The sequence below is a fragment of the Diadema antillarum genome, unplaced genomic scaffold (genome assembly GCF_040938485.1).
Source record: "Diadema antillarum isolate AM-2024a unplaced genomic scaffold, OU_Dant_1.0 scf00000045, whole genome shotgun sequence".
In the NCBI taxonomy this organism is placed as follows: domain Eukaryota; kingdom Metazoa; phylum Echinodermata; class Echinoidea; order Diadematoida; family Diadematidae; genus Diadema; species Diadema antillarum.
Window position 1 is genome coordinate 1,193,727 of NW_027270934.1, and position 72,089 is coordinate 1,265,815.

The window sequence follows — 72,089 nt, forward strand, 5'->3', positions numbered from 1 at the left end:
CATTAAACAGGGTGAGACATCTATACTAGATCATTTTTGTCTATAAAGAAGGTAAATGTCAGACAGAATTTGACCCTTGCGGAGTTCCATACTTAATGGTCCAAGGGCTCCGTCAATCATAATAAATGTCTCCAATCAAAGTTAATGTAAATGTAATAGTTTAGTCGTTAATTCCCGACAAGTTTCATTTTTCTATATAACGAAGTTCTACGTCAGTTGCTGAACTAATCTTGCTTTTAGGAAGCATCTCGTGCGTGAACACTTTCGTCTATAAAGATTCCGAAGATAATCAACTGAACTTTGGTCCAAAGTTCCAGATTATTGCATTGAGTCATAAACACTTTGCTTAATACTCACCAACTGCTCACAGGAAATTTTATTACTATATCAAAAAGACTCAAGAAAGAACAAAAGATGCTGAGTATCACATTTAGAGCGTATAATGCTACGTCAGTTCGCTTGTTGTGCAGCAGAAGTAGCGATTAGAAAATTGTGGCACTTTGGAAATCATAAGTGATAATAATTACTAAGGCATTTGATTGACGCAGTATATATGCTTTCATCTTTCTACGGGGATACGGGTGCTGTTCGTTATTACGAAGGTTCGCTATTCCGAAGGTTCGTTATTCCGAAGGGTCGTTAATCCGAAACACACAAATTCCCTATACCAAGAGGTTCGTTAATCCGAAAATGAAAAAGGGTTCGTTAATCCGAACATTTGTGGCATTATTCCGAAGGTTCGTTATTCCGAAGATTCGTTAATCCGAAAATGAAATTCGGAACAATGAACCTTCGGAATAACGAATCTTCGGACTAAAGAGCCTTCGGAATAACGAACCTTCGGAATAACGAGCTGTAAGCGAGGATACATTGTTTTCTGTTCACCCGATTAACAATCTACTGGATGTTACTATATGACCCATACCTTTCAAAGAGATACAAATCGGGGCGAGCTACGAGAGGCATAGAGTGACTGAAGAAATCAAGAAAACATACGGACTAATATATTTATATATATTATTTATATTTATCTATGTTTATAGAGTTAGAGCAATGAAAGCAAGTTATATGATGTCAATGAAATTTCTCAAATGCGATATTTCTACGATGAAAGCAAGCTATGTGATTTCATGAAAAAAGGGTAATGAAGAAAGAGGAATCATATTTATTGGAAGAAAAAGAAGAAAAAGAAAAGAAAAAAAAATAGCTATTGCTGAGAAAATGATTAAGAAAAGTACGCACACATCCTCTCACACACGCCATCATGGCCAAGGGCAAAGGTAATTTGTCATTTGTTCCTTTGCACTGGTTCGATATTGAAAATGCTTTTTTTCTGCTATGTCTATTTTTATTGTACGTAAATTCGGCAATATCGTGTGAATGTGATGTTAAATCCAAGAAATTTAAAAATTACGTTTTTTCTTTGTTATGTGTGTGTGTGTGTGTGTGTGTGTTTGTGTGTTAAATCGCTTGATAACATAAACAAAACGCGTGGAAGTGTGCAATGTGGAAGTAAAGACATAATTTGAAATTAGGTTCCTTTTTCATTACTTGGCCTAAGCATATTCGTAAAAAGAAAATCGCATCACAACGTCAGGGAATACACACACACACACACACACACACACACACACACACACACACACACACACACATAGCACAATGCCATGTTTACAAAGAATTGATTTTTACCATGTCAGATCAGTAGGCCTACATAATGATACATCACTTTTCCCAAATGAAGTAACATGTGTGTTATATACTCAACTAAATTTCAAACTCAGTTTTACCTATTTTGTCATCATTGACTTGCTTTGATCTTTAGTGAACGGTGCTTTTGTAGAGTGGGTTTTTTCTATTTTATTAGCAGAAAAAACCCTATTATTATGATTATTTAAACACAACACTGATTGGTAAATAAAAACATAGCCTATGAGTTTAAATAACGAATACCCCAGGTTAAAAAAACCAAAAAAAAAGTGAATGTTTATACGCGAATTCATCAGACGCAGTAGAATGATATTCGCGATTGCTGAAGCATCACAAAATCTAGACAGAGATTGAACCAAAGACTCAGCACAGGCAGTTCACACATGGATGGGGTTATAATATTTTATAGTTATGATAGAATCTTGATAAAACAAACAAACAAACAAACAAACAAACAAACAAACAAACAAACAAATAAAAACAACAACAAACACAAAGATGACTAAAACATAACTAAAAGAAGAAGAACAAGATCACTGATTCACTGCTTCAACTCAAGATATTTCTCACGAGGGAGGTCAAGCTCACCTCCTTGCTCTCACTAAAACGGCCATAACAGGATTCTCTCAGAGGAAATATTCACATCTTGTGAACGCAGTGAAAATGTGACATAATGTATAAAATATACATGCATAACATGGGCCTACTTGAAAAAAAGTTGTTCGTCAGACACTATGATCAATGCAAAGACTACATATTGCGGTATAGTTTGTTTTCTCTCTAAGAATAATGATATAGCAGGCTCTACTTTTAAAGTGGAACGAAACCACGAAATACATGTCAATTGAGCAGCAATATTAGTAGAATACATCACAGAAAGTTTGAGAAAATCTGACAATCCATTCAAAAGTTATGAAATTTTTAAGTTTTGGTGACGAGACCGCTCTGGATAAGAACTACTGTAGATCATGTCATCACAATATGCAACACGATATAAAGAAAATTCAACGTACTTTTACTTTTTTAACAAAATGAAGAGCACTATAAACTTACCCCTTTCAGAAAGTAGAGGAAATAATATTACCCCTACACAACAGGTCCACGGAATGTGTACTTTTCATGTGAAATGATATTTTGTGGAATTTTCTTTATTTTCTTTATATCTTAATGCAAATGTGATGTCATGATCTGTATATGGTGGTCTTCTGTGTCAACGGTATCGTCACCAAAACTTTAAAAGTTTATGACCTTTGAACGGATAGTCCGATTTTCTTTAAACTTTCACTGATGTGTTCTATTGCTGCAAGTATTCAATTCAAATGTATGTTTAGGTTTCATTTCCCTTGAGGTTCTTTTTTTTCATGTAGAAAATATATTGAGTATGAGCTGAACAAGTATAATAGATTGCTATTGGGGATATGATATCGATGGATTTATAACGAGACAACATGGGAAACAACATATATTAGATGAGGGGAATTATTCAAATGGTAAAAATGGGATGAAAAGTAACTTTGATAGTCTGAAATACTTTGATTCGCTTTTGAAGATTTTCGTTAAGTGAAAGGCCCCGCCTACTGTAGCATACTTACACGAAATAGTCACGTTAAAACTACACGACCCTTCATTTCCGGCAAGGTCGCGAAGGGACAGTGTTACAGTGGAGAGTCCCGGCGGGAATCGGGCACCAGACACCAAGGAGGCGGGACTATAGGATATTAGGTTTGCTATGGCGGGATCGGGAATGTTGTCCGTGAAGGAAAACATATACTGGATGACGTTTGTAAAGTTGCTCTCAACGTCTTCAGGGCATGTTATGATCGGTGCTTCAGTATCTACAAAAGGGAATGAAATGTTGAATGCAAATGCTTGCCCTTCAGTTGATTCCACTTCTTTCTATAATAAGAATTTAACCGCCATGACTTGGAAAGGAGTTGTCCTTTAACGTGGTGAAACTTCTTTTCTTCTTCAAAGGCAGTGCTCAGTGTGCTCCATGCACCACACTGCATCTTAATGGAAACAGATTATCATAATTATGTACAATGATATACAGATTTACAAATATTTCGGTGCTCTTTCCTGGGACCAAACTATTGTACACGCAGAGTAATTTTGGATCAATAACATTATGTAGGTGGAAGAGTGTTGTCAGCAGAGGCTGGTTAGTACATGTATCATTATTATCATCATCAGCATCAATTATCATCACCATTATCATCATATTACTTTGCTGTTGATTACATGACGTTTAATGATTTGTAAAGTGGTGTGTCAGACATCCAATCTAGAGCCCTGTCTAATGACATGCATCAACTCCTCTATGACACAGACGTAGACTAATATCTTTCTGTGTGAAAATGCTCTTACCAACCACGATAAGAGTAAAGTTGCACGTTTTCTCGAGCTGGTTGTCGCTGTAGCGAACGCTGAGGGCGTAGCTACCGACCGGAAAGAAGTTGCCCGTCTCTTCCGAGGTGTTGCGAATGATAACGTATGTGAGAAACCCGTTCTGGTAGTCGTAGCCGGGTAGAAGGGTGATGGCCGAAGGTTGGTATTGAAATGTGGACTCTCCGGGTGTCGTGGACTCGACGTCGTTGTTTTCCGGACACTCGATCGGTAGTTCGGTGACTACAATGACGACAAATTCATTGATCTTCCCCCTACCAAATGAACACTCTACTTCTCAAGCAACACTGTTGATAGAACACTTGGTATGACAACAATACAACATCTAAAAGTGACGGATCCAGGAGGAGCGCACCGGGCGCCCCCTTTATTCTTTGTTAAAACAAAAGAAATAAAAAGAAAAAAGGGTGTGTGTGTGCCCCCTTATGTTGTAAAGGCACCCCCTCTTTGCGGAATTCCTGGATCCACCCTTGCCTACGTAACACACTGAAGGACATACCATTGCACCATTGCAAACAAATAGTAGCATTAGCCTGAGCGAATAGAGACGAGTGAAGCCTTGAGGCCCATGACAGGACGTTGTCCTTATGTAGTGCATTTACTTAGTGAATTGAAATTCGATTACTGAGGTCACCATTCTTGTGTGTATAAGTAGACATTTTAAGGATTTAATGGCACCTGACGTTCTAACTTCAAGTCTTGATTATGATGAAACGTCAATATTCAAGTTTGTTGATCATGTTAATTCTAGTAATTTAAGAAGAACTAGCTGTAATTAATAGTGCGGATTGTGTGATACTTTCATCTGTTGTTTCTTTGAGAGTAAAAATTAGTCTATAGGCTGCATTGTTCGTAATATAGAGACAACAATGGTTGCTGAAGCTTTCTATGCCAACGAGTCAAATATGCACATAATGTCACACACAAACCTATGGACAGGAAATAAATGTAGCACGCAGAAGATTAAATCGTAGATACACTTCAAGCTAAGATGATGGAAACTTGCTTATAAAAAGTCATATTATTCTTTCAAATGTTCACCTCCTGGCTATTTCGACATGTTTGTGAAACTTCTGGGCAACTCAGGAATAGTGCAGATTGTGTATGCATGCTACTACATTTTTTCACTATGTGTGTGTGTGTGCGTGTGTGTGTGTGTGTGTGTGTGTGTGTGTGTGTGTGTGTGTGTGTGTGTGTGTGTTTTAATGAGAAAACGATGAAATACTATTGATCGAAACTGTGAAAATTATGCCATGATGCCTTTTCATAAATGCTGAATAAAACACTCATACCATGACATTGTATCCACCGACCCTACCCGACAAATACTGATCAAGGAAGTAACACACACCCAATCATGCACAATCAAAACGATACCAAAACTGCTCGATCCATGGTTTAAGAATGGTTAAAAAGCGCCTTGCCAAAACACAAAAAGGTGCGCTCATTAATACATTTAAAGCATTGTATAACGTGCATATACATTTGAAAGAGTGCATGAATTACATTCATTAATTGCAAAGCGTTAATTTTCTTTTTACTACAACTACTTCCTTTTAGAAATTTAACTGGCTATATACGGCATCGCAGTTAGCTTAAAAGCCTATTACCAATGCTCACTATAGAATTAATGATAAAAAGCATAGAGCTGAGCGCATTTTCGATGAATGATTTGCATTACTTACTATTTACTGTCACATTAAAAACGCAGCTTTGCGTCATTGGTGACGACCCGGAAGCAAAAGTGGCGGTGACGTTGATTTCGCTGGTTCCAACTGGCAATCTCTGTCCGGGAGCGAAGCTTTCAGGATAATAACTCAAGGTGTAATTGTCCGACCCCGTAACGTTCACCGAGTAGGATGAGAAAGTGTTGGTTGTTTCAGACTGCGTCAACTCGCAAGATAACACTGTTAAGAAAAGACCAACAAAACAGAAAGGGGAAAAATCACGCAATGCATTTTGATGCCTCGAGATTAATATTAATAAGCATGACACGTCAATCATAGATTTTAGATGAAGCAATTAAACATACCCACCAACCTGTCTATTTCAACTCTTTGTCTGTTACAGGCCAGCAAATTTGTGGATGTGCGTGCGCGCGCACGTGTGTGTGTGTGTGTGTTTGTGTGTAGCTGACATTTATTGTAATTAATTGATTGTGCATTCAGCCTATAATCACACAACATTTTTAACTCCCTCCGTTAAAACACATGGAGACACTATCAGCAGTAAGCACTGTATTATATAGATATATTATATATATATAAATATATATATTATATATATATATATATATATATATATATATGTGACAGTGCACCTCAAAACAAACAAAAAGTCGCCAGATATGAATTTTTAGTTAAGACCATATTCTGAAAGACCAGACTTTAAGCTTTAAAATGATGTATAACTCAGATCAAATGGACTCTCCTAACCCATCTAAATATTGGAAAGAAAGCACAAACTCAGGAAAAGTGTGAACTGAGAAAAGAGGCTCTGAAGTACAGTGTCTATTCAAGCGCTTAATCTTTACCAAACCGTGCTGGCTGTGCGATGAATGGGACAAAAAACAGGAAGTAAACCACCAGAGTAACAACAATGAAGGGATTATCAGATTAAACTGAAATTTAGCATACCTCATTAACACATTCTGTCCATAATTGATGCCAGCTTTGAAAGCAGTAGCACTATCCTTTCAAAAGTTATTAGAGTTGAAAGTGAAGAGTGTGGACAAGGTTTTTCAGAAATGAAAAGGGGATTCGAAAGACGCACCTAATCACACTATTGTGCCAAAAATGTTCGAGATAAACTGCTAAAAAAACACACTTTCCTGCCCGTTTTATGATACCAAATTTTAGCATAATGTAAAAGAAGACCCGCTCTTTCAGAAAATATGAAAAAGTCAAGTTCGGCTAGGTCGACCCATTTCACTTATTTTCAGTCCTCACGCAAAATCAGTGTGTGCGACTTTATGTTCGTTTTGAGGTGCACGGTCACATATATATATATATATATATATATATATATATATATATATAAAGGGTGAGAGATAGAGATACAAGCGAAAGAGAATTACTCCGTATGTATTGTGTGTGCATGTGTTTATGCACGGTATTGTGTGAGTTTGTCATAAGCCCTTGACCTCAATCCCTCCCTTTGTCGTTTTGCTCTCTCTCTCTCTCCCCCCCCCCTCTTTCTTTCTTTCAGTTTCATTCTTCCGTTTTCCCGCATCAAAGTTACCAGGAAAAGAATCCTGTACTGTGAAGCTAGACCCTTTATATTATTATGGTCGATTTTTTTCTGGCGGTATGGCTGACAATAGAGATGATTCTTTGGTCAACAACTCGCGAGAGAATTTGAGAAATTAAATATTTGCCGTTTCGTTCAAACCATGGATAATAATGTTTGGCTGGCAATGAAGATGAAGTATTTACTGTAGCGTCTCACTGGTGTCACCAGATCTTGGTCTCAAAGAAGGGATATCGAAGCTATGAAGTGAAGGCTCTCCTTCGTGGTTCTGCCGTAACATCATACGTATCTATCTACCAGTGTTTGTAGCTATTTATCAGTGGAAACGGGTTTTGAGCAAAGAAAATGGGATTCCATCGGTGTATCAGTGTTTGAAGCTGATACATTTGTTGTTGTTGTTGTTGTTGTTTTGTATATGCGTGTGTGTGTGTGTGTGTGTGTGTTTCGAATATGCGTGTGTGTGTGTATGTTTCGAAACATGTAATTGAAAAGATGTGTACATAATATTATGTTACTGCTTAGAAACTGACGAGCATTTTGTTCTTTTTCAGAATAAAGATATCATGATCCGATAAGGAATAGTCCTTTTCTTCTGATGTTTTTTTTTGTTTTTTTTTGTTCTGATTGCCATAATAGAGATATGATATTATAAGTATACATATGGCACGCTGTTTCACTGTTTTTACTTCCGTTATCAGAAATGATAACATCTAATCAGTATAATACTGATACATGTAGATAGATACAGAAATAGACACCATCGGAACATGGCTATAAAACCCTTTCTTGGCATGCAGTCGGGCCGAACTGACCGAAAACCCAAGAATGAAAACGATTTATTTCAGTAACAACACAATGACACATGTAAGGGTCATTATAGAGTAGGGCCTACATTGTATGTACACGTATGATATATATATATATATATATATATATATATATATATATATATATATATATATAATAGCGAAACTTGCTTGTTTATATATATATATATATATATATATATATATATATATATATATATATATATTTCCATTAAATCAACAGATGTATTTTATGCTGGAAATAATCTTTGATCTGAATTCGAATATAATATCAGGGTAGAAAATAGGAAGATCTTTTAAGTGACTTTCGTCTTCAACAATTCAATTCAATTCAATTCAAAATCAATGTCTCCCTATGATTGTTATCTCCACACATATTATGTTAACTTGCACTTAGCGAATTAAGGCTTACACGACCGTAAGAAAGAATGAAACAACATGTTTTAACAGAATGTTCGAAGACTTATCAATACAATGCGTATAAGCACATTCAATTTTAATCTTACATCCCTCTGAAGAATGAATTTCCTCATAAGACTTACTGGATTGCATTTCGTAAAGTTTTACTGTTCACAACCTAAGTCTTATTTTGTTTGTCAGTTTGTTTCCGTTTTATTCTAAAAATCATACCTTGCAAGGAAAAAAATGAAGTAACAGAGAATGTGTTAGAACACGTGCCTATTGTAAAGAATTTACAAACCAATGAAACATTACAATGTTTGCAATGTTACCTTGAACACACTAACAATGGTTGGTCTTATAAATCTCTATTTGAAGAAGATGGATGCACAATGATTATATACAAACACACCAAACACCCCCATACACCCAACAAGTTCGACGTCAAGCCAAAATCACTGTATGAAGTAATTATCACATAACATCTATCAGGAATTTGTAATGAGGTGTTTGCTCTCTCTCTTACACCGCCAATATTTGTAGCCGCGCTTTCTGCTCTCCTGTTCGAAACTATACACAATCTCCTCATGATGGTTTGCACACTAAGGGAACCACATACTTCCTTCATGCGATATTGCAATGCTATCATCAATTCATATTACCATGCAGTGGATTTGTTCATTAGAGAGAAATGTACTTGTCTCTTGTGCACACCCACTGTAGAAAAACAAACAAAAAACCCCCCAAAAACCCCCCCACACACAGACACCCACACACACGCACACAGAAGCACACACACACACACACACACACACACACACACACACACACACTTAGTACTGTCAGAATCCATATGGGATAAGTTTTCTCCTCCTATATTTTCCTAATACATTGTTATGTGAATACGCTCTGTGGAAGACCAAATTTAAATAAATAGAATTGAAATTGAGCAAACCACAATCTTATTTTTCAAACACGTATACAATATCTGATAGCCGTAACAACCTCTTCTGTTACGCAGTCGCATTGAAATGAAAATCTACGTCAGTTTATATAGAAATTGAGCAAACGAGTTTCTTAATTGCACTACCCGAATGATCGAGAGCATAAGCTTGTAATAATAAACATTAGTAATTTACGCTCTATGAATGATCAAAACTGGTGTAATACACCGATACCTAAACTTATACACTAACGACTTATCTCAAATCAAAATAGACGTTATTATATACAATACATGAATTAATTAACATTGTGATTTCACATTTGGAAATAAATAGCTAATTCACGAAGCTACAAATGATAGAAGAATCAATTGGTCTTTTTAACACCCACACAGTCTTTGAGTTTAAATAGGCCTATATGATGACACCGAGAGGATGTTCCGAATTGTTTGATAAGAAAACCTTTGACTTGTATAAGAATTTCACACTGATCGTGTTTGCGACTTCGTTGAATAGGAGGAAAATATGTACGCTGTCTTTAATCTCTTACATGTGTTTATTCTTCTTGTGAACCCTCCTCGATCTTCTAGTAAATGATTTCCAATCCTGCATGTTACATCCATTCACTCTCATTGACTCTAGTGCTTAAGAAGACAATGCTGCGGTTAGATCCAAACAAGGCGATCTCAAACACCCTTCGGATTACACGTCTGAAATGGACAAGCATTCTCAGGATGACTCTAGTATCAAGAGGTGTGGCGTCAGGTTTTTAGTGGAACACTCTTTTCCATCATTATGATTACTAGTCTTCCTTTTTTTTTTTACAATGCCAAAGTGTGCGTTGTTCCTTTTTTCGTTATTATACAATTTGTGTATATATTATTTCATATTGAGTTCAATTATTCATTTCATTTCATTTTATTGTTTCTGTATGGCACAATATAATCAACTCTGATCACTTTCAGAAATAAACACATGATTCATAATAATTCATGGCTGCGGTTTTGCACATGACAGGTAATCAAATAATTGTGACAAAGAACGAATACATAATGATAATAAACAAAAAGTCAAGGCACCTTATACAGGAGGATCCCCAGTAAGGCGAGCTTGATATTGGGGTCTCATACACAGATAAATAAATAAACAGTTTCAACCAACTGTCGGTTTACTTAACTACAACAAGACAAACTAGTTTTACACAACAAAAACAGTTACACAACAAAACATACACGGACATGTACGCAGGTGATGCTAAGAAAGAAAAACAAAGAAGAAGGGGACAGCGATAATGAAAGATGGTGAGAAAGAACAGGAGAGAGAGAGAGAGAGAGAGAGAGAGAGAGAAATAGAAAAACTCCTCGTTATCTATCCTTCTCAACTGGATGAAAGTCAAATTGACACAATGTATCGCTTTGTGTCATGTATTCTTTTCTTGATGGAAATAGATAAACAGTTGAATCAAATTGGCCCCCAACCCCTAAGCAAAAATTCGCCTCAGAAACATGTTATCAATGGTCAGGACAGAAGTCATGAGAGAACAGTTTAAAGGTAAATAAACTCAGACGGCGGTAGGTTTCTTTTGAGCACATTAGATCCATGACTAGTCTCCAGTGGTTTCAATTCAATGTTTGTTTCATTTTTCGACAAGAACATAATAAACATTACTTCTTCTTTTTTGGTAACAGTAAATAAGGTGCGTAAAACTATGTAGGATGAAAAGAATATACAATAAATGTAGCACCTTGCAATAATTACACATTATCATAAAACTCAAGTGATTTGAAATAAGTAAACATTGTGGATAATTCGACAAATGGAGGGACCCACTAAAAAGGCAAAGCTTGTAGAATGTGGGCCCCTCAGAAGAAAAACATCAGTTGAAAGCAAAGAGAAGGTCTGGAAGCCCACTAGAGAGATAGATCAACAAAACGGACACATGTACACACGTAAAAACATGAAACGGGACTGAAATAGGAGTAACAGTACAACAGGGAGTTGACTATGAGATGAGACAAAATGAGACAAAACTAACATAACAGTACGAGAACAGAACGGAACAAACAAAACAGACAAAAACGTTTAGCAGAGACAGCGATCTCGTCGGAAGTATGTCGAGGGAGAGAGAGAGAAAGAGGGGGGTGGTGGAAGAGTGACGCGAGAAAGAACAATGTACTAGCGATATAATCGCGGAAATATCCTAACCTTATTACATGAGTATAATAATAAGAGAATATACGTAGCAATCAATACGTGCTTTTTTTCTTAGATAAAGGGTTATAACAGCTGGTTAATTCAAATCAGTAGAATTATAAGATTGCAGTAGAACAAATTTCAGTTTCCTTTTAAATGAGTGTATAGAGGGGGCATTTTTAATATCGGAATGCAATGAATTCCAATAACTTGGGCCGGTATAAACAAATGTGTTCTTGGCTAAAATCGTACGAAGAAGAGGTAAATGATATTCATTAGAACGTCGAGTTGGATATTCATGAAATGACTGATTTTTAGAACAACAGTGAATTATTAACGACCGTGACGCCATCATCATGCGCTGTTCTGCGGTATATTAGTATTTCACGCGTTGTTGATACTCATCCATGCGATTGTATCAAACCAGTACCTGCATTCTAATTGTATTTTAGCGTGTCATGCACGTGTCATTCTTTTTCCCCTAAGATAAAAACATTGAAAAAAAAAAGAAATCAAGGGACCACTTTGATTTCAGCGAAAAATATTTCTGTAGTTTTTATTTAAATCTGAGACATAAATAGATATTATAATAGATAGATAGATAGATATAAACAGACATATAGATTTTGGTTTATTTCATCAAAAGAAAGGTGAATTACCATAGCAGCCCAGAGGCTGAATTGCGTGTCCTTGATGAAGGATGTACGAACAAAACAATACAATCAATTCAAATTGAATAATTCTTCATATTAAACAGAAAAAAAAATGCGAGCCTTATTACATTTACTACAAATAGAATTCTTTTTCAAAATACAATTTTACATAAAAACCAGTTACATATAAGAAATTACAACTGAAAATGACATGCGCGTTTGTTTGTTTGTTTGTTTGTTTGTTTGTTCTAATCAATTTGTATCTTCATGTCAACTTAGACGGGATCGAGAATCTCGGAGTAGATGCCAAATCAGTTTGACTCCCATCCCCACAAGATTTCAAACAACAGACATATTTAATCACATGTCATTTATACAGCCAACAAGTTTGGGTGAAACTATCTTCTCCCAAACTTGCATACTTTCAAGGAATATGACGTTGTTGGGTGTCTCTCCTCCCCTTGACCGGGCATGAAGGAGAAAGTCGAAAACATGAAACTTTGGAAATAAAAATACGTGGCACATAATGTTACACTTTAAATATTTTATTTTCAAGTTATCTTCTCATAAATACTCAACTTGAAAGAAGACACATAAAGTTCAGGATCTCTGTAGCGGTTGCCAGATTCTTCAAGGAATTATGATCTTGAAATTCGATTTTCGCTAATCACCTATACAATCATAATCTACATCGTCATTCATTCATCTTTCATTGGTCTATGACGGGACATAGAAATTTTGTTTCCATTGACATTACATTGTACATTAATCATGACATTACAAACACATCTCACATCACAATTACATATATCAGTGAAAGGTACAAAGAACACAAACAGAACCCTACAAATCAATTACACAATCTTACACATACAATATATCATTTCTTTAACCCTATATAGCCCAAGCTACTTTGACCCTTCCCAGGCCCAAGGATTTTGAGTTTACAAACTGATGATAATACTATGATACTACAGACAAAACTTGCGTGAGAAAATTCAAAATAACACAAAATAAGATGATTATCTATAAAAACTGTTTTTTTTTAAATCATTTCTATTATTTAAATGCCTATGACACATTAAAAAGATATTACTGTAGCCAATACAATAAAGTCGCACAAAGAAATAAATGAAATGATAAGAAAGAGACAACTTTTACTCACTTTGACTGTCGACTCCACACAAGAATGCCATCATAATGACGTATGCCCCATACGATACACATCCAGCACGGCTGCGGCATCCGGTGACCGCCATAACTTTGTATACTCCTCAGTTACGAATCCAAAACTCGAAGATTTTTCCTCGCGCAAATGGCACACCAAAATATCTCCTAGAGGATGATAAACACAGATCTTGGTTAAAGTAAAACACTCTGGAAAAACACACCAGACCCACGAATATTCAATGACTTGCGAGTGAACCATAGGTCAGTGCTGAAGCTTATGAGGAGAGTTGTTGCGCTATATATTACAGCGTAGACCAGTGGGGAAAGGCATTGGGCCGCTCAGCACAGCGCTCGATATGCCTGCTATTGTATCTTCACAGGAAAAAACTTTTCACCCACCTGTAGGGTGAAATATAGCGAAATGTTTGATCATTCTTTCCCGTCTTTTGTTTGGTCTTAACTCGTCGTGGCCAATTGTCGTCTGAGCAATGACATTGAGTTACTCAGTGGGACAAGGGTGGGGCGTCACGGATCATTGCGTCGGACATATGTCGGAGAGATTGATGTTCATTCCCTTCAGTGGATGAGCATTGTCAAATGGGTGATTCGGCCAGCTTGTATTCTGAAAATATTATGATATACTATTAAATATTATACTTGTACTCTCCTTCTCTCCCTCTCCCATCTCTCTCTCTCTCTCTCTCTCTCTCTCTCTCTCTCTCTCTCTCACGTAAACATTATCTACGTTTGTACTCCAATCAATACACAGTGTATCAAGGAAAGTAATATGATAAAGAGTTATGCACACTCATTACCAACTCTCAAAGGAAAAAAACTCAGTATCAAAGAACATAAACATATGAGATATGATATATAAGGCAGCAATGACAGGAAAGCCAATCGAGGCAACGGAGTTAAGGACTGCAACGTCTCAGCCTATCACTACTTGAAGTGCTATCCCACACCACGTTCAAATGGGGTCATCCCACGAGACCGATACCCACGAGTCATACAGCCCATGAGTTTGTTGATGCAACACGGGGCTTAATGTGTCGGTCTCGTGGGCCTTGTTTGCCTAGTGTAAAACCCATGGGCTGTATGACTCATGGGCTGTATGACTCACAGGCTTTATGACTTGTGGGCTGTATGACTCGTATGCTGTATAACTCGTGGCCTGTATGACTCTTGGGCTGTATGACTCTTGGGCTGTATAACTCGTGGACCGTATAACTCGTGGGCTGTATGACTTGTGGGTGTCGGTCTCGTGACGTGCACCTGTTCAAGCTGACTTTAATAAAGAGTCACAAGAGAATGGTAGAGGTCTCACTGCATTGAGCAGCAAATCAAGCTAAATTTGTTTTGAAGTTTCACATGTTTTCATGGAACAATGATATCAGTTGCGATACCATATACAATGTAATGCAAATTGGAGGTGATGACGTCATTAACACCTCTCGTCGTCTCCCACTGAACTCTACGTATAGGCCTATATTCATTTTTTTTTTTAACGCTCAGTGAAGAAGTTGTTTACTTTGCGTCAAACAATAGTCTCAGGAGTAGCTATTCACAGAACAATAACTGTACTCACAAAGGGGTTGCATAGTTGTGACATTGTCGACCAAAACAGCTCATTTACGATATGTTTTTGTACACAAAGCAAAGTTGTGAGGTCACATCTTCATGGTCTCTTTTGATTTTCATATAAGTTGTTTGTGAATGATATTACTGTAAGATGAAGACATGCTAAACTTATATAAGGTCAACATGCTACTTATATCATAGACTTTGATTAAAATTCTGCCATTCTGTTCATCTGGTCTTAATGTATGAATTAGAGTCAACTTGGACATGTTGTGACATTGTGTTCCATAGAGTTATTCAAATTCTTACTGGATCATCAGCAACACAAGCTAGTGAGCTACCTTCAAACTGCATGTCTGGATGACTGACCATGACTCACCCCCACGTCTCCATGTAACATATAACACATTGTGTGAAGATGACTATATACTTTTAACATTTATTGCCATTTAATCGGGATTCTGATAAGTGGTTCCACTGCTTAAACTGGATAAGATCACGACAAAATTTTCAAGGCGCATTAATTTTACTGCTTAAACTGGACAAGGCATCAGTGTGATGAGAAGAAAATAGTTTGTGACGCCACACATTGATGATATAGAGAAAACATAAGAAGAATTCTACAATATATATATATATATATTTTCATGAAATGTACACATTCCCTCCTCTTGATACTTTGTACTGACATGTAGTAAATGTAATATAATCTCCTGTTTTGCTCTGAAAGAGGTAAGTCAAGTATTTTTTCATTATGCTATGAAAATGAAAATGAAATATTCGTTGCTTTCCCTTCATATTTTCTTTGTATCATTGTCCATTGACGTCAAGAAGTGTTGTAGTCTTCTCATCCAGCAATGGCTCCACCGAAAATTCAAAACTTCATAACTTTTGAAAGGATTGTCTAATTTTCTTCAAATTTCACTGATGCATTGTACTAATATTGCGCACTTCCTCAATCCATATGCATGTATATCTATGGATATATACATATTTACATATATATATATATATATATATATATATATATATATATATATATATAAATATAGTACATGTGTATATATATATATATATATATATATATATATATATACAATGTATATATATTTGGGTTTCATTCAATTTCATGGGTCATTTCATGACTTGATGAATACATTACACTTGCAATATCGAAATTCTTTAAATCTACTACCCCCTCCAAAAAAAAAAAAAACCAAACCAACCATAACAGAAATATGAAATTAAAATGCACAGTAACTTTAAGTTTTCTTGTTAGCATTTATTGACAAAATGTATATATATAATACAATGCATACAATGTACAGCTATCATACCTGATGTGACATTATCATAATTTGACAAAGTTTCAAATATTTTCTCAGTTTCTTCCAAGGCTGGTGACCAGATAGTTTTAAAAGGGTGAAAGTATAAATTCTCTAACCCCCCACCAAAATCCAAACATATCATAAAGTCAACCACTTACTGTAAGCAGACCCCCCCCCCCCACTTTCAACTAGTATTGGTGTTACTGCAGAAACTGAACAGTTAAAAATGTGACCTTTATAAATGACCTGACATCTCAAGAATGCTATGTCATAAGACACATGTTTATGTGTGTATATATAAACATATTATATATACACTGTATCTTTTAATTCTAAACTTCATTAAGATTTTTTTGTCATTATTTCTAGCATAAGCAAAGACGTGTTCTGAGTTTACATTGGCTGGCTATTACTTTGTGTCACTTTCAAACTGACTTGGCATAAATTGAAAATGAAGACACATTCTACCCCAGATAGATATAAATACAGTGTAGGTATAAATCATAAATTATTGTGTTAGTTAAAATTGGCATAAATTAAATGATTTTCTCCAGTTCCTTTTGACCTGGCTTGGATGAGGTTAACTGTAATCCACATTAACTTAGTTTGTCATTCTCTTGATATGCATAAGGAGTCATGATACAGATAGCTGAATGAACAACCTGAAGACCTCACGTCTCCGACTTCTTTTGAAGGGGATACGTTGTACTAAAAAGAAACCCACAAAACCAGTGAACACGTTCAGATCTTATTACAGATGGGTTGCAATCACAGCTGAAAAGATTGCAATCTCAATTCTTCAGAAGTTCAAAACCTTAGAAAGAGCAGTACAGTCAACCTCATGCAAATTGAATCCAAAGGGACTGGAAAAAAAATCCTTCGACTTAAATGAATGTTATCTAGGGCGGATCCAGGAATTCCGTAAAGGGGAGGTGCCTTTGCCAAATTAAAAGGGGGTGCCACATCCCCACCCTCCATTTTTTTCTTTTTATTTCTTTTGTTTTAACCAAAAATAAAGAGGGGGCGTGCACCTGGTGCACCCTCCTCTGGATCCGCCACTGGAAGTAACATGTTTACATCCATGCAAGGTAGAACATGCTTTTGACTTATGTGAGGTTGACTTGCGTGGAGTTTACTGTATGGAATACTTAAAAATTGTGTCAACATACATATACATCAAGAGCAAAATGTGTATTGCAGAAGCTTACAATCACATGACAAATTGGCATGACAGAGGTCCAGGTGGCTAACTTTCTTCTTGGCTTCTTGAATTTGCAAAAATGATTAAAATGACATTCTAGGAACACAGTGGAATTCGGTTACAGTAAAACTTACAAAGTATGAGAACCTATTTCAGGTCTGCCAACATTCCAAAATCCAAATCAGGGAGATATCTGTGTGTTACATGCATTGCAATGGGCGAGAACAATTCCCAAATCAGGGAGATTTTAATATTCTCTTATTCAGACATGAACAGATTTTGACATTTTCAGGGAGAATCCTGCAGAATCGGGGAGACTTGACAGCTCTGCTATTTAACAATCAAAGTTCCTGTCCATGACGATGTTGTCTTGTGCCACGTAACAAGAACACGAGTGACAATTGGGACTGATCAAGTTGAATTTTGCAGACCACCAGCAAGGACACAGGAAACCTGTTATTAGCATCAACAGCTAGGGCCCAAATGTATAGGGCCCCAATTTTTCTCTTCTTTCTTTCTTTAAAACAACAACATCAACAGCCCTTGGAACCAGTCAAATCACTTTGCTAAATTTTGTTATATCAAAAATTTGTAACATAGAGGTTTGAGAGGCAAGAAAATGAAAAGTAATTTGGACATTTGGGGCAAGTATGATTACTGTGCTGTATTAAGAGTTAGTTCAGTGCTGTTCAATGGTTCACTTTATGGCATGCAGAGTCACTCATTGCTAAAGTTGTGAGGTGAAAGGTCAGTCACTGTCACTGCTTCCTGGGTCACATTTCATGTATATGCCCACTTTCTACTTATAAATTACAATCTAAATTTGGCTGCAATTCTCAGTCTGGCCCTGAGTAGCAAGAGTTATTCTAGTAATCATAGATAACATCCTGCCTTCTGATGGAAAATGGCTCATACCAAACCACAAGGGGGTGGGGTGGGATGGGGACTCAGTGTTGAAAGTAATCAAGGCATGATCTTAAAGACAAAAGATCCTTCAAAATTTTCCCAGGCAGCTGATCAGGACATCCCTGAGCTGTTTTCGAAGTTTCTCATTCCCCTCACAGAAGATGTGTGTCGACCCCTCCTCCAGCTGTATAATGGTATCTTCCGACTCCTGGTAAGTACAGAAAGAAAACCAGTGAGTATTGGTAATCTCCACTGAAATATTTTTAGGGCAGAAGATGAACTGGGTAAACTGCACAAGTATAGGATGTGAAATAGTCTGACATCGAATAAGAAGTTATAGTTCATGGTGAAACTTGTGCTTTCATTGCAAGTATTTCCCTGCAGTTGTAAAAAGCCAAACCTTTGTAGAAATATTATGTGAATAGAAGCACAATGCAGAAGGAATTGTATTGACATGCCTCACTGGCCCAGAGAAAGGTGCGGGTACACAAAAGTGTGTGACACACCTTTGTACCTCTCGAAGACACAATGGAATCAAGTCACTTAGTCTCACAATACAGACCCTAACAAATATGACAGAAAGTGTTTATTTTCTCAACCATAAGGTTTATACTGCACTACGCTTCACATTTGTAATGCCCTGGTATACTAGTAGATAGATATACAGTCATACTTGTCTGAATAAAGCAAGCAAGTGATATCTAATCAAAATATCAGGGAAACTTATACACAAAAAAGTGTAAAGGGTTAATGAAAGGGTTAATGAACCCCCCCCCAAAAAAAAAAAAAAAAAGAAGCTTAAACTAAACAGAATGTTTTGAAAACATTATGGATACACTAGATCATCTTAAATGGTGTTTGAAAACTTGGAAATGACAATCAAAGTTGTGTGACTGCAGAAACTTGCACAAGGTTCCCCTTTGCACAGAATTCCTGCATTGTGCACAATACAGTGCATTACATTTTGTAAACACTTACACACTGGCACACACACACACAGCCTCCCCCACACCCACACATACACATACACAAGATTAAGAATTTGGATGAGAACTTAAAGGACAAGTCCACCTTCATATACATAAGAATTGAGAGAATGCAGCAATATTAGTATAACACATCAGTGAAAGTTTGAGGAAAATTGGACAATCCGTTCAAAAGTTACGAATATTTTAAGTATCTGCGCAGTCACTGCTGGAAGAGAAGACTACTACAGTGTATGATGTCACATGCGTACAACTATATAAGGAAAATAAAAAGAGAATTTCACAAAACTTCACTTTTTGAATAAAGTGCACAGTTCTTCGACTTGCTACTGACGTATGTTAAGGGTAATATTATTCCCCCTGCCTTCTGAAAGAGAGAAGTCAAGTGTTCTTTTGTTATGGGAGAAAAATGGAAATATGTTGAATTTTCTTTACTCTTTCTTTATATCGTTGTACTCATGTGACATCACAAGCTATAGTAGTCTTTTCATCCAGCCGTGAATGAGTAGAAACTTCAAAAATTCATAACTTTTTAACGGATTGTCCGATTTTGCTCAAACTCTCACTGATGTGTTCTACTAATATTGCTGCATTCACTCAACCCACATGTCTATGAGGGTGAACTTGTCCTTTAACAGCCTTTGCCCTGTCTCATAGAATGTATAAATCATGATATTGTCACAGTGTACAATGTACGCATGTCTATAAAGAAAACATACACTAGGTACGGGACAATCACTCACAAAACAAATTAAGCACATTAATGCAAACAAGTCTACGCCTGTAAAAGCACAAACCGTTGAGCACTTCCTGCAACATGAAACTAGCACACAAAAAAAGCATGCAATCTTTTTTTTGTTTGTTCTATATGATACGATTTCATGTTTTGATTCGCCAGGATTAAAAACAAGCAAAATTCATCTCACTAGGCCAAGCTCAAATAATAACTTAAAAAAAAAAGAATTGTTTTTACAGTCTTTGGTTTCCGAATTAAATACAAGATGAATATTCCTCATATTTATAACACTGCTTTAATACTGATACAATTGTTCTTCATTTCACATAAACATTGTCACTTATCTTATACTTTGCTTTGCTTTCACTGTGTGTATAAAACATTGATCTCTGTTTTTCTTTGTTAAATTCCTCGATACAATTACCTGTTATGGTTCAGTGGTCTTAATGCATTTTGCATAAGATGCAAAGTTTTTTTCATTCCCTTTCTGAGTTTTTATCAACAGTTAGGAATTATAATACCATTCTCAGTAAATCAATCAATGCATTTCAGTATGTGTGATCTTAACAGCTGGTATAATAAACTAAACTTTCAATTTCACTTTAACCACTGTATCAAAGGCATGGCCTTCACTTTTATTTTGTTTTGTTTATATTAACTCATTGCCTACATTTACCTCATTTATCCTATAGACAGTCTATAACATGCTGAAAACTGGCAGGGAACAGGTTAAAGTGAAAGCACTGTTTGGTGAAAACATGTGGCATTTATGAATTTGCAATTTGGTATTGTAAGTAAAATTTTGATGTAACTCTCACCATTTTCACACAGGTCGAGAAGCATAATTGTAATGCTGAATTACAATTAGGATTGCAGTTACAATTTGAATCATTGTCTGTTCACGTGATTGAGGAAGGCTTGGCAGATTCTAAATTTGTTTTGAAATTTTGAATATCAGAGCGAAGAGGGGAGGCGTGGCTTCTTTCCGAGTTCCTATCAATCACTCTTGACCAGTAAGCAGTACGCGCTTTGACTGCTTTGCTATCCGGCCAATCACGGAGCACGCTTGACGATCTTGCAGTGTACTGTAGTGGGACATGGATCACACAGCTGCTTTTGCTTCGCAAGCAATTGAAAAGTGTGGTTTTTCTGTAGAAGCGGTTAAACTGTCACCCTAAGCTCCACCCCATAAAACACCATCGTAAAGAAATTCCATTCACACGACTATTTTGTTCTGTAATGCTGGTGAATCGTGATTGGAAAACACCGCTGGACCGTTATTTGAAACTTAACTGGAATGGCAATTCAAATCACCCTCCCTGATTCCAGTTTGCATTCACATGGCAATAATGTGTGATTTGATTCATGATTCTAGTGATGCATCATCATAATCATGTTTCAAATCATGGTTCTCAGTATGTGTGAAAGCACTCTGATTACTTTAATCTTGGGCATGGTGCAGAATTCTACTCTAAGTATGAGGATGTTATTTTACTCTTACCAAATGGATGATGTGCCCAGACCCTGTGCTCTCCACCTTCACATCAGACACACCATTCTGCAGGGGGAAAAAGGAATCAAGTCGTTACCATGGAAACAGCGAGGATAAGAACAAGGCTGTAGTATGGGTGATGTCGTCCTGCGATATATGGTTTCCATCCCTGTTGGATATTTAGTGGGCATTTCTACTGTTAAACTATTGTCACATTGAATATTAAAGTTCACATGAAAAGTTGAGCCCATTTTCAATGAATGAGGTAGAAAGGTGCTGATTTGTTAATCTTGATGACTGTCGTGAATGAAATCATCAGCACTACAAATTTTACACTATCAATCTGAATCATCTGCACAAAATTATTAGTATTATTTAAATCAATGAAATTCTTGCATCACGTTGTTTCTATTGCAACTGATTGACAAATTGCCCTACATCGACATAAATGAATTTGTCAATTATTTGCAATCAAACCAACTTGAAGCAAGAATTTCATTTATTTGAATAAATATGCAGTACCTGCTGCATGCTGTAAGGATTAGAACAAGCACTACTCTGGCAGTCAGACAGAAGCTCGGTGGTGTACTGGCTAAGACATCTGTCCTGTGACCAGGAGGTCATAGGTTGGAATCCTTCCTGAGTATGTATGCCCATGAGTTTTATCGTGGCTCCTACTAAACACTGATTATATCAGTGCTTATTCAAGATGATATAGGGCAATCTCTTATAATTATTATTCTCATTTTCATTCATCATAGTTATGAATGATAATGATAATGATGATACTACTACTACTACTACTACTACTAGTACTAATAAATACTACATAATAATAATAGTAATAATAATAATGATGATGATGATGATGATGACGACGACGATGATAATAACAAGGAAAAGTAGAAATTACGTGGTGCGTAATATATGTCCCCGCCGGAAGTAGCATTTAGTAGCAAAATGTACAATATAGGTAAAAAGATCAAGGTCAAAGGTCAAAGAAGTCAAAGGTCAAAATTCTGTGTAGAAGTTTTGAAGCCCTCACCTAGTGCCATCACATAAAGCAAACGGAAATCGAAATCGGGTTAGAAATGGCGAAGGAGTAGCATTTGGTAGCAAAATGTACAATACAGGTCAAAAATCAAGGTCAGAGGTCAAAGAAGTCAAAGGTCAAAATTCTGTGAAGAAGTTTTGAAGCCCTCACCTAGTGCCATCACTTAAAGCAAACGGAATTGAAATCGGGTTACAAATGGCGAAGGAGTAATATTTTGTAGCAAAATGTACAATATAGGTCAAAAATCAAGGTCAAAGGTCAAAGAAGTCAAAGGTCAAAATTCTGTGTAGAAGTTTTAAAGCCCTCACGTAGTGCCATCACATAAAGCAAATGGAATCGAAATCGGGTTAGAAATAGCGAAGGAGTAGCATTTTGTAGCAAAATGTACAATATAGGTCAAAAATCAAGGTCAAAGGTCAAAGAAGTCAAAGGTCAAAATTCTGTGTAGAAGTTTTGAAGCCCTCACCTAGTGCCATCACATAAAGCAAACGGAATCAAAATCGGGTTAGAAATGGCGAAGGAGTAGCATTTTGAAGCAAAATGTACAATATAGGTCAAAGGTCAAGGTCAAAGGTCACAACTAAAATTCTGTATTGACCGATTCTGTGACGCGCTATGTGTATTTTTGGCATGGGCAGCGCCATACTGGGTGTATCATCCGACCCCCCCTCCGCACTCCCCCACCCCTCTCCCTACATTAGCACGCGCGCAGAATGAAAAACTGCTTTAGCCAATGGGCGTCTCGTACTGAGTGCGCGAATGCTTGCTAGTGCGCGAACCTTTGTTACAAGTGCGTGATAAACATGTGGCCCGGGGGTGGGGGAGAGCAGGGGGGGTCGGCTGATACACGCCGATACACCCACTATGGCTGCGCCCTGTGCCGTAAAATGTCTGCTGCCCTCAACGAACCCGAATCGGTCAATAGAAGTTTCAAAGCTCTCATGTAGTGCTATCATATAAAGCAAACAGAATCAAAATCGGGTTAGAAATGGCGAAGGAGTAGCATTTTGAAGCAAAATGTACAATATAGGTCAAAGGTCAAGGTCAAAGGTCACAACTGAAATTCTGCGTAGAAGTTTCAAAGCTCCCATGTAGTGCTATCATATAAAGCAAACAGAATCAAAATTGGCTCATAAATGACAGAGAAGTAGCAAATTAAACATTTTGATCACACACGGAAGCACAGACGGACGGACACACAGACACACACACATACGGAGCCCGTTTCATAGTCCCCTGCTCGAACTCGTTCGGCGGGGACAATAATGGTAATAATTATAATAACAACAACAATAACATCAATAATAATAACCATCATCATCATCATCATCATCATCAATCATCATCATAATCATTGTCACCTCAACAAACGAAGATTGCAGTTTGCCACTCACAGCTAAACTGAAATATCCCAATGTGACACTTACCGACGCTAGACTTGACACAAACTCTTCCACATCCACATTGCCATAGACGTACTGCTTTGGGTGCGTTGTGTTGGACTTCAGGCTGGTTCCTCCCTCATCCTCCCTCTTCCTCTTCCTGGGGGGTTGCCCTGACTGGGCCTGGGTGCCGGCTTGGGGAGAAGGCAGCTCCTTAACAACCAAGATGAGACAATGAAACACAGAATCAGCCAATTTGGAGATACATTGTAGCTAATGTACACACTGGTACAAATGAACTTTCTTTTCTTTTTTTCAGATGGTAAGGTACTTCATTCATTTTCTAAGCAACATACTGCAGAAGTGTGCCAGATGTAACAAGGAAAAGTAGAAATTACGCGGTGCGTAACATATGTCCCCGCCGGAAGTAGCATTTTGTAACAAAATGTGCAATATAGGTAAAAAATCAAGGTCAAAGGTCAAAGAAGTCAAAGGTCAAAATTCTGTGTAGAAGTTTTGAAGCCCTCACCTAGTGCCATCACATAAAGCAAATGGAATCGAAATTGGGTTAGAAATGGCGAAGGAGTAGCATTTTGTAGCCAATGTACAATATAGGTCAAAAATCAAGGTCAAAGGTCAAAGAAGTCAAAGGTCAAAATTCTGTGTAGAAGTTTTGAAGCCCTCACCTAGTGCTATCACATAAAGCAAACGGAATCGGAATCGGGTTAGAAATGGCGAAGGAGTAGCATTCTGTAGCAAAATGCACAATATAGGTCAAAAATCAAGGTCAAAGGTCAAAGAAGTCAAAGGTCAAAATTCTGTGTAGAAGTTTTGAAGCCCTCAACTAGTGCCATCATATAAAGCAAACGGAATCGAAATCGGGTTAAAAATGGCGAAGGAGTAGCATTTCGTAGCAAAATGTACAATATACGTAGGTCAAAAATCAAGGTCAAAGGTCAAAGAAGTCAAAGGTCAAAATTCTGTGTACAAGTTTTGAAGCCCTCACCTAGTGCCATCACATAAAGCAAACGGAATCGAAATCGGGTTAGAAATGGCGAAGGAGTAGCATTTTGTAGCAAAATGTACAATATAGGTCAAAAAATCAAGGTCAAAGGTCAAAGAAGTCAAAGGTCAAAATTCTGTGTAGAAGTTTTGAAGCCCTCACCTAGTGCCATCACATAAAGCAAACGGAATCGAAATTGGGTTAGAAATGGCGAAGGAGTAGCATTTTGTAGCAAAATGTACAATACAGGTCAAAAATCAAGGTCAAAGGTCAAAGAAGTCAAAGATCAAAATTCTGTGTAGAAGTTTTGAAGCCCTCACCTAGTGCCATCACATAAAGCAAACGGAATCGAAATCGGGTTAGAAATGGCGAAGGAGTAGCATTTTGTAGCAAAATGTACAATATAGGTCAAAGGTCAAGGTCAAAGGTCACGACTGAAATTCTGTGTACAAGTTTCAAAGCTCCCATGTAGTGCTATCATATAAAGCAAACAGAATCAAAATTGGCTCATAAATGACAGAGAAGTAGCAAATTGAAGATTTTGATTACACACGGACGGACATACGGACGGATGGACGGACGGACGGACGGACGGACACACGGACGGACGGACGGACGGACGGACACACGGACACACACACGTACGGAGCCCCTTTCATAGTCCCCTGCTTGAACTCGTTCGGCGGGGACAACAATTTATAGAATTCATTAATAATGTTCAAAGAATGAAATTGGTGACTAGGTAGTCAGTCAATAAACATTTGGAGAAATATCCATTTCATCACTTTGCTTGGAATGTACAAAAATTTTCCTATTACAACACTGATAAATACCAGGCTTGCTGTCATGTGATGTGTTGGCAAGCAGCATTTTATAGGGATTACCTGAATAATCATTACACAGCAGATGCTCATCTCTGTGATTTTAAGAGCAACATGTCTGCTGGCACAAATGGCCTTTTCCGGCTCATGCATAAAGCTGAACTCTGAGCTGGCCTATAGTGTATCACCATACAAACCGTATGTACCTCATGGTCTCTTGTCTACATATCAATGTGGGGAGGAATGACATCTAGGTTATGTTCTTATTGTAGCTTGAAGTCTGCTGTGTGAATGCAGTAGTTCTGCGAGAGGGGGTAATACACAAGGAAATGATATGACGGAAAAAGGGACGACAAAGTACTGTATAAGCTGTTATTTTCACGAGGGTTTCATTTTCGCGAATTTCGCGAAACACAGTTGGATCACCAATTTATCAACACGCGAAAATGTCTTTATGTGCTAGGGTAATAGTGCATTTACGTTAGCGTCGGTGTCAGTTTGCGAAATGTCTATGACCTCCTCATTCGCGAAAATATCTGTATGCAAAAATAACAGCGAATACAGTAGTACTTGACTGGCTGTTGACAGGGCTAGAATGAAATGATGTGTATAATCTCTTGGGGGAAAATATAATTCATGCCGGGATGCCAAATGTTATATTGCACCTATTACTATAGTTACAAAGTGTACCTCTAGAAAGGCAGTATCTGTATAATGCTATATGATGAGAATTATATCTCATTATAAAAATAGAACACCTCTTCACATTCTATGAGGTATAACGCCATTCATGCTCCTAAACCTGAGGTAAATTTAAAACACATCTCTGTCCATCCTTACCTCAAGGATGTATCTGTTGTCATGAGCATTAAGTTGTCCGGTTACCGTAGCAACAAGAACACCTGGCTGGAGTTCGGTTGGTGCAAGATTCATGGCCACCTGTGGAATAGATTGTAGTGGGTGAATCAAAAAAGACAGATTTTTCTTTATCTTTCTTTTACATAACTTGTAGCTTTCTTACATGGATAAAAGCAGTCATGAATTAAATGCTTCATGTACGTACAATCATGCTAATCAAAACATAAAGCATTTAGTCTCTACAAAGATCCATGTCATTTCAAGGGCTAACACAGTGTTTGTTGTGTCCTTGGTGTTACATTCTCTGGGCATTGCATGTTCTTGGTGTTACTTCTCTTGGTGTTGCATTCTTCTGGTGTTACATGCTCTTGGTGTTAACTTCTCTCCTAGAAAACCACTGGAAAGTAATAATATTGTCTACAGCATTCTCCCAAACAGTTGTGCTTTGAATGCAATCATAAAAAAGAGGAGGTTTATCACTGGCAAGAAGTGAAATGGATGGTACCTCCGGTGTGATCTCCACTTTCTCAAATCTCCTCTGCACCAAGAGGTTGACAACATCTCCCCGTTGGTATGGCGTTGGTGCTGGTTCCTGGAAAACACAGACAACACAACCCCACTCAGTACCACCATCTCACGATGGTCATAAACATTGCATACAGACCGACTGTCAATGGGATGGACGGGGTTAGCATCTATCTGTCAGGAGCAAACGAACCCTTACATCACTTTATCTCCTTTTTCTTACACTCTACTACTCTCCCTTCTCCTTCTGTCATTCCCCTCATTCTACATCTCTGCTGTCTGCTATTTCCTCTTCCTCTTCAAGGCAACACTCTGCAGGTCATTCATGGCTTGACATTTTATTTCCTATTTTGGAGCACATCACCGAGTGTCGACAAAATATACATACCATAGTATGTATAATACACTCTGACTAGCATAGCCTACCATCTATCTGAAACAAGATTTTAGATATTGGTGAATGCTCATGGACATGGAACACTATAGAGCAGTGGTTTCATCAAAGAAAAAGAAAGAACTTTGTCTCAAATACAAATATCTTACATAACAACCATAAGGTGAAGTACACTAAAAATACAGAAAAGGGAGAAAGGAAGAAGGAAAGAAGGAATTATTATGAACCATGTGTATATTTTTGAAAGTGATCATTGTTGATTATATTGTACCACACAGAAACAATAAAATGAAATGAAATGAAAAGAAGGAAAAAAGATGAAAGAAAGAAGAAAAAAGGAAGAAAATAAGAAAAGAAAGAAAAGAAGACTTACCACTTCCACCACGAGGTCTGTCCTGAGAGGATGAGATGGAGGCGGACTGAGATACGCCTCTGGGAGGACCACTTGTAGGGGCTGATCAAGGACAAGTGTACAATGTACCAAGTGATGGAAATATTCACATGCAATTTTACTCTTCAAAACATAAAAATTTTTGAGTAAAAATATTTATAATGCATGCAGTGGAATACCCTGTGATGTTTTGACGTGAATGACAATCATTATCACCAAGTGGAATATGGACTGTAGAAAAGACATCAACAAAATTTGGAGACATACAACGTGGTAAAGATATTACAGATTATGTCCTGGTTAAGTGGTCTATATGATACCAACTCATCATTTGTTATTGCTGTATGAGAACGATAATAATAATAATTGTCACTGCACATCAAATAGTGTATATGCCCCTATGCGCTCAAGGGAAGACTATGGAATATAGAATTGCAACGATACCGAGTTTCATGTTTGCTTATTAAGACCCCCAAAAGATGCATTTTCAAGGCAGATTGAGGTGCTTGTCTTAGATTCTAAGGTAGATTATTCCATGAAGTAGTTAGATAAGTTAACCATGTAGAAATATGTGCAACTTTGTACACTGCTGTGTTAAGACTGACACATGTAAACTATGGACTCTTGTATAAATCTTGAAACAAACAGACAATCAAGAATTGATCACAAGAATCCCCAATAAATTGTTTTGTTTCCATAAGGACCAGCCTACCTTGAGGTCCTTGATGAGCTTGTTGGCCTGAGGGAAGGTGAGGGCGGTGTCGATAGGAAAGTAACATGCCTTCATGGCCAGGGGTTGGTACGGTGCCAGGGCATCCAGATAGGCAAAGTCCGGTTCTGAGGCGGAAACAGAGAGAACATAAAAGACTTTGTTTTTGTGTGCTTTGAGAGTCAACCGGCAATGAAAACCCCCGTAACGCTGTACACACTATCCAAAGACTCTGTTAGTTACTAAGTTACTAGTTATTACGTTACTAAGTTACTACTAAAGTTACGAAGCATTGTCTTTTTTTTTTTTCTAGTAACATTTCCTTGAGGGAATAAAAGTTTGTTGACCTTCCACAAAACTCTGGATTGATTAAGACATACCAATGAAGAGGACTGTGTTGTTGCTATTCTTGCCCCACAGCTCCATGAAGTGGACGGCATCTCCCATTCTCAGAGAGGGGTGTCCGGTGAAGACGACGCAAGGCGTCTTGAACTGATTGCTAAATTCACCTAGGAAGAACGACAAAAAAAAAGTTTGATAATTAACAAAAATTGTGCAATACACAAAGGCAAACATATAATGTTGCAGAGCACCATTTGAAATTGATGTGAGACTTCATATCATATTATATTATACATTATATATTCATGAAGTCATGCGTGATTATTTGTGAGCTGCCACACTCTGCAGGCTCTAGATGGCGAAATGGTGCACATATGCCATTATTTCTACAATTTCTAAAAAATCATATTTATTCATATTTTTTCCAAAGCATATTTTCTTCTTTTGAATAAAGAATAAATAACATACTTAGCACTGACAAACTATACTCATTGACAACTTTGTTACTTGGTTTTACAGCTTTGTAAATCTTGCATGACAGCTCACATGCTCATAGATCATACATTTATAGAGCAGAAAAGTGAAGATGTCACAGTCATTTGTTCAAGCATGGTTTGCAACTGTTGTGTCCACAGATATTTGGGCTACCTGAGGTTGTCAAGAAACCGTTTCCATGGTAATGAATGACTATGCTATCACACTTTGTACACCATGGAATGTTTAAATCATTGTGCAAAATTCTTACCATGCACACTGGGGAAGTGTTTTAACCTCCCAACCTTGATCAGCTCTGCGTGGGGAAATGGAGGTTCTGGCAGGTACACCTTTGACTGTTTGACACCACATAACCTGGGAGGAATTTGGATGACAGGCAAAGCAGTGTGATAGAATAAAACTAGATATATCGCTACGGCTACTGATATGCCTCCGCCATAATGCATGGTTCTCCTAATAGGTCTATAGTACAATGTCTTGACAATGTGTGATGACAGTTTCACACAATTGGCAAAATATTAAAAGGACAGGTTTGACACAAATGTGCTGAATGTTCACTTTCCTAGAACTAGGTTCAATTGGATGAATGATTAAAATGTCAGAGTGCAGGTATTTGGGGAACTGATGATTTTTACTTGACTTTTGACCCTTTTATAAGTTTATGCATTGAGTAATTTTCAAGGTATTGAGGAAAAGTATAATTTCAGTATCAAATGGGAAAATAGCATTATCTAAACCTGGCCTTTGACCTTTGACCTCACAGTTCCAAAGAGAATCACTGTTAGGTTGAACATGCATAAATATGTAAGTTTCATGATGATACCTGGAGTTACTTTCGAGATATGGAGGAAAAAGTGCAATTTAGCACTTTCACTTGACCTTTGACCTTTTGACCTTTGACCTTTTGGAAAGAAACTTCCCCAAAAATATATATTGGGTAATACATGCCATACATCAAGTTTTAAAAAAAAAAACCTTCAGGCATATTGCATTCTAAGGAAAGTAGTGATATTTTGAGGAGTTGACCTTGACCTTTGACCCCCTGACCTTTGACCCACGACCCCAACTTCCCTAGATAATCACTGCCCATCAGTACAAGCATATATACTAAGTTCCATGAAGATACCTTGAACCATTTGCAAGATATGGAGAAAAACATGAAATTTCAATTTTTTTTCACAAAATAACCTGTGACCTTTGACCTTTGACCCTGTGACCCTAAAATCCACACAAAGTGTTATCCCCCAAGGATATACCCTCATACCAAGTTTGATGTAAAACCACCACACGGTTCTTGAGATATCGACAAAAACAAAACGGGACGTACGGACGTACGGACGTACGGACGTACGGACGTACGGACGGACGGACGGACGGACGGACGACCTGAAAACATAATGCCTCCGGCCACTTCGTTGCGGAGGCATAAAAAATTGTAGCATTCATCTGTAAACTTATTTGAGATGACAAATGGGCAACAGCGAAACCTCATGTTGAGTTAATAGCTAGTTCATCTGTTCACAAGTGCATGATTTCTCTCTGATCCATTTTCTTCACTGGAAAAATACACATGTAGATGAGCGGTCATGGCATTAGCATCACTGAATAACCTATAGGAGTTTATCTTTACTCATCCTATTGAAGGCGAGTCCTGAGTATACTCGGACACGTGTCTATGGGAAATGCCTTTTGTAGCAAAATCAGTCCATCCTCAACAGGTTTATTTGTGTTTTCATTTACGGTATACACAAACCATTATCATTCATTCCTTGGGTCACAGACGACATTTGAGTTTTCTTGATTTTTACACTCATTGCTGTTAATTGCCAATTGACTACACTGATTGTGTGTGACTGGTGCACAAGCTCTAGAAAGATTAGATGTCATACCAGTTAGACAAAGTGCATTAAACTTCGTGTTATAAAATACAGGTCACTGGTGCTCAACATATTTTATCTGCATGACCTACAAGCTACGAATCACCAACATCTCATAAGCATTTCAGTTACTGAGACTTATCAGTAAATCTTTGAAAGAAAAGTTTGTCCACATAAAACTGGTGAATATTTGAGAGTCTGATTGCTTTGGTCTGAGCTGTTCACAAGCAGACCCGTATCTTATGGGCCACACACAAGTTGGGATGACACAGAACCAAAAGTTATCAGACATCATGAAAACACCACTCTTTTCCAAAGAAAGTCAAACTACAGAAGCACTCTGAGAGTGCAGACCTTTGCCAAGCAGCTCATTTCCACCACTGATCTTGTTCTTCCAGAGATAAGTGATTTTCACCTATATGTATGCGTGCTGAAAGTCGCCCGATTTCCCAAAATAGAAGCCTTTTGGGACATCATTAACTTCAAGCTGTGTGGCGCACCTCCCCTTAGCAGAAAGCCTCAAAAATGCGCCGCTTGTACTCCCAAGTTCATTGAACCTATCTGCCAAAATATTGAAAATCTTTCATAAAATCCACAAAAATTGCCGGATCACTGCCAAAATTTAATCACCTGTTTCTTGCGTCATTCTCAACCTTTCCTGTAAGTTTCATGCAAATCCATTCACAATTTTTTGAGTTATTTTGCACACAGACAAACAAACAAACAAATGCCAAAGAAAACATAACCTCCTCCATTGGCAGAAGTAGTAACTTCTCAACAAGAATCAAAGGTATGAACATAGCGACTGGTCCTGCAAGTTTGAGAGTTGACCATCGTCGGGATAGCAATGTTTGGCAGTAAAACACACTCACACACTTACCACTCCGAGAGGATCTGGGAGAAGGCAAGGGAGCTGTCTGCTACTGGTGAGATGAAGTACAAGGGGGTCTGCATCAGACCGGCAGACTCCATGTAACTAGCCAGACACTCAAAGAGGTCATAGATCACGCCAGAGGGATAGCATGGGACCAAGACGTTCCCTCCATTCTTGATAGTTAGGGCTGTAACATATATTAACAATTGAAGAGAGAAAAAAACAATGATATGAATGAGATGTGAAATTCACTTGAAATTGTTGTGGCTGTAAAATCACTTGTGAGGCAAGAGAAGGCAGAAATCTGATGTCACTATCACAGTATGGCACAATCTGCAAAATCCTTACAGCCTACTACTTCAATCATTTAAACTATCTTGGAATAGAGACTGTTAAAGCAACGACAGTAAAAATCCAGAGAGAGTCGGAACACACAACATTAAACTGGCATTCTAGTCACTCTAAATGATGTAGAAAAGAGGTACACCATGTGAGTGTGATGTAAAAGCAGCATGTACAGCAAGATTTTCAAGTCACCTCTGGAAGGCGAGCTGCTTCTACCCTTATCCATTGACAACATTTACAGCGTACAAACCAAAGAGAGATTTGTACATGCATGAAGAAGAAGAATCTCATCTATACCTGCTGCTTTGTGAATAACTTTAATGTGTGCAGAAGCTGAATTGATATAATATATCACTGCATTCTACACATTAAATCACCGCAGAATGGCAAGGGATTTTTGAGCCATTTATAGAGACTTGAACCTACTGAGTGTACTGCAGAATTCTCCCAGCATACTGTCAGGGTTGTGGGCTGGTGTCTGAGTGAGCCCCGTTAGTATGAGGACATCACTATTCTTCAGACTCTCCTGGCTGATAGGAACAGAGTGTGTGGTCAGGACTGATGAGGCAGAGACGTAAGATACCTGAAAGGAGAGTTAAACAGGCCCAAGCTTGTGAACACATTTATTGTTGGGGTTACACCTTTGGGAGAATAATGCAATTTTTTCGTTTCAGGTCATAAAATGGCACCTCTGCACTCTTAACTTGTCATTTTATTACATCTTTATCAGAAATCCCTGAAATATCTTCATAAAACATCTTCATGACAAGTGTTTATTATCTCCACCAAGGGGGGAGGTTATGTTTTCGTTACCATTGGTTTGTTCGTTAGTTAGTTCGTTAGTTCGTTAGTTCGTTTGTCCGTGTGCAAAATAACTCAAAAAGTAGTTAACGGATTGGAATGAAACTTGCAGGAAAGGTTAAGAATGACACAAGTAACAAACGATTAACTTTTGGTAGTGATCTGAGAATTTTTTGGGAATTTATGAAGGATTTTTGATATTTTGGCAGGTAGGGTCAATGAACTTGGGAGTTCAGGCTGCGCGTATTTGAGGTTTGCATGCGCGCACGAAAGTGCGTGCTCTAGTTTCTATTAGGGCAAGGCGCGCTGTGCAGCTGAGGGTTTATGACATAACAAAGGCTTCTATATTGGGAAATCAGGCGACTTTCAAGTACGTATGGGTGGAAATCACGGATATGGAAGAACAAGATCAGTGGTGGAAATGAGCTACATGCTTGGCGGAGGTCTGTGCTCTCAGAGTGCTTCTCTAGTTTATGTTGCTATCATGTCTTTTCTGTGCCTTTGCTGTAATTGTTAAAATCTGACAGAAGCATAATTAGTTGTGCAGGGCTTATACTTGTGCTCTGTATCAAGTAATCTCTGTATCATATGAATGTAAATTGTTTAAATTACAGCTCACACAACATCACATAAAATGCCCACTGCTGACTGTTCAACTCCTACCAGATGCCATGAAGCTGATAAAAGCATCAACTGTTGGTCAGAAAACTAATGAAACAAGGTTTACGTCAGAATTTGGTCTGCTTTCTAGAGCACTTCAGACTGTTCTACTCAAATGTTCACAACTTTTAGACTACATTCCAAGAAGTCTGGCTGTGCAAAAATCAGGACTTTGGGTGCCTGTTTTATCCAAAAAGTGACAATCTTCCAACGGTACAGTTGACAGACGAGGGAGCCCTCTGTTTCGTAACTCACCTTCTCGTAGGCCGAGCTGATGATCCAGTTACAGCTCCCCAGGCAATAGCCAGAGCTAAGTGGGACCAGGGTCAGAGCTCCAAATAGACTCTGGAATAGGCAAGTGATGTTTGATAATAAGCAACATTAGAGGGAAAGTTCCCAAAATTTAAAAATCGCTGATCATGTGACTATGATGTCATTATTCCCTTTGAACACAAAATGTCACCAGATTCATGTCTTCACTAGTCATGTCACTAATTTATATTCTTTCTCTACTCAAAAAAACATTCTTCATGGTTTTCTCCAGAATTACCACAAACATCATTTACATCTTTCAAGACAGAGTACAATATTTTTCACACATTTGTATAAAAATGATAATTCAGTGTTAATAAGCTGCTTCAATTCCCTTTCATGTGTTTTCAGCAAAGCTGAAGATGGTTGCTCAATGTATCAAGTGCCTATCCTACTGTTAATATCAATCCAATAGCAGTGTAGCAAAAGTTTTCACAGAGCATCAGATGAGTTTCTCATGCCACATGAAAGAAGAAGCTTACACTCTGGATTCAATGCTAATCTTTCATTCAGCAGCTCAATTCACACAGCATACACTAATTATTATGCACTGGACTACACGTCATCGATGTGATGAACACATATACAGTACTTTTTCTGGTCTTGAAGGCCCATGTTGCTGCCAGGACTCACCACTTTCTCAGAGAAGGCAGCATTTTGGATCTTGGAGATGCATGCTTTCACATTGTGTTTGCTGTAACACCTTTTCCATGAGGCAAGGCAAGGGGCCTCCTTCAGTGGGGAGGGTAGAGTCTTCAGAACCTCAGGTTTCTTCCAGAGGGAGGATACACACTTCTTGGGAACTCTCTCAATGTATTCCACTAGCTCTTCCATCATTTGCCTTTAAAACAAAAAGATATGAAAGACAGCATTATATCTTACATTGAAAACTTGCAATTTATACATGGTGGCATTAATTACTATTTTGATTGGTGTACATGCTACAAATTTTCTCAAGCCAATTACACGATATTACTATTATAATGTGAACTAAAACATAGTAACACAATGCAGACGTTGACATAACACCATCTAAATCGATGCTTATACACTCCATACCAAGCTATATTTAATCTGATTTTATGGCATTTTGCTCTTGTGACAATTGCTCCCATGAAATATCTGTATGCTAAGCCAAACATAAATTTTAACAAATATAACCAAACACTAATTTTAATCATCACATGTAACTAAATCTAAGGGTGCGTTCGAGTGCTCTAAAGCGAACCAAAGCGAACTGAACTGAAGCGGACCATACCGTACTGTGCCAGATTTGAAGCGTTCGAGCGCTCTGTTGAGAAAGCGTACCTCACGAGTTATTTTTAGAAGAGGCCACGCATTTTGTAGCAAGAATGTCATCCACCTGGCGCTTCTAACTACTTACACCTGTCCCAAACAAAGAGAATGATTTCTTTGCATTATGACATATGCACATGATACGCGCATGCTTTACAACAAACTTTTGGTACGCTTTGGTACGCTTTTTGAGCACATCAGGAGGTGGTCCACTTTTGGCTCGGTACAGTACGGTACGGTACACTTTAGGAGCGTTCGAGCACTCCTCTGGCGCGGGTACGGTACGGTACAGTTTGCTTTATGAGAGTGCTCAAACGCACCCTAAGATTCTATTACAATCCTAACCCTGCCTAACCCTAAATCCTTGGAGAAAACAAAACTGGAGGAATTATCGCAGGAGCAAATGGTGTGTCACCATTTAATCTATGCATATCCTTCTGTCATCAGCCATGACAGAAAATTGAATGTGGCCAACACTTTCAATGAGACAATGTCAACAGCAAAATCAGTTACAAATCAAATAAGAGTAGGAAAAGCATATCCTGTGTAAAAATGTCTAATATCTAATATCTGTAATTGTTCTGGAGCACTTCTGCATTGCCAGAGGATACATATGCACTATACACGGACTTGAATGTACATGTAACCTTGCAAATATTGCCAGCTATTTTATTTGGCTATGACCATCAATCTTTACAAGATCTTCCCAAAATCCTATGAGTTTACTGTTCCACCACGGATTATGATTGCGATATCTTTGCTCATGTTTTCTAAGATATTTCTACGAATATGTAAATAAAGAACTTGTGATTTTTTTTTTTAATATAATTTTGCTCTGACCCCTAACATTTGACCTCAGTCTCAAGTCGATCCAATTTTGAATGAGTTACAATTTTCTATGAAGGTGTGATATTTGATCTTGAAAACAGGAATGAGGATAAGCAAAGGAATTTTAATAATACACAGTGTTAGAATTCTGAAAGGAGCATGTACAATCCAGCAGCATATTAGAAGGCTAAAAGAAAGAGGTTTAACAGAAACTGATTCACTGTTCGTTCTTACCTCCCTATCTGTATTGAAGGCTCTGTGGCATAGATCACACCATTGAAACCTGTGTACTGTTGGAAAGATAAGAATAGAATGGGTTTACATGTTTTGTCAGTTACAACTGAAGTAAAAAAGAAGAAGAAAAAAAAAAGATCTACATGTAAGTGCTTCTTAGAAGTTCAGTAACCAAACTTATGGTGAATGATTCCATACTATCAATTGATATTTGCCTATGTTTTTCTTACCAGCATGGTTTGCTCTACCGGAAGTACAGGACACAATGGTTCGTAGTCATTAAGGTGGTTTAAATGTAGTTCATGGTTATGCAAATTTCTTGTGCATAAATGCGAGTGACAGATTCCATATGCTAACAGACATCCAATAATAACCAGACAATGATACTCTCATGTCAACATCTTCCTTCATTGCATCACAGTTGAATTAATTATAAATGAAAAGTTCTGGCGTCGAAACACAATGTGTGTAGATTCAATTGAAATCAAACACACACTTATCTATTGGATACATCTTTGATCACAAATATACTCTGTTTCACATACACTGGCAACAGTGTACAATGATATCATATAAAGGTGCATTGTATTTTTCATAATTTGACAAAACGAAAAATGAATTCAACTTCAAGACACTAACATAAGAACTAAGTCTTATCACCCAGTCAGACATTGCTGTAGGAAGTTGGAAAAAAAAAATCCTAAAGGCTCCTTACATAGATGCCCTACAATTTGTGCACAGAGAGAGAGACTTGACTTACCTCAGTGATAAAGGGAAGTGCCAGCATGCAGTGGTAGTTTGAGATCAAAATGGCATCTACCGTTGCCATGTCAACCATGCCCAACTAAAAAAAGAAAGAAAAAGAGATAAGATGGCTGTGAAAGATTGTGCTGCAGGAATAATTTTGATGAGATATATGTCTGATCACAATCCACAAAATCTGAGGAAAATATGTAATAAATGACTCATCGTATGCTTTGCCATTCTACTTATTGCTACTACCATATGCTTCCAATAATTTTGGACTTAACATTTTTCCATCTTCAGACAACTCTACCATATTCATTCTTATAAAGTGATTGTATTTGAGTTACAAGCAGCTGTCAAACATAGGTAGAGATTATTTTCTATTTTAGACATATTAGCACTGTCTTCTGATGACACAATATCTATATTTGAGCAACTATGTTTTACTAACTTGAAGCAAAGAAAAAGAAAGAGTTCAAATTGAGAATCATCTGAGATCTTTACACTGCCACAAAATACAGGCAAAAAGTTTGATGGAGTGAAATATTTACCTCTGGAGTGCAGACTTCTGGCATACCATCCACAAACACTCTCCCACAGCATTCCTTTAACTCCTGCAGGCAGAAATGTTTGATACTAGACATAAATTCACATTTAACACAATGGAACTTTTAAATTTACTCTTACTGTCATGACTGGATACACTAAGTGCAGATATGGAAAGCTTGATTGTTTGTACATAACTTGTAAAAGCAAATATAGTTTGTCATTGTATACATGGTACATATGCACATCTTGCCCTGCCCCCAACAGCATGACGATGTCAAGAATAGGAATGCTTAAGTGGTACCTGAAGAGCACTCATTATTGCAGCATTCAAATAAAGTTGCGCTAAAATTGAAAACAAATAACATTACACTGCTCTGTTGTGATACATAAATGACAAAGAATGTTATAAACAATACACTTTATGTAAGATGTTCTCTGTAATCTTTACAGCTCATTTGCTTATCAATGTTGGCACTTCATAACTAAAACACTGCATTAAAGAATGCTTTACAATGTCTAGCACCAAAGTGAAGTGACAAACAATTCATTCATGTTAAATTTGCTCCTTTCCATTCATAGTACTGATTCATATTTCAGTAATGTGTTATGTTCATCAAAATGGCAATATTTTGAAAAGTGCCTTGTCTCCATTAAACCTTAAAATAGAAACATTGTGCTTTTACCTATGATCTCTTCTTTAACACTTCTGAAGTGAAGTGACATCTAATTACTTCACATGTTGTGTGACAACTGCATATTTCTGAACATTGTAAAAATCTGCAATCAGGCTGAAGGTAGCAGTCAGAATTTATCTGTGTGACATTTCTGTACTGATACCTTGGAGAGTGCTGACACTTGGCTCTTGTCTCCACTGGCTGCCTTCCATCTGGGTAGCTTGGATAGTTGTGCACTGTACACACACACAAGAAGGGAGAAATTAATGCAACACTCATTACACGTGGTGAGTTACACCCAACAGATCTTGAGCTGCTGTGTAAGTTACACACTTCTTCTCAACATATGTTTTGTATCTTGGAAGCCATATCATCACAGAAAGATAAAAATATGCGGGTGGGGAAAGTTCTAGCTGCTACACAAATTCTGTTATCAAACCATTGTTTCTTAGGAGTAATTTGCTTTGTAAAGATCTCAGGAGTGGCAGCAATTCTTTACCGTTCTCAAGGAGATAACTGTGTCAAATACCGATCAAAGATTGATGACGGTAATCATGTTTTTCTGTTCTTGCTAAATGGCCTCATCTACTGCATATGAAATGTCATGTTGAGAATCTAATACAGATGCTAACACTCAGGAACAGATTCTACCTTCCCTATCAAGCAGTTACCAATAAAAAGCTGTTCTCAGAGCAAGACTTTATACACTGTAGATGAATATGACTGCATAATAAAGTGGGTAGGTCAAGGTGTAATTTCATCTTTGTTCAAACACTTAGACCCCTGCTCCATACCTTGGTACAAGGGGCAAAGGCAGAAAATGCTGGAGACTCCTTAAATCAAGGCTACAGTCCAGGAGGATGGTGGTTCCTTTGAAGGTCAGTAGAAGGCATGGTGCACTGGGCTGCTCAGATAGACAGTACTAGAACGTATCGAGACAAGACACAACAAAGCATACTGGTAATCCATATCTCAATCTAATGAATATAATATCCCTTTTAGTAACTCTCTGGCGAAGGCCAGGCCCGGGCTAAGTCGTAAAATTGTGAGTTTATGAATGGCGTAGGAAAAAAATAGCCAGCGCCGGGCTCCGGTTATTTTGGTGCTGCTGTTATCAGCACCTGGAAAAAAAAAATGCATGAGTTACTGACAAAGGTGTAACTATGTATTGGGAAGGGTGTAAAGTATACTGTAATGGGGCAGATAACACTTTACAGAATTTTTGTCACTTAAATGCTTTCTTCTTCACTTTTGTTATCGGTTCTGCTATTCCAAATTCAAGAACTGAGCCAAGAAAATGTGAGTTAGTCTAATGTGATGCAGCATGCAGGGGACACATTTGAAAGCTGCGTATTGTAACTCTACCACCTTCTCTAAATAGCAATAACATACAGTATACTAATCTGGCTAACATTGTACTTACCGGTACCGGGTAGTTTTTATTCCATTTATTTTTATTTTACTTTGTCTGTTTGTTTGTTTTTATTCTTTATTTACTTATTTATTTATTCATTTATTTATTTATTTTTATTTTTATTTTTATTTTTTATTTTATTTTATTTTTTTTTTTTTTTGGGGGGGGGGGGAATTGTACGTACGCACATTAACTCACTGAAAGTTGAGATGAGACGAGAAGTGTCCCCGGATTTTCTCATTCTTTATTCTCTCAGTATTCTTCTTCTTCTTCTTCTTCTTTTTTTTTAGATAATTGATCTCTTAATTCTCAGTCAGTAGATTTAATCAAACATGCTCAGAGACTCCAACCCGAAGCACCTTCTGATCGGGAGATTCTCCCGCCCGAAACCCATAGCAAACGGGAGACTCCAAGTTGATGTGTGCGAAGTGCGAAGTTCCTAGGATTCTAGATGTTCACTGGTGCTATCTTATAGGCCTATTTTTTCAACATACGATAGAAATAAGTAAGAAATCCTTTCCACCGGGAGACACAGAGCTAGGGCGGGAGAAATCAAATCTCAAACGGGAGAACGGGAGATTGTGCAAAAATGGGCTTTCGGCGGGAGATCTCCCGTCGAAAACGGGAGAGTTGGAGTCTCTGCATGCTTCTTTTCTTGCCTCTAGAATTAGAAACTATTGCATTTGTCTACAAACAAGTAATTAAATCAGTAAAAGAGAAAACAAATGTCATACTAAAGGAGCATTTTGTGCAGGCAGCTGGCAGAACATAACCCCCCCCCCCCAAATGTTTGCTATTCATTCATAATACTGTTGTACCAATCAATGAAATCTAACCACACATTAATTTAATTCATTTAAATTTATTGTTGCCTTCTGTTAAACCTGACACTCTGTCAGTCAATTAAAATTGTTAAATCTTTAAATTAAAATACCCACGATTAGGCTAGGCGCCTAAAATTAAATTATATTTGATAGTAATAACTAATATTAATAATTAGCGGTACATAAAAGTTTACACCACTGGATAAGCTAGATACTAGCAGTAGTCATCAACACCTTACGCCGATAGGTCTACATACCTTTTGAGAGATAAATTGCTAATTCATGGCACACATGAAAAGGGTGTTTTTACAATGGTCCCATACATACATTATTTTGTTAGAACACCATCCCCGAGTGAGGGGATGGGAACTATGACCGGATAAACATTAATATCAGTACTTTTCCCAGCTTCCAATCACAATTTGAACTTGGAATTTACTTTGGAGCTTACCAATTTCATCTTAGTTGTGGCTGAAGAAGGATCACTAATATGAAAAATGTACTGTAACGAAGCAAACGTACAGACTTGTCCTCCTCGACACACAACAGCAGGTTGCTGGAGCTTATCCACCAAACAAACACACGGACAAATGGCTGGGACCATGCGAAATTCCGCTATGCTGGGCCACGACCCCGACCGCTCCTGCCTTGCCTGCCCGCTGCAGTCGCGTAGTGGATCTAGTACGTGCGTGGGGCCGGAGATCTACACACACCGGCCTGAACCGACGTGCGTGCACAGGGACATCCCACCGTTTAGTTCGGTGGGACATCCCCTAGCCCTCACCGCCAGCAACAGGCCGCCACCGGCACCGCGCTGCGCTGAGATGAGCACTGCATGCCTACCTGCACTGCACTGTCCCATGCCATTGGCATTGCCATGCATATGGTATGTTTACTGGGGTATAGCACTGTATTAGCAGAGGCATCCTTGTGAAGTTGTATGTGATGCTGTGACTGTGTAATGTGTGTTTATTAATTCCGTTATTTGTTATTTATGGACACCCAGATTCTCAGGGGGAAACAAAAATGAAATGAATGAGACAGAAGATGACAGTGAGGACAAGTGGATGAACGAAGCTTTGGCGATGGTGAGTTTTCCAGCCAGGGACTTTTGTCGTATTTATTCTAATATCAAATAAATTCAAACTGTATGTCTCGGCCACATTCACTCAGTTAGTGATGATTAGACCTCTAATACGTAGCATTGAATGATAGACCAAATAAAGTTCAGAGTTCAAACAGAGCAGTGGCCTTGTCTTGCAAAACTGAAAAGGACATAAAATTACTATCTTTTATATATTGTTTGTGGTTTCATATGATAGCTCATCTTGTAAATGTACCTACGTACCATGAATCGTGCATGATGACACTCAAGGTTACAGTCAATTGAACACATTTATTGGCTCTTTAGTCTATTTGGTTTGGAATGGGTGATGACATAAATTTATAGTGTTCCAAGCATCAGACAAGATGTCTACGTCCAGGATAAAATGGTTGAAAGTACAAATGGGTAAAATTAAAGTTTAGTTAAGTAAGGTAAGGCCAAGTAAAAAAAGAAACCAGTTTCTCGTCCTCGCGCGCATCGATTTTGGCCGCCGCATCGATTTTTTTACTATTTACTATTTTCAAAATGGCGCTGAAAATACCAAGAAATTCATAATTCTCGTACCAGCCCGCTCCCCGCCCGCATCGAATTTCAGTTGCCGCATCGACTTTTTTGATATTTACTGTTTTTTCGGCCGCCAATCGTGATTTCTCATTGCTAGATACGCCTTGCGTCCTCTACTTAGTACAGCTGTAGCTTCTGTAGTGCGTATGTAACGCATGCATTTCACACTGCGAGCTCGACAAGCAAGAAGGAATGACCCACAAAGCATGCTGCAGTCGAACTGTAGTTGGATGGGCGCGCGGCGGGCGCGGGCCTGGGCTGTGCAGTGTGATGTACATGTATTATGTACAGCGCACTCGGTACGTCGTGAACGCGATAGCGGCAACATTTTTTTCGAACAATCGCTGATATTCCACGCATATTTCGCGCATTGTTCGTATTTTTCCCCGTTTCTCATATTTCAAGCGGAAGAATTGTACTGTGCAAATGCTTGTGAGGATTGTATCGAGTTTGTATGTACACATTTTCATGTCATTGTGACTATGTGCATGTGTGTGCAGTGTCGGAAGGTACGGTGCCAGTGCAGTGGCCGTGCCGGCGGCCGCGTATGCGTGTCTGTAGCTGTCAGGGTCCCCATCCCCCTGGTCTGTCAGCTGCCCAGGTAACATGCCCATATGGGACCCATATGGGCATACTCCGGGCCACGTGGGCCATCTGGGTTAGGGTGAATCCCATATGTATTTAGCATCAGACCCATATGGGATAACCCATATGGGTTTTTAAATGGGACTGCCCATGTGGGTATCATAATGGAAATGAACTGGGCAAACCCATCTGGGTAAGATTGTTAAATGCCCATATGGGTTACACATGCGAAAAAAATGGGTAAACCCATCTGGGCGAGATATGTAAATACCCATATGGGTTTCATGTGGGTATAAAATGGGCAAAGCTATCTGGGTAAGATATGCAAAGCCCATATGCATACCATATGGGAATCTACTGGGTGAATCCATCTGGGTAATAAATGTAAATATCCATATGGGTTTCACATGGGAATGAGCTGGGCAAACCCATCTGGGTGAAATAAGTAAATGTCCATATGGGTTACACATGTGAACAAAATGGGTAAACCCATCTGGGCGAGATATGTAAATACCCATATGGGTTTCATATGGGTATAAAATGGGCTAAGCTATCTGGGTAAAATATGCAATGCCCATATGCATACCATATGGGAATCTACTGGGTGAATCCATCTGGGAAAGAGATGAACATAATTAAGTGGGTACCATATGGGAATGAACTGAGCACAAATCCGGGTAGGAGATAAACATATTTATGTGGTATACCATGTTGGAATGAACTGGGCAAACCCATTTGAGTAAGAGCTGAACATAATCTTTTTGGCTATACCATTTGGGAAAGAACTGGGCAAAGCCATCTGGGTAATAGATTAACATATCTATGAGGGTATACCATATTATTGGAATGAACTGGGCAACCAATCTGGGTAAGAGATGAACATATCTATGTGGGTGCCATACGGGAATGAACTTGGTAAACCCATCTGGGTTAGAGATGGACATATCTATTTGGGTACGTTATGGGAATGAACTGGGCAAACCCATAAGGGCATGAGATGAACATATTTATGTGGGTAAAATATTGGAATGAACTGGGCAAACCCATTTGGGTAGGAGATGATGTGGGTACCATACTGGAATGAACTGGGCAAACCCATCTGGGTAAGAGATGAGCATATCTATTTGGGTATCATATGGGAATGACCTGGGCAAACCCACCTGGGGAATAGATGTAAATGCTTATATGGGTTTCATATGGGGTCAACCTGGGTAGAACCATCTGGGTAAGATATGCAAATGCCCATATGGGATTTACATGGGAATGAACTGGGTTAACCCACCTGCTCATCATAACACACCCCTACCTAAAAATGGAACTGACCCAGAATTTGAAAAGAGGGTCTGGTTCATGCCCGTTATGCAGTGCAGTATATGCATTGGCATTAGGACTGATTGATCTCCTTCAGTACAGTCAGAGCTTGATGATCATCTGTCTTCGCCTCATTTTAGGTAAGTAAATAAACTTATTTTTGTCAGCATGTTGTATTTCAGGTAAAGATGTTGATTGCGAGTTATTGAAAAAGCTAATCCCAAGTCGGCAAGCTATATAGGCAATATAACAAATATGTTAGTTGGGATGGTATGTGAGCATGTTGCCTCAATGGATCATCCATAGAATTATACACAAGTCATGTTGATAGAGAGGTGTATTCTAAGGTTATATGCCTGCTGTGTTATATGATTTTGTTTAATTCTTATGTCAATATTGCTTTATAGATTTGATTTGGGGTTTAATCTCGTACTCTGTGTATAGAAATCAATGCTGTATACCGCTCAACCTGTTTAGCATTATTGCATTTTCATTTCAATACTTCATACCATTGAGCTTCATTAAAAAAAAAAATGCAGTAACAGTATTTGAGAAAGCATTTACGCAGACGAAATTTTACAAATAATTGCAAGGAGGGAAAACACTAGCTGTGAGCTGTATTGAAACAAAGGGAGCTGCTGAAAGCACTCAGTGATTGCAATTGCAGTTCACTCATAGTTTAAAGTAAAGTATACATTATGGTGATATCAAATCAGAAATTACGTTTTTACATACATGTATTATAATGGAAACATTAAAAAACTAGACTCGCTATTTTCGGGTTCACCACGAAAGCCCAAGTGGAGAATAAGTTTATGCGCAGTACTGTGTAATGCATTGGTATGAACACGTCCCACACAGTAGTGGTAGTACAGCTGTGTAGTATTCAATCCTGAACCATCTAAACACACCCACACCGTACGGTACTTAGTATGAGGAGCTGGCAAGGTCATTCAACTCCCCAACTCCACAGCATCTCTGCAGAAGGCTGTGGTCAGTTGTTTGGGTTATGATAAAGTCACAAAGGTCACATTCCACTGCAGGGAGACTCACCTCCCTGATTCCATAAGAAAACACCAATTCTCAAATGAGTGGAAGACATATGCATATTTAGCTTGGCTCTATTATTAGATTGACTGTATGTCCTGACAATTTTAACTGGAAAGCACAAGTATTTTGCAGTTACCAAATACTAAGCGTGTGAGAAAGAGGCTTAGCTTCAGAAATACTGCAGTTAGTTTTACTGTGACATGCATAAAATGTATTTACGAGGAGATCTGAGTGAAGCCTAACTGCGATTTCCATGCTCCTGTATTATCAGAGATGTGTACGTAACACTTTAAACACAGTATATACGTTTCACAGTATAGTAATCAGTATAGCAGTGGCATTTGGAAATATATGAAAACAAGTATAGGCCTACTGATATTTGTGTCATCAAAGCTCTAGTTGGCATATTTTTTTTCTATATTATTTATGTTGTTTAAGTTGTATTACTCCTTCTCTAAAGAGGTAATTGATAACCATAATGCATTCCCTCTTATGATAGAAGTACAATTGTAAGATAGTTTGGGGGGTTTAAAGGCTATCTATAGTGTATTGTTATCTCAAATCCTTTCTAAGAAATAAGTCATATATAGGTTTATAAATCATACCAGATTATAAGCTTAAATAGATTTAATTTCAAAAGGCCTTACTGGTAGTCAATATCGAGTAAATAGCAATTAATTGTAGGTTTAACTTCATATCGTTTGTCCAAAATATTTATTGACCACTCGCAATCTTTTTTTATGTATACACATATTCCTTTGTCTGTGTCTGTCTTTCTGTTCACTTAATCAAATTATACTCAAAATTTACTCAAATTATAGCTTCTCCTAAATCTTAATTGTCATTTACCATTTCATGGATAATCAAAACTTGTCCTTTGATCTTCCTGGGTTTGTTTTACAATCAAATGAATTAAAAGATTCATTCCAAAAAAAAAAAATCCTACGTAATGAGATGAGGTGTAAGTTGATATCTTTCTACTCACCCTCAAGCAGTAACTTATTATGCAATGTTCTAAGTCGTTTATCCTAATTCGTAATTGTTGTAATTTCCTTTGCTCTGCATGTATAACAACTATATTTATCCTTGGACTGATTTTGTATCTCTCAATAATTGAATCTAGCAATATTTCTGATGAATAACATGTGTAACACATTCTATATGAAGATTGTAATTTCGTGAATATATTTCTTCCTCTGTCCTTGCAGATCTGGCGAAGAGAAAAGATGGAAAAACACAGCAAGACTTCACGCAGCACACATTTTAAGGTCTACACAATATTTTATAAGAAATCAGAACAGTGGAATAAAATAGCAGGATGGACAAAAACAGAGGCGGTTTGCAGCACAGGTTCAGGGAGAATTAGATAGCAACACCAACATTTCAAAAGTGCATAATTTTTGACAGAATTGTGCAATTTTCTTCAAACCTTACTGAACTGTTCTTTTCATATTGCTGCATTCACTCAATCAACATGTTTAGTTTGGGTATTTTCCCCTTACAGAAGCTGTTAAAAAGATCTCACCATTTATAGCTTTTATGCTTGTTTATCAAGTAATATTATATGAATGCCTATATCCAGCTGAGGGACACAGGTCAACAGTTTTCAATTAGAACAATGCACAAATACACTGTACTTGTATATTCACTTTGAGAATAAGATACTTGATCTATTGACTACATACATTCAAGAGTGAATTGAGGGGAATAATACTTCTCTATGTGTAGGTCATTGGTGGTGGTGGATGTACAGTGTATTTACAGTATGTTTACATGGTATTTAGGTAGATTTCGAAGATGTGCCACCTTACTAGGGCTGTTCATCGAAGAAATAAACACAAAATCTACACAATAAGTGGACTGCTCATAACAGAGGTTTGGTGTCAGTTTTCCATCAACTCAACGTGCCAGTGTCTCCTGCCATTGCCGCTGGGCAAGCTGTGGTTAATCATAATGAGGTAGGCCTGTTCCATAGGTTAAAGACACGATATGGTAAACTCACCGTTTGCAAAAATGTTAGCCAAATTACCCAGATGGGACCCACGGTGTACCTATATGTAACATCTTGGATCCCCCATATGGGTCCCATGTAAATCTTGGGTGCAAATTCCTAGGGGCCCCATATATGCATACCCATGTGGGACCCATGGTGAAACCCCATCAAAAGCCCATATGGGGAACCCACATGGTGCCCACATATTTACCACATACATTACCAAGATGGGTCCCACAAGGAACCCATATGTGTCATTTTGGATTGCCCATATGGGTCCCATGTAAATCTAGGGTGCAAAATACTAGGGGCCCCATATGGGCATACCCATGTGGGACCCATGATGAAACCCCACACAAAGCCCATATGGGATAACCCACACAGTGCCCACATATTTACCACATACGTTGCCCAGATGGGTCCCACAAGGAACCCATATGTGTCATTTGGGATTGCCCATATGGGTCCCATGTAAATCTTGGGTGCAAAATCCTAGGGGCCCCATATGGGCATACCCATGTGGGACCCATGATGATTTCCCAGCTAAAGCCCATATGGGAAAACCCTCATAGTGCCCACATATTTACCACATACATTACCCACATGGGCCCCAGCGGGAACTCATATGGGCCATCTGGGATCGCCCATATGGGTCCCATGTAAATCTTGGGTGCAAAATCCTAGGGGTCCCATATGGGCATACCCATGTGGGACCCATATTCAAACCCATATTGGGCCCATATGCAACCCATATGGGCATGTTACCTGGGTGTCTGCACGCACGCATGAACACATTCGAATGTGTAGAGGCCCAAACACTCTGCTCTGTAACGTTGCATCTGACGGCGATATACTAGTTTGTATTCTATTTTGAAGAGAATATGAATGCGCTTTTCCAGCAAATGTAGAATTATTAAGTAGGTGTATCTACAAAATGAATAACTTTTCCACGGATTCTGGTTTGTCTCGTATTTCTGCGGGATACTTTTCTTTACGATGTAAATTCGTATCACCTGTAGTGTGATTGAATCATTCATCATCCAAATGATGAGTGATTATCAAATGTCTTTTTAGAACATGAAGAAACATCTTTAAATGTTTAATGCTATAATGCCATATCAGTATCATTTTGACATCCATGTACCGGCCAGTTTCCAGTTGAATGTGCTACAATTGTACTGTGAAGAGATGCAGATAGGCCTACAGCGCAGCTGTGTGGACACAAAAAGTCACAAACACCAATGATAAATAAAGCAGTGTTTTGAATATCATGGAATTTATTTCAGTCGTATATATTTGTTGATAGAGTGTTTTACCTGTTTCAATTAATAGCACAATACATCAGAATTGCAAGTACGGGTATCAGAAATGCCATTACAACACTAAATACCAGTATTAAGATGGTCATTTTCCCTTGACATCTGTAGTGGAAAGGGAAAGCAAATGTATTTCTGCATGCATGAAGTTTCATTTCAAGTATGGTACGAAATATATCTATTTGTTTGAAAATGCACAGAGTGCTGGCAAGACATACACTTGGGACCTGGTCTCTCATAACACAGCTACCGCATACCAGAGTGATATTTCATTTCATAAATTGGATATAGAAAATAGTAAAGCCCTCTCTCGTTACCTTTCTCAGAATTACCGGACGAGAAACACATGTTACTTTCATTTTGACAATCCTCGAAAAAATAGTAAGATATCAAATAGTAAGGACCTCCCTCATCGCCTTGCTCAAAAAACCCGGACGAGAAACTACTTTCTTTTTTTACTTGGCCTAACAAATATATTGCATTCTAACATAAATATTGTCGTCCTGATTAAGAATGTGAAAAACTGTTGAAAGTGCACCAGTATTAAATGCAAGGAAAGCAGAAGGTATGTTGACTTTAAAGTGACACCACTATAGTGGAAAGCAAAAAGAGATAACATGAAGTACAGTTTTCTCTATGTTGTGACCTGGAATAGATACCTGGTAAAACTTCATATTCATTGATGTGCCATTATTTGAGTGAGCAGTTGCTCCATATTTATTGGGATTACTCTTTCATTTTCAGCAAGAATGAGTTTTATGTGATTTAATAGAATTATGATTTTGATTGATTGATTGATTGATTGATTGATCTTTGTATCCTGTTGCCCCCACTCCTCTAGGCTCGTAAGGCCCTGGCTAAAGGGGAAGTTCCCGTTGGCTGCCTGCTGGTGTACAGAGACCAGGTGATTGGTACGGGAAGAAATGCAGTCAACGAAACAAAGAATGTAAGCTTCCTTTCACACGATATTTTAGGATAGGAATGCTGTAAATGGAACAATGCATGGATCTGTCCATCCGTCCATTCACAACTACTTGTACCATGAAGTTAACTACCTGCACATTTACTTGCAAGTGTTGCCATGAACCTATAAAAGGGTGGGAGTTATTCTGTGGCTGAGGTCTTTGGTCTTAGGGAGTTCCAAATTTACTCATGGATTTATGGCTGAGCTGAGGACACAAATCTGCTGACAGTTTATTATTCTCAGTAGTTGTCATTCTTCTCTCAAATGTGTTTTAGGTTTCATAGGCTCATAGAACATCTTGATCTTTCTTGAACTTAAAGGCATGCTTCTTTGCATAGGACAATGAAAGGAAGCTGTGTGGATTGGCTGTCATTGACAGACAAATCAGTCTGGAACTCAAATGCACTGAGACATGAACTTTAAGAGTCAAAATGCTGACTACTTTTCACTTTGCCATTGTTAAAGCCACCTCCTATTTCCTGCTTGAACGAGTTTGATTGCTCCCTGTGTTGTTTTACCATCGCACGAACAGCCACACCCAATGCACAGAGATAAATCAGTGACAACTGCAAATACTGCCATAGTATACTGCTTAAAACAAAATAAGTTAATGTAACCATCTGAAGCATTGCTCCAAAATAGATAACATCCCTTGAGCTATTCACCTTTCCATAATAAGTGTTGTGTTGAAATTTTCTTTTATGCAGTGAACAATTTTGCAATTGGCCTTGTCTGGAACTTTGATATTGCTTTGATCAGATATCATTAGTTCTTGGTATCTAAAGGGGCTTTGGATTTCATTGCACCATGAAAAATCAGTAAACAGAGAATTTGACAAGGCCAGGGGACCGTTTCATGAAACTTTTTGTCAGTGATTTACCCTGACAACTGTTAAAAGCTACTGAAATCCTTGCGTCTGATTGGCTGATAGCAAATTTGTCGGTGAAAACCTCCAACGAACTCGTTGATGAAACGCCCCCCTGAACTCACTCTTTTGGTTATATTATTGATGAACTCTTGTTGCAAAGGAGATTTTGAGAATTCTGTTTGAATTGCCTTCAATTTTCAGTATTGCTTGTAATTCTTGCAATAATTGAACTGCTCTCTCAAGTCTAGATGCTGTAGGTGACAAGTGAAGAAGAGTAATCAAACATGTTGTTCTTTGTTTCATTTAAAGGTTAGGTATAGTATTTATTGAGAGGGGGATTCAGCTTTCAACTTTTTTGTGAGATACCGGTACTTAGAAACTATAAAATGCGAAAGAGCAAAGTAAAACAAAGCAATCCTGATAAGTGATGGGTCCCACATTTTTGGATATCTTAGTCATTTTAAAACCAATTTTAATCAAATAAACTTTGAATTCCTCTTATGCTCTTGTATATTTCATAAGAAATTTCTAATTATCTCCTAAAAATTTGGAAACCTGTAGCCCCATCTAAACCTAAACTATTCAATCCCTTTAAGGCTTGACTTAGTGACTGCTTGCATCCAACATTTCATTGCACAGGCCACAAGGCATGCAGAGCTTCTGGCCATAGAAGAGGCAATGGAGTGGTGTAGGAAGGAGAGTGAGCTGAGGGAGGAGGTCTTTTCCAGGACTAAGCTCTTTGTCACCGTGGAGCCCTGCATCATGTGTGCAGGAGCTCTCCGCATCATGGGTGAGGAGAGAACCAGGAGCAGACATTGAGTAGACATTGGTCAGACACTACGGTACAATAAGGCATTGACTGGGCTTCTGGTGGACACTGAACAGATACTGACTAAACATTGAACAGACATTGAACAGACTCTAACGCCCCCTTCTACTGATCAGTCTATTGGAGGCTCATCTGATCCCCAAAATGCAAAAATGTCAGTGTTCCGATTAGTTCTGATGAAAATCTGAGCCTACAAGCTCCTAAGTCTTGCATCAAGGCTTGCCAAGGGTGATGTCAATGGCAGAAGAGCCTTAGTACCAAGACTCAAGTAAACTTGTCCAGTGACTGTTATTAATCAGACACCCGGCAGACTGTCATAGGACATCGACTGGACACACCTGATACACATCACAAATCTGGCACACATTAGACTGATTCAATTCTTATCCCACACTGACTCCATTTGTGATATGGCATCCAATGGCAAACTAATACCCTCATTACACAGAGATTTTTTCTCATTGGTCACTCATCGGAAACTAAAGTTTATCAATTCCGGCCACCCACCGATGTGTATTGAAGTGTATAAATATGAGAGTCAAGGAAAGATAGCTGAGTCAGGAATGTTTATTTATTTATTTTTTATTTTTTACTCTGGCAGGCATCAGGAAAGTGGTCTACGGTTGTCCTAATGACCGATTTGGAGGTTGTGGCTCTGTCCTGACGGTCAGCTCCGATGATCTACCCTCTCTTGGTCCACCCTTTGAGGTCAGCAAACTTTGAAATTATTCAAAGTCTTCCATTGATTTCTCAGTTTGGGATAGCACTGTATAGTCAAAATAATGTTTACTTGTGGACTGTCATTGATTTGCTTTGAACCTCAATCTTTATCTGTATTTTGTGTTTTGTATACAAGCAATGGTACCTTTGAACCAAGTGAATTAATGACTTAATGTGACAGTTATGTAATCCTTCTCTCTTTGCTACTCTCAGTAGAAAGGTGTACATTTTAGCCTTTATGTTGAAGACAGGAACAAAGATGGTGAATGTAATGTCCATTGTAGGTCCTGCTGAACACAAAGTAACATTGTGATTAGGTGAATGCAGACTCTCAGACATCAGCATGTTTTAAATTAGAAACGTATTGGAGTCGAGGTATCATAACAATCCTGACTTCAGTCTGAATTCTTGTTTGTTCCCCTCCAATGGTTTTACACTCAATCTGAACTGGATCAGCAGTGCAGAGGTGGTCTCTATGCAGCAGCAGCCATTGAGATGCTTCAAGATTTCTACAAAGGACAGAACCCAAATGGTAAGATTTGGTGATAGGCTTGGATCTTTTATTTGTAAGAAATATGGTGTCTGTATACAGACGTGGGGATGTCTAAATTTGGTGTATGGGTTACATGCCACAGTACTCTAATGTCAAAAATAAACATACACTTACTGTATATGTGACTTCGGTATATTGGTAAAGTCCATCTAAAGATCATTACCATAGTTCACCAGCAGGAAAGATAAACAAACGTGTACTGTAAACCAAGATGCTGAATAGCACTCTGTATTTCTATTTCTGGAGGATGCTGTGTGAAAATGTTTGTGTCTTTTTTTCCTGCATGTCCTGTGGAGAGAATACAGGAACCTCTTGGATTTGAGGATTTGTTTGCCTGTCAAGCTGCATGTATAGTGCACTTTCATTTTAACAAACATAGTTTTAACGAAATTCCGGTTACAACAAACTTACAATGCAGGCCGCAACACCATCGGCTCTATGTTTTTATTGCTTATTTGTTATAATGAAATTTTGATATAACAAAAGAAAGCTTCTGGTCCCGAGGACTGTAACTGGAGTCCACTGTAATACCCTAAATTCTAACAGCAAATTTCACCTTGGGATATCTTGTAGTATGAAAGTTCTTGTAGGTTCAAAACCAGTTAAAAATACTTGGTGACTCTTCATAAATTTTACCCCCAAATTGTACCTGGTAAACTCCCTGGTGCTCCTGGAAGCTCCTGGGTAAGGCTGAAATGTGAAAGGTATCGGGGTTGAACTACTGGGTGAAAACCATCAGGCCAGTAATGCCAACATCTTGTATGCAAGAAATTAGGTACCGGTACCCAACTTAATGTTCTCTCAAAATGATGGAAAGTTACTACATGTATAACCACAATTGAACCAAACATAAAGTTAATCTTGGTCACTGGTTAATTTTCCGTCCTTTTATCCTCCCAAAGCTCCAAATCCCAAGGTCAAACCACAACAGAAGACAAGTAAAGACACCAAACGACCAGAAGACGAATCGTCTGATGTTGGGACTGACACCAAGCAGGGAACACCAGCAAAACACTTAATTGGAGACAAAGACATCAAGGGAGAGAATGACAATGGATGAGTAGTGACTACACCTGTGGCGTTAACACCAGGGAACACCACCAACAAACTGTGTAGGAAAAAAGGGTGTACGACCAGGGGAGAGAGTGACAGTGGATTAGCAGTGGCTACACCTGCAGTGTTAGCACTAAGGAGCGTGACCAAAACAGCTAATGGGAGAGTGTGGCAGTGGCTAAGCAGTGACTACTCCTCTAGTGGTAACACTGAGATGAAAGCATTGCACAGTGGGCCAAGATGTGGCAGTGTAGTAAGATTCAAATCCGAGTTATTGAGGTACAAACAGGACCTGATGTGATGATTTGACCTGACGAATTCGCTGGTATTTTTCCTTTTTTCCCAGCCATCCATGACATCATTAAAAAGGTGATATCTGATGGCTGCTGAAAATATTCTGATAAAAAGAAAAAAAAAATCCAAACCAACCTCCTCTAGGTTTCAATAGTAGTGTTCTAAATCATACATAGTGCCATGTACCACCCTCCTTCCTTCTAAGCAAAAATAGATCATGAACAAACAAAATACAATGCAGGGCATTATATTCAAAATTTCAGAGATTGCAAAGATTGTACAGTAAGTGTCGATATTACTTCATTTTAGGTAGTGTGGTCTGTGTACCCATTCATATCCCTGTGGAATTTCTTTTTCTTTGCTCAATTTTTTTTTTAAATGATAGAAATAATGGTAGACCAAAGTCGTCCACACCTGCAATGCAACCTAAAAGGACGCCCCTTTTGTTTGGTTGTGCAAAGCCTCCCTGAAGCATGAGGGTCAATAAACTTTTGTTAGCTTCCCTTTCGAAAGAATCAGCAATCGTATGGAAAGTCATTTTTACCTCATCTTTCTCCCCTCTTAGCTCATTTATGAGCAGAATTTATGAGCAGAAAGCACTTGTCCATGCCCTGTGATCTGACTGATAAACTGACCACAAAACTAATCGATGAGTGCGTGAAACCCAACAACTCCCTGTCCCTACCTCACTGCCAGTAATGTAATGCTTTTTAATGTTCTCTTTATCTTTACCAAAGTATAATCAGACCTAGAGGGGTCCTGTAGAGGAAGCCTGGCCATGGATGCACGTTTGTATGAAATATTAAGATACCTTGATGCTTTCTAGCAGTATCTTGAAGTTTGTTATCTTCATATGATCCAAATGAAAGAAGTAAAAGTATTACAAGGCCATTGGCTTTGTTAGACTGTATGCATGCACTAATTCAAACAAAGCACTTTTCTTGGATCAACTCCAGCTACTTCAGTTCTGACATTACAAACACTTGCATTGCCTCTGGCGAATAATCAGTATCGGCATTACCATCTGTTTTGTATCAAATCACTTTTGGAAAGCAGATCCCCCTGGAGTGAAGTGTACACAAGTGTCTCTTAGCAAAAACTAAAAAAACAAGGAAAAGTAGAAATTACGCGGTGCGTAAAATATGTCCCCGCCGGAAGTAGCATTTAGTATCAAAATGTACTATATAGGTCAAAAGATCAAGGTCAAAGGTCAAAGAAGTCAAAGGTCAACATTCTGTGTAGAAGTTTTGAAGCCCTCACCTAGTGCCATCACATAAAGCAAACGGAATCGAAATCCGGTTAGAAATGGCGAAGGAGTAGCATTTTGTAGCCAATGTACAATATAGGTAAAAAATTAAGGTCAAAGGTCAAAGAAGTCAAAGGTCAAAATTCTGTGTAGAAGTTTTGAAGCCCTCACCTAGTGCCATCACATAAAGCAAACGGAATCGAAATCGGGTTAGAAATGGCGAAGGAGTAGCATTTTGTAGCAAAATGTACAATACAGGTCAAAAATCAAGGTCAAAGGTCAAAGAAGTCAAAGGTCAAAATTCTGTGTAGAAGTTTTGAAGCCCTAACCTAGTGCCATCACATAAAGCAAACGGAATCGAAATCGGGTTAGAAATGGCGGAGGAGTAGCATTTTGTAGCAAAATGTACAATATAGGTCAAAGGTCAAGGTCAAAGGTCACGACTGAAATTCTGTGTAGAAGTTTCAAAGCTCCCATGTAGTGCTATCATATAAAGCAAACAGAATCAAAATTGGCTCATAAATGACAGAGAAGTAGCAAATTGAAGATTTTGATCACACACGGACGCACACACGGACGCACGGACGGACGCACGGACGGACGGACGGACGGACGCACGGACGGACACACGGACACACACACGTACGGAGCCCGTTTCATAGTCCCCTGCTCGAACTCGTTCGGCGGGGACAATGAAAGATGGAACCTAAAACTCAAGTTTCGTTCAAGGACAACCTGGGCTCTTTCAGTATGTCAATTGTACTCTGTACCTGCAACTGAAATATATTATGTGAAGATATCAAAGGCATGGGGGTAGAGAACTGACTCTAATTGTAAAAATGGCAGTCAGTTTAGTAACAGCATCAAGTGTAGACTTTGGGAAACATTTATGTCAATTTCAAGGGGGAAATTGACAGTAATGATGAAATGAATATCCCTATATTTCACAAATTGCTATTCTACCTGTCTTCAACCCAGATTATCATACCTTAACTTATGCCATGAATATCAGTAGCATTTGTGGGAATACTTGATATTGATTTAATGATTTATCAAGAATGTTCAAGAGCAATTTTATATCTCATCCCAGAAAGTAAATTGTTCATGTAGCAAAGAGGTATCTGTCACAAAAAAATGTTATAAAAATGAACAAATTACCTCAATTTTATGAATAAAGTTTCTTTAAGTGCAAAATATAGTTCAAAAGTATTTGTAAGGGTATTATTTTATCAACAGCTCCTCAGGAAAAAAAAAGTTGAAATCACTATCACCAGTCATATTTTGGAGCACATTGGTTTGGTCTTGGTGACCCAGCTTGCATTGAGCATGTAGCCCTGTCTACTCCAAGGATGAACAGGTGCCTGTGATAAGTTCATTCTTGGAGCCAGTCAGCTATCAAAATGGGAGACATTTCTTCCTGTTTGAAAAGATGGGGTACACGTGTAATTGCTCCTGAGAGTGAATGGACCATGTCATGCCAACTTTTAACAGTTTTGCAGTTTATTTGTGAAGGAAAAGTCCTTAATTTTGCCAGTGTGTCGGGTCTTCAACAACAAAAATATAAGCAAAAGAAATATGATTACTATGTATATGGTCGTCCGTTTTGCAATTATTTGTTTGTTTTACATCTAATCATGTAATTTTGTGAGGGAGATGAGAAATTGCTAATGTTTTAATCAAAACCACCCATGAACATACATGTATCTGGTAGTAGTAAAGTCTAGTAAATCCAATATGAATCAGTTATTCTGACATCTGTGCCTGCCCTACGGTTCTGATGGCTTTTCACTTCTACATATAATACCAAAAAGAACCACTCAGAGTTAGAACTTTGAATCACTCAGTTAGAACTTTGAACCCAACAAGGAACATTTAGCGCAGCATTTTGCAAGTTTCTATGGACTACACAATCCAATGTGTCATATCCTAGACCACATCAATACCAACCATGTTTGGCAGATGTCTTCATCGTAGGGTTACATACTATAAAGCCAGTGCAATACAAATGTACAGTTGTACATGTGTGTAATAAAACGAACATTGTGCTCGCTTTGTTTTTTAAATGACTTGGTTTATGGAGATGTTCACATTCATTACTGTAGTCACGGAGAGGGAAGGGGGCAAATTGGTGCTGTTGACTCCTGTGCAGAGACTCCAACCCCAAGCACCTTCTGATCTGGAGATTCTCCCGCCTGAAACCCCTAGCAAACGGGAGACTCCAAGTTGATGTGTGCGAAGGCGAAGTTCAGGGTTCCAGATGTTCTCTGGTGCTATCTAAGGCTTATTTTTCAACATACGATAGCAATAAGTAAAAAATCTTTTCCACCGGGAGACACAGAGCCAGGGCGGGAGAAATCAAATCTCAAACGGGAGAACGGGAGATTTTGCAAAAATGGGCTTTCGGCGGGAGATCTCCCATTGAAAACGGGAGAGTTGGAGTCTCTGCCTGTGTGATGCGACTGTAGTTCTTCACAAGTGAAGAGTGTGATGATTTTAATTGCACGTGTGCCTACCTTGTGCTTTGTTTTGTTTTTGCTCTTTTTTTTTTCCTCTTGATGGTATCATTTGGTAAGAACTGTTTCTCTGTAGGTTTAGATTTGATCACAAGTTGGGAGACAAAGGATAATTTGTGTATATCCCGTCCTGGAAGCTCAGACCACAAATGCTAAAAATAGTGAGAGGTTGAAGAAAGCTCATTTACATGTTATGTACACTGAAAGAGGAAAGACTATAAGTCTTGAGCATGAATTGGTTGGGTATGTTCAAATCATATCCAATAATCCTATTTATTCAGAAAATGACACTGAACAATACAAACCTTCAACATTTTACAAACAATGTTTTTATACCTGAAATACCTCTGAAACACACACATGAAATGCAATTATTTCTTCTGTTAAACCTTTGGATACTCAGTTTTACAGGGACACCCCATTGTAATGAGTTTGCCGGCACCGCCAAGTTTCCCACCCTATGCCTGGCACCTCATAAATGTACTATAAAAGAGACCAGATAAATACAGTAGTGGAAAATCAGGGCTGCCAAATTCACCTTTTTAAAAGTTTGGCATCTTCGATGAAATCCCGTGACCATTAAAACAATGGTATCCACAAAGTAGTGGCATTCATTTCATCTTCATGCATCTAGATATATAAAGTTACAAGGAACTGCCAGTGCATTGGGAGATGAACGAATTGCCATGTGTTTCCTGGAAGAACATTTTAGTTCTTGGAAGGGGAAATTAAAACACTTTCCCAGTCCTTTCAGCACCTATCAAAAGTCAAATATACAATTGCTATTATTCAAATGTCAACTTACAATTGCAAATGACAATTACAATGTGTTTTTATTTTCAGGTTTACTCTAAACACCCATTCCTGTAATGCACCGCTCCCTTCCCCCCATTTGAAGATATAAGTCTGCAGTTTATATTGTAGTGCATACTGGAATTGTACATATTACAGTGGTGTCATCAAATTCAGGCACAATTCATTCAAATGAAAGACTTAAATGACAATTCTGGCAAACATGCTGCATTTTAAATACATACATTTGAAAAAAGTAGAATGCACCTTCCTCATTACAAAAAAATGCACAAGTTCCATGTTCACTGGAATTTAAAGTTCACTATTATTTCTGGGGAAATTGCAAACTGCATAATGTATGCTTTCGCCTTCATTATCATATTAAAAGATATCACAAAGCATTTACATATAACTATATAATCATGGTAGGATGCATGTCCTGGATTGATCTGGGTAGGAAATTTCCTTCAGGATCAATGCTTGAATACTTGGTGGTTTGATAAGATTCTCACTGTTAGAAACTAAATAAATTGCTTTGCCCCGCAACTTGTAAATATAAATTTTCTTCTGTTTCTTTAACCAAATAATCATGTGAATAGAAAACAAAAACCAACATCAACAAAACAAAACAGTGTAGCACCTCACTGAATGGTAATAACTTCAAGCTAAATTAGTGTTTCCAAACACCCCCCCCCCCCCAGCTATGTTTACCTAATGACTGTTACTACTGTAAAAGTGGTTATTTTTGCGCAAGTAATTTTTCACGCTTGGCCCAGTGAGATGAATTTTGCATATTTTAATATCGCAGAATCAGGACATAAACTAATGGAACATGGCATGCAAAAATATTCGCGTGCTTTTATTTTCGCACTAGCTTCTGGTTGAACGAAATGCATGAAAATTTCCACTTTAACAGTATCTACTGCTCGGAGTTTACCTGTCACTAAAGGCATTGTCAGCGATTTAAAGAAATCTTGACAGCCTTTGCTCTAAATATGACAGACTTGTATGCAAGGCACAACTTTAGTGTTATAAGCTTGGCAAAAGTCCTTCTGCATATTGGCCACTGCCTTAACGTGACTCATAAAAATGTGCAGTTTGGCATTACATTGGATACAGCTGTACAATATATGCCACATTGAAAACAAATGGGACCTGCATGAAATTCAAATATATCGTCCCTCTCACTTGTGGAGTGATGAGATAGCTGAACAAGGCACTTCACTTTCAGTGACACAAATCTTGACATTTTAAGAATGCTCCTACCTGTAAGATGCTACAGTGTGTCTGTGCAAAATTTTCAAATGAAAGGAACAAAGTAAACAAACATTAATGGCTAAAAAAGAATAATTTAGAAAAAAAAAAATAATTGGTGGGTTGAAAGTGGAGACAAAATAAGTAGATTTGTCAATTTCACTTGCATACCTGTAATTGTAAACATTTCCATTAAGGTTTTCATATCACAGCTTATACACCATTTATTTGGTAAAGCCCCTTTAAGGGAAATTCAAACACATCATAATTCTTATACATCATTTATCATCATTTATCAAATTCTGACTTTTACTTGCTCAAAAATCATCAAATTCATCATATGTTCATGGAAACACATATCGGGATTCACAGGGCTAACAAAACTAGTTATAATGTAGCTACAAAAAAGAAAAGGAAACACTGTAGGACAACAAAGTAATATGCATTGAGAATTGTGTGGTAGGGGTATTAAAGAGTGGTCCTAATAAGAACATTAATGTTCTCTCAACAAAACAGCCTCAATCATTCATATGGAAGAATACTATTTATCAAAACAACATGATCTTTACAAGCTGTATAAAATAAGGCACAGCAAAGACTAAAACCAAGTCAATAGTACTTTTTGTATACTGACAAGTTGTTTGCATAGTACTTTAAAATATCAAAGCTAAAATTCACTGGAAGTTGTTTACTCACTTGATTTCCTTGGCAATTTACTAGTAGTAAACATTGAGCGAATGTTTTTATGCAAGCATGGTTACCACAAGCACATTCTCTTTCGTGGAATGCCAGCGTGGAAAGATCAGAGCTGTTTCACATTTGCTAAAGCACCATCCGTTTTAGAATCAATTCTAAAATATGAATGTTAACACATAAAATTGGGCACAAATTCAGAGAAGGTATAGCAAGTGTCAAAGAATACTTTCAACGATGGAATGTTCACAAAGGTGTAGAACAGACTGAACTATGTTGTATGTACACTACAGATTCTAGAATATAAAATAAACTCTTCTGTCGGAACTATACAAGGAAACCTGTAGCAGGAAGTACGTAATCAGACTTTTCTTCTCTTCAATAACACATAGTATTTCAACACACTCAAAGTGATGTGTTAAAGCAAGTACCCCATGAGCAATCTTATATACTGTAAAACATGATATATTCGCGGCATGAAATTTTGGCGAATTGGAGCTGAAGACCTTTTTTGCGAATTGCCACTGGCATTCAATGCATATAGTGTAGACATGAACTTTTGTGTGCATTCTAGTTTGGAGTAAGAAAGGGCCCGAGCTTTCGATTTCAGCAGAATCTTCGTCAGAGGCAAAATGACAAACAGGCAGGGAAAGCAATCACGTATAATTCTAATTTCATGAATCTTGACTCTTGTGAAATTCGCGAAATTAAAATGCACGTGAACATTCCTCGTTTTACAGTGTCCAGTAGCATTGGGGATTCAAGGGTGGCCCAGTTCATTTGCTGCCCTCTGGACTATATTTGAAAACCACGAATAGCACCAGCCAGTGAATATGTACATTGAAGCGTATCCTAGTCAGTCCTGGTCAACTCTAGCTGAGATTTGTTGGCTTTGTAAATCTGTACCCAAATTATTGCAGGGATTATCAAAACTATCTGAGCTAGGCCAGCCTTCCCACTCTATGGTATCCCTACACTACTTGGTCTCTAACTGATGTACCAATTGTGGTACACCACTTACAGAGCTGTACAGAGCAGATGAAAAGAAAACTATAGTGTACCTGCCTAATTCTTTTATTTCAAGTTTTGACAGGATATTGGAAAGCCATCACAAGGTGTATTATCTGCAGGGATGCCAACCTCGTAAACAGCACTGCAGTATTCTACAGGGTTGCAAAGCTGTCGTGTTATTTAACTTTCTTTGTTTTTGTGGAAAAACAGTATTCTACCTTCACTGCTTCAGACATGTGTGGTCATACAATTTGGGAAAAATAGTACTTACTACAAAACCTGCAGTATTTTTGGCAAAAACCAGTAGAAAATACTTAAAAAACAAACAAACAAAAATAGAACTGTTGGCACCCCTGTAACACTGGCATCAAATCAGCAATACATTAACGAATGTATACACATGATGAGTGTCGTACGAAACAAGGTTGACGCAAGCATTTTAGATGAATCTTTTAAACATGCAGCTGGATTATTAGGATGAATGATGACGTATACCAACAAAACGTGGTGAGATACTGTTGCAAATTTGATGCATAATCACGGACTGACCAAAACAGGAGTTCCTGAGGGCGACTTCACTGTATGTACCTTGTACTTTTACGATGGTTTCAACAAGGTGGTAGCGAATCTCCATTTGAAGGAAAAAGGAAACAGAAGCATAAAGTATTGTCCACTCCTGCTGCCCCGTCCACTCATTTTCCAGACCCTATTTCAGTATCTGTATGCTTACATGACCACCATCAGCTAGAGGTAGCTCAAGGCTCCTGGGTGTGTCTAGGTCCCCCGGATGTCAAAGTTTATAGCCAGATGGAATCCAAACCAAACCATCCTTTTCTGGCAGACTAGCGATTGCTTGCTGGCAAACTCGGCTACTTATTTCATTATCACACCAATCAAATGTTCTTTCCTCAAAGTACACTTTCTGTGGAAAAAAAATCCCAAACAAACAAACCCTACTTTCTGCAAATCAACACACTATAACGCTCAATGCAACTGCCAGAGCCATCCTGCAAACACGATCCCCGCCAACAAACAAGGCACCTTCCTACCAACGTGGAGCCATTTAGAATACATCTATATCATAGGCATCAAAGAGATCCGAGATGCCTTCATTGTCACTGAGGGCGAAAAGGTAGTCGTCGACCGCCGGCGGGGATAGCGCCACGAAGTCGTCCTCGAGGCCATTCTGGTCTTCTGTCTGCAGCAGGAGACTGCGGCTCAACTGTGACAGGTCATCCTCCTCTAGGGCAGTGGCCTTCAGAGCAGGGTCACCTGCAGGTCAGAGGTCAAAGGTTGCTGTTTACAAAGCCTTGACTTTGACAAGTCCAGAAAATGACCAGGGTTTGCCTTGATACACATTAAAAGGTTTGAACTTTTGGTTGTAAGCAATATTATTGATACAGTGGACTCACACATGGTGGATTCTGATACAAGAAACTCCTTGTTATAACAAAACATTTTTTTTCTGTCCGAAATTCAAATTTCCTTGTATTAAAAAACCCTGATATAAAGGAATGTTGATAGTAAAATCATTACACCTGTCCCAAGAATGGCAAGCAGAAGTCATTTGTGATGTACTGAGTATTGCATGAAATTGTTTTAATGTCTTAATTAAAGATTGGACATTTATGATACAGGAAAATAAATGGCATGGTACAGTTTTGGCATGAAGTTTGTCATACAAATAATACTTTCATACTACAACTGGAATGGAACTGAAATGGCACAATCTCTCTTTTGTTGTTATTGTTGCTGCTGCCTCTTCCCAGCAAAACGAGACACTACAATTTCAAGAGAATGCATTCAGAATACATCCTGTAATGAGTTATGCTCTCCTGTTTCAGACAACTCTCCCCTTGAAACAGAAACCCTACTATATTTCACAATTAGATTTCTGATTTACAGAGGATCACTTTGAAGATGCCTGTAAGAGTTCTTTCACAGTGACTACAAAGTACTGTGGTTCTGGCAAGGGTGAACTTTAACCAGGTGAGAAATAATATGTGACCTGGCATCACAAAACCAACAAAAAGTCGCACACACTGATTTTGTGTCAGGACTCAAAATAGGTGAGATAGGGCAACCTAGTCAATCTTGAGTTTTTCTACTTTCTAAAAGAGCAAGACTTCCTCTACATCATGGTGAATATTGGGGTCATCAAATGAATGGGAAATTGTGTTTTTAGCACTTTTTCTCGAACACTTTTTTTTTTTTGGGGGGGGGGGGGGGGAGAGATAGTGTGATTAGGTGTCTTAGAGTCTCCTTTTCATTTCTTTTAAAAAAATGTGTTAATAGAGCATGCTTGATTTCAGCTTATTCTGATAATCCCTTCATTGTTGTTGCTCCAGTGGTTTACATTCTGTTTTTTTGTCCCATTCATCGCACAGCTAGCATGGCTTGGTAATGATTAAGTGCTTGAATAAACCCTGTACTTCAGAGTTTCTTTTCTCAGTTCACACTTTTCCAGATAAGAGTAAGTGCTTTCTTTCAAATATTTAGATAGGTTGGGAGAGTCCATTTGCAATGAGTTATACATCATTTTAAGCTTAGAACCTGCTCTATCAGAATATGTCCTTATCTAAAAATCCATGTCTGGCGACTTTTTGTTGGTTTTGTGATGCAGGGTCACATATGGTGAGAGCTGGAATCAGATAGATAATCACATCTTACCCTTTGAACTTGACGGTGACCCCTCCTTTGACCCAGCCTCTGACCCAGATGAACTGCTTTCATCTAGACAGTCCTCTGGACAAAGAAACACCTCGATTTGACCTCTTGTACTTTTCAGCCAAATTTGAATACTCTGAAAACACAAGCAAACAGAGATTACGAACATTTCATTTTAATCTTTTCAGAATGCCCTGGATGTGTAATGGAAGTGTGACTATGCATCACTGAAGATCTGTTAATAACTTGCAACTGAGACAGAGGTACTGCTTTAACTGATGATATGACAGTCTAAATGAAAATGTGATACCTTCAAACATGACAACAGTCTATTAAAAAGAAAATGTGACACCTTGAAACCTCAAAAATACTGTACAATGGGTAGGCCTTGGAGTGGACCCATTTGCACATCTATTCATTTCTTTAATTCATTTTTAGTTCTAATGACAGTAGAGATTTGATTCTGACTGAGGAACTAATTGGCAATATAGACTTTCCTAACTTTGGCAAGTGAATTTCAAGTATTGAAGTTTATTCAGTTGGAACATGGTGAATTAAACAGCACATTATTAGATCATTGGGATCCCCTAACTTTTTATATGGAAGTAAGCTGTACAACTGAAAACATGTGAAAGCTACTTAAGCACATATCTTTCATCATTGAAGTTGATGACTGGGAGAGCAGTTTGTCTGAACTCACCTCTGTTGGATCTGGAACTTCTAGCCTGGTTTCTGGAGGGGCTTTGATGGCTATGACAGTCTGGTCTTCGAAACTTTTGATCCCTCGTATATCATGATAGGTCACATAGGCATACGTATAGCGGATGGTCAAGGAATACAAAGGAGAAGTTGTACACTCTAAAGTTCAAATTTGAAAAGGTTTAAACCATGACTTTAACCCATTAATCTACAGTAATTCATGGTCTTACTTCACTCTACGGACTGAAACAAATGTGAAGTTGGCATCTCTCCCTCTAGCCTCTGCCTCCTGCTTCCCTCCCCCCCCCCCCCCCCCACCAGATCACGATTTATGCTTGTTTCTTTGTTGATGCCCCTGTCACATATAAATACGGATGCTCAAGGATCTACACGGTGATCCGGGAAGATCCGGTGAGATCCGGGATAGTTTCAACCTTGATGGAGTGTCGACGAGCGATGGTATGACTGTACACACGGTATCAAAATGGCAGCTACACGGATAAGGCCGGAAGAGCGCGGCGTCTACACGGACAAACAAGGCATCTACACAGATCAACACGGGCGGATTGCTCTGCCAACACGGCAATCCCCGGATGACGCCAGATGTTTTTGACCTCCAAAAGTTGCCGCGTTGGCCTCCCGGATGTACCTGGATCTACACGGACATACACAGATGTCTAAGGATGTCCAAGGCGTCAACACGGATCTCTCCCCGGATCATCCCGGATCAGATCCGGGGTGGTCCGGGGTGATCCGGGATGTCTATGTGACTGGGGCATGAGGAGGCGATGTGATGTTATAACGGGAGTGGCACTATATTCTTTTGATCTGGTTCTTCTTTTTATGGTCTTCACTGCATGGAGAAGTCTGGATGCCAAAGTCACTTAAAAAACAAACAAACAAACAAACAAACAAACAAACAAAAAAACCTTTCTTCAGGGAGCTTCCTGTAGAATCAGGGAGACATTCTAGATCTGGAAATTGTGCAAGTCATAAACATCAGGAATGATGGTAGGGTGAAAGGATATCTTGCATTGTTTGGGTCTTCTGTCAGCATCTTGATCTGGTTGGAAGCGTTGCGGATCAGCTCATCATATCGCTTCTCCTGGTTCTCTAGGTCGGCTAAGTCTGGAGCCAGACAGGGGAGAAAGGAAAGGGTTCATTTGATAAGTGTGTGCACGTGCTTGTGCAAAAGTGCAGATGTATCCAAATCTTTAACAGGGAGTTTTCCAAATTCATACATGCAGTTTTAACACAGGTAGGAAGATTTGTTAAACACTCACTGAAAGGTGGAGGAAAATCTGACAATCTGTCAAAAGTAATAAACATTAGAGTTTTTGTTCATTCCATGTGTCATCCTCTCTATATGGAAACTCAACAGCTTAAGGTATCACACTATCAGAACAATGTAATGAAAATCTAAAAGGGAATTTCACACGTTCAAATTTTTAATGAAAAGTACATATTTCAATGACCGTTCACTCAGGAATAAGGCAATGTTTTATTTTTTTTTTACCACGCCTTGTAACAGAGCTACAACTATGTTGTACAATAAAGGTCAAGTGCTCTGTCTATGTCCTAAAATGAATTTTGTCAGAAACAAAAAGAATATTTGGATGAAGGGATCTTCCACACAGGCAACATATCTCAGTTATTATAAATGAAGGTGACTCGACTTGTCACCAAAGAGATAACAGAAAGTGATTGATAAGTACTTTAGAGGTCTTAGCAGGATATCTTAAATGTGACGACTTACCTGAATGTAAGTGGATAGCTTCTGCAGATACCTTTGAGTCTGAACTTCCTGGGTGAACTGCTACAGAACTGCATGCACCTCTGTCAAATTTCAAGTGAAGCGAATGACAGTAATTGAAAAACCTTTGAAAATCAAGAAATCTAATGCACAAATGCAAGGGGAAGTTTGCTACAGATTGATATATGTTTGACCTACTGTCTATCAGTGATTGCTACATTTCACAAAGTTGTAACTTTCATTCTAGATTTTGTTTACTTTGTAAAATGAGGAATGTTCGTATGCATTTTAATTTCGCCAATTTCGCAAAATTAAAATGCATGCTAAAGATCTTGTCTACACTATATGCATTGAACGTTAGAGGCCACTCGTGAAAATTTCATGCTGAAAATGAGGCCTTCGGCTCCCATTCGCGAAAATATTGTTTTACAGTACATATGCATGCCCACATTTCCACTGAGTCATCAATCAGAAGGGTGTTTTCAGGAGTCTTGTGGTTTCCTATAACTCGGCTACTTGTTCTCTGCTCAAAGCCAGAAAGCACAACACTTGTATCTACTGTGTAGCAAGGTCGCTCACGGCTGAAAAGCTTTCCTAAATTCTTGATTGGTTGGCAATAAGGTAGAACTTCCACATACTGTAAGCCCACAGAGGCATGATATCTTGGCAACTTTCAAGACCAAACCAACGACACAATGCAAGGACATGAGCTAAGAAAAGTCAATGGAAACAATCATCTATACCATAGCCTCATCCTTGGCCAAGCTAGCTGGTGTCTACTCACTGGTCCATTGAGTAGAGACCAGATAAAGGACCTTAGGGACAAAAGATGGTCTTTAGACCATGTCCACCCACAGGATGTTGCCCAAAGGACTCAAGCAAGTCAATTTGCCCTTGCATAAGACTATAATAACAGCAGCTTAACCCGTTGAGGACGGACTGATTTTTGCTACAACACACATTTCCCATAGACCCCTGCCCAAGTATACTCAGGACTCGTCCTCAATGGGTTAAGAGCTTCTTGAGCTTTTCAAGATAACCTGGCTAACTTCTTCTGCAAGTTCAATTAACTTGAATGAATGACCACAAGGGAGACGAATACATAGTCCCACTTACTTCCACTGAATGTTGTTTTTCGACTTTTTGGTGATGAGTTTGATGCCTTCGAGAACATTTGTGATGTCGTAGATCCGCCGCTTTTGCACCTCCAGCACTTCTGCGGCCTTGTTTAAGTCGAGAACGCCATCATGTGCCCCACGCAGTAGACTCACAAAGCGTTTTGTCAGCAGGCCTAGTGAGGTGTCATAGCGAGACTTTTCCATCGGCGACCTCGCAGCAGCTTTTTAAGAAGTAAAGGAGACACTGGTTTATTTTTCAGTCTACAAAGAGGAAACTGCTTGATGCAACATGAGATCAGAGACCTTGAGCAGGAATATCACAATATGAAATTCAGATATTTAGTTATTTATCTACTAAACATTTTGAAAGGTGCTCTGAAAGTTCTAAAACAAAAAAGAGAGGACCATTATTGATGCATGGTAATTTCTCACATATTTGGAAAAAGCTCTAATCTGGGACAAATATCTTCTGATCACAATGCAATTTGTTAAAAAAAAAAGAGCAGATTATGCAAATATGCAACTCTGTAAACATGATTATCTAAACTTAAATCCTTCATAACCTGACAGATACACAAACTTTAATGAGACGGTGCGAAAAAGTGCTTCCTTTGGCAAACATTAAAAAGTTGACATTTGACCCTGACCTCTGACTTATTATGTACCGTACCTTGATGATTTTCAATCTGAATTTATTTGATTTTGTAAATTATCATGTGATAACTCTTTCCATAAAGGATGTCATGTGAAACGGCCATCTCATATTTCTTGGGCATCATATAATCAATGCATATAATCTCTGTTATTTGACGTTGATAATGCAGACCATTTACCAAAAGTCCCAGAGTAAATGAGAATACAGCTGTCATAATACATAGTAAGAAAAGACTGACAAAAAATGTCAATTTTTATCAATTTGTTCTGCCCATCCTGTATCAGATGAAAGGGCTTGAGGAACGATGCCTCTTGCTTCTAGGACATTTAAAGGCATAGGCAGCAACAAATTGTACAGACTGCTTACGTCTGGCTTTCTTGGCCTTGGCTGATGGTCTAGGACTCGGCGTCTTGAATCCTGTCCCTCCTGCGGGCACTGCGGAGTCCAGCTCCAACTTCCTCTTGGCCTGAGATTGGTGTCATCCAATCAGATTAAAACAAAGCAGAATAAAGGACCAATCAGAAAGCTACCTCAGGCACCACACCAGGGCCTCATTTCAGTAATCACAGGCACTGTACCACACAATTACAACTAACATTAACTGCAGTTACCATGGCAACAGCGAGGAACAACCAATGTGTATTAAAACTAATTGCTATAGTGCAGCAATTATTGTAACTTATAATAACTGTAAAAAATTGCAAAACAGCAGCTTTATAAATATACAGGGCTTTCTTTTTAGGAATATAGATTAAACTCCTAAATCACATTGTATCAACAAAACAAGAAACAATTTTAATCATATTTGTGTACAAGATTATGGAAATGTTGTTAGGTGGTGCCATCAAGACTCATTGATATGCAGAATAAACCCGGTCCATGCATCAACCAAAGAAAGAGCTGTAGACTTCCAGATTGTTGTTTTTTTCCCTCAGGAATTTGGTTTGTGCAGCATGACATGTCAACTAATTTTATACACGTTCACCTACATTGTACATACAAACTGTGAGTTTAAACAAGGAGAGGTTCTGCGACAATTGCTCCTGCGCCAATTGCATCTATGCCAAACATAAACTCTACTCACAACATAACCCTCACCCTAATCCTCATCCTAATCTTTAGATGACATTTCTAGACTTAGTGGTGAACGTACGTACACATGGACAGACAAAACTGTCACATTTTTGTCTGTCCACGTTAGTATGGTTACAGTGTATGTTCTCCACTTAATAGTCTAGAAATGGTGTAAAACATAATGTTCAATAGTACTTTTGCATCTTTAGTGCTGTTTTTATCTTTTCTACGGGCAATGCCGTTGAAAAACAACAAATTTTCAATAACCATTCACTTGACCTTGTTAAAGTTAGTAGGGCCTATCCCATGCGTAGGCAACATAGCTTTCTGTCAAGCATTTCACAGTCTACTTTGTACAATAGAACATTGTCATTAGAATCTAGTGTAGAGTCTACGCCATGTATGGTTGGGGCACCACCTATCGACAGGGCACCTTCCCATCGACACCCTGCGTATCATGGCTGTTTGCGTATAGAACAAAAAAGTACGCGCGGGATTAAGTGTCATTAGCTATAAAAACAATAAAAACGAAGAAACGAAAATCAAACTCAAACAAACCAAGCTAAAAATTACACATCCGATCAGTAACGACGCATGGCTGTGAAATTCACGTGTATTACCTATGGCCTGTGAAATTCACGTGTATACCTATGCTGTGAAATTCACGTGTATACCTATGGAGGAGAGGGGGTGTCGATCGCAAGGTTCCCTTTTTAGCTGCGCGAAGAAAACGGAACGCACGCACTAAAATTGCGCTATTTTAAAACGGAGATTCATAATCAACGAGACGGTCACGACATTCAAAACTGCAGTATTTATGGCATATTTGAGGTAAGAATTAGGCGGATTTGTATTATATTTTTAGAATAAACAAGCTACAGATCCTTAGGGTGTCGATACGTGGTACCCCCAACCCTACATGTAATACTACATTATGTAGACCGTCTACATAGTGTAGTAGGTTAGCCTACCCCCAAAATTTTCATTTTGGCAAAAATTCCAATACATTGCTTCTTTGAAGTAAATTTTGGGCAAAGTTACAAGATTGTATTACTTGTCATTACTTGTTGAAATAATCCCAAAACTGCAGCTCCGTTGAAGCTATACCGGGATGAACAATCCTTGCTGTGTGTCAACAAGGGTGCGGAGGTGCCATAATCGTAACCCACATATTTACAATAAAAGTGGTTGAACCCATGCAAGTAAAAATAAAATATTGTATTGGGGTAATGCATATTAAAAACAGAAAATAAAGTAACGTCCCTGAAATGTAGCCCCAACATTAACAATGCTATCCTTTTGTTTAACGTTACTGTGGAAATGCCCAATTTTTGGTCATTACAAAATTATTATACACAGTGTATAGACCTACATGTATGTCTCAATGTCTTGAGAAAATACTGGAAAAAACAATGACTTATTATTCATAAAATAAATGACTTCCAAAAATGTAAGAAATCTTTACCGATCAATTAAGAAAATCTCTAGACACCAAAATTGTTTTCAGCAAATCACACAAATATATTAGAATACCTAGTAGGTTTAGGACTATAATTTTACAATTTTTAGTCTATCATCCATATTGTAGTTTAAAATGAAAATAAAACTTATCAAGGCTACTACAGAGCAACAGCTAGGAGTAGGAAAAATAAATGATGTAAGAAAGAAGCAAGATTGTGCCAAACGAGCCCAAGAGTAAAGACAAGGGCAAAAGAGTTTGCATTGCTGCTGAGTGCTGTGCCTAAACTGTCAGTCATTCGAGATCGTTTGTGAATTCATTGATCTTGAATTGGACTCTGGAGGCATTGATTACTGACAGAAATGCAAATCTTGTCGATTATGTGAACCGTGTATATTTTCTCATCAGATAAAGACTCTAAAAGAGTCTATACTTTTATCTAGATTTTCAGTGGTCGTGGTCAACTTTGTTTAGATAAACATACCGGAGGTCTGCCCAGCTGCGGTCGCGAACTCTTTGTTGTCGCGTCGAACTCGGGAGTAAAGCCGACGACATCGACGATTTCTGGATCGAATTCCTCGGCAAAATTTGCGATGTTCGTAATGTCCCTGGTCATTGGCTGACCAGACAAGTTTGGTAGAATTCTTTGAGGCGAAATGCCCACAACTTTCCTGACCTCCACATCTGTAGATTGCCGACGAAGTGCAGACGCAGATACTCCACGGGGCATTTTGTACAAAGTTTAGGGCACGGCAGCTCA

General features: G+C 38.3%; 3 protein-coding genes across 3 annotated transcripts in view; 1 reads left to right on the forward strand and 2 right to left on the reverse strand.

The window, feature by feature from the left end:
- Nucleotides 1–18,655: 18,655 nt before the first annotated feature.
- Nucleotides 18,656–41,829, reverse strand: LOC139714452 (integrator complex subunit 9-like). Its single transcript, XM_071626165.1, has 19 exons — nucleotides 41,642–41,829; nucleotides 39,747–39,874; nucleotides 39,116–39,188; nucleotides 38,281–38,343; nucleotides 37,743–37,826; nucleotides 36,983–37,038; nucleotides 35,258–35,465; nucleotides 34,568–34,657; nucleotides 33,278–33,434; nucleotides 32,513–32,693; nucleotides 30,006–30,109; nucleotides 29,299–29,427; nucleotides 28,922–29,046; nucleotides 28,192–28,272; nucleotides 27,405–27,491; nucleotides 26,882–26,980; nucleotides 24,263–24,430; nucleotides 21,791–21,847; nucleotides 18,656–18,775 (listed from the first exon to the last, which is right to left on the reverse strand). Exons 1-19 carry the CDS (start codon nucleotides 41,792–41,794, stop codon nucleotides 18,656–18,658), a joined length of 2,163 nt encoding a protein of 720 aa, XP_071482266.1. The 5' UTR covers nucleotides 41,795–41,829.
- A 337-nt stretch (nucleotides 41,830–42,166) lies between these two features.
- Nucleotides 42,167–54,108, forward strand: LOC139714096 (tRNA-specific adenosine deaminase 2-like). The gene is made up of 6 exons (XM_071625810.1): nucleotides 42,167–42,278; nucleotides 49,956–50,060; nucleotides 51,586–51,736; nucleotides 52,377–52,483; nucleotides 52,955–53,027; nucleotides 53,951–54,108. Exons 1-6 carry the CDS (start codon nucleotides 42,222–42,224, stop codon nucleotides 54,106–54,108), a joined length of 651 nt encoding a protein of 216 aa, XP_071481911.1. The 5' UTR covers nucleotides 42,167–42,221.
- Nucleotides 54,109–62,839: 8,731 nt separating this feature from the next.
- Nucleotides 62,840–72,089, reverse strand: part of LOC139714465 (transcription factor E2F3-like) — a 9,462-nt gene continuing 212 nt past the window's right edge. Inside the window, exons 1-8 of the mRNA XM_071626173.1 lie at nucleotides 71,814–72,089; nucleotides 69,163–69,262; nucleotides 68,140–68,362; nucleotides 67,027–67,106; nucleotides 66,299–66,398; nucleotides 65,272–65,386; nucleotides 64,575–64,707; nucleotides 62,840–63,176 (exon numbers count right to left, since the gene is read on the reverse strand). The exon at nucleotides 71,814–72,089 is cut by the window's right edge and continues 212 nt beyond it. Of these exons, the coding sequence (XP_071482274.1) occupies nucleotides 62,968–63,176; nucleotides 64,575–64,707; nucleotides 65,272–65,386; nucleotides 66,299–66,398; nucleotides 67,027–67,106; nucleotides 68,140–68,362; nucleotides 69,163–69,262; nucleotides 71,814–72,059 (1,206 nt within the window). The 5' untranslated portion in view covers nucleotides 72,060–72,089 and the 3' untranslated portion in view covers nucleotides 62,840–62,967. The remainder of the gene's footprint in view (nucleotides 63,177–64,574; nucleotides 64,708–65,271; nucleotides 65,387–66,298; nucleotides 66,399–67,026; nucleotides 67,107–68,139; nucleotides 68,363–69,162; nucleotides 69,263–71,813) is intronic.

Excerpts from the sequence above, each read along its gene's own strand:
- LOC139714452 (XM_071626165.1), bottom strand. The coding sequence starts at position 41,794 with ATGGTCCCAGCCATTTGTCCGTGTGTTTGTTTGGTGGATAAGCTCCAG. Across the intron at positions 33,435-34,567 it reads TCAGCTCGGCCTACGAGAAG|GTATCTTACGTCTCTGCCTC; the intron begins GTGAGTTACGAA and ends CTCTCCTTTCAG. Across the intron at positions 26,981-27,404 it reads AAGTGGAGATCACACCGGAG|GTGGCCATGAATCTTGCACC; the intron begins GTACCATCCATT and ends TCTATTCCACAG.
- LOC139714096 (XM_071625810.1), top strand. The coding sequence starts at position 42,222 with ATGAATGAGACAGAAGATGACAGTGAGGACAAGTGGATGAACGAAGCT. Across the intron at positions 42,279-49,955 it reads TGAACGAAGCTTTGGCGATG|GCTCGTAAGGCCCTGGCTAA; the intron begins GTGAGTTTTCCA and ends CCACTCCTCTAG. Across the intron at positions 50,061-51,585 it reads CAGTCAACGAAACAAAGAAT|GCCACAAGGCATGCAGAGCT; the intron begins GTAAGCTTCCTT and ends TTCATTGCACAG.